Source organism: Colias eurytheme, chromosome 21 (genome assembly GCF_061535395.1).
Source record: "Colias eurytheme isolate Ceu_HAF_F1 chromosome 21, ilColEury1 Martin Lab GWU primary, whole genome shotgun sequence".
Taxonomy (NCBI): domain Eukaryota; kingdom Metazoa; phylum Arthropoda; class Insecta; order Lepidoptera; family Pieridae; genus Colias; species Colias eurytheme.
In genome coordinates this window covers 4,466,682-4,538,770 of record NC_143000.1, presented here as the reverse complement: position 1 = coordinate 4,538,770, position 72,089 = coordinate 4,466,682, and the positions used below count along the sequence as shown (strand labels likewise).

The window sequence follows — 72,089 nt, the reverse complement described above, 5'->3', positions numbered from 1 at the left end:
CAATTTGACTTTAAACAATTTGTAGCAATGAATTTGATCTGCTCAAACTTTGTAATCACGTGTTAAGATTAAAGCGTTTCATTTATTACAACCTATTCAATACTACGTAAGTTACTGAACATTTTAAAATGGTATGTAATAATTTGTTTAGTATCTACCTACTTAATGTTTTATGCGTTTAGTCAACATTGCCTCATAGAATACTATGATTTATGTGTCAATTAGCAGTTGAAATAATAAACATAGGAATGGTAAATAACAATTGTACCTAATTAAATGTGAATTATTAAGCAAATATCACAGCAGCAGTGGTGGCTCAGTGGTGAGACCTCGGACTTCGAATCGATAAGTCCGGGGTTCGAGACCGGGCGAGCGCGCAGGAAATAAATTGATTTTTCAATTTATCTGCGCATGTTGTAGCATCACCATTGCTCGAACGGTGAAGGAAAACATCGTGAGGAAACCGACATGTCGAAGAATCAATAGTTCGACGATATGTGTCATCCGCCAACCCGCACTTGGCCAGCGTGGTGGATTATGGCCTGTACCCTCATAGGAGGCCCGTGTCCCTGCAGTGGGAACATATATGGGCTGATGATGATGATGATGATGAAGCAAATATCAAAGCCGCGAGCGAATGAGAATATTGTATCAAGACCAAGACAGTATAGATGCTGCGGGTGTAAGTTTGGTTTAAAGTACTTTATTTCGCCCTCAGTTTCAATTTGATGCTGACTGCTGTTTAAATAAGAAAAAAAGTTATCCTTATGCTATTCCATTAATATTTAGCTGGACAGCAAATGCCAGCAGAATCACTTTAATTAGATATAGCAGCAACAAACAGACAGAAACGTGAACAAACTTTTCTATTTATAATATGGAGTAGGATTTCAAAAACTTTCAAAAGGTTCTATTTAATTAAAGCAGTAAGTGATATGAAATATAATTTAATTTACCAAAAACCATTGTTTAACTCGACTGTAGCAAACAAAGCTTAGATATAAACTTTAAACTTCAGTACCGTATTTACACATTGTCCTGGAGAATAATGAATTAGTTTAATTATTTATATGTTAATGTGTACTTTAAAATTATAATAGGTACTATAAAGTTCTTCATAAACAGTATGCAAAGAGAACCGGTACCTACTAGGGAAGCGCGTACCATCTAGGCCGCATCTTAGCTTTCCATCAGGCGAGATTGTGATCAAGCGCTTCCCTATCTAGAGTAAAAAATAATTAATAAAAATGCAAAGAAGTTCTTTCAGTATTTCTTATGTGAAAGAACAATTGATATGTATATCGTTAAATACACCCTTGGAAGTTTTCGGAAATAACTGGTATCCAAACGAAATGTTCAAAATTACTGCTTATTTTTACTGGAATATACTGATAACTGACCTAAAGTATAATCATAATATTCGAGAGTTAAAAATTCTCCAAGTCGATATGTAGCAGAAGCTTAAGGCTTCCCTGTGGACGGAATTAACAAATTAAACTAGGAATTAATTACAACTAGCGGCCTCCCGGACCCTCTTTATGGCGCCCTTCGTCTGTCTGCCTCAAGGTAACCCGCACTATAAAAATTTTGCAGTCAAACTTCGTGCCGTAAATTTTTGATGTTTTACTCCGCAAAGGGTTGGGAGTTGGGACAGAGGACTTTTAAAGCGACTAACCGCTTGAATGTTGAGGAATTTTATGTTATCTTCCTAAAACAAGCTGTCGCTGCTTTATTTTAAGAGTTTTGGGTAGTGCTTTTTATTACGCTATTGTCATTCTGCAAAATTTAAGGGCTTGTTTTATAAATTTCAGTGTTGAGTTGATGGAAAAGACAATAAAACAAAATTTAAACAGCTGCCTTTGAATAGAAAATAAGCAATTAAAATGTACAACTGTGTGTACAACGCAAAAAATAAAAAGCAGAAGTTTGGTGTGTTTTGGAGAACGGATACAGTTATCAGTATAAATATCTAGGCGCAAGAAATTGTTGATTATGAATTAGAATATATACTATTGCTATTACCCTTTATTTATAAACTTATCTTAAATACTCAAGTGCTACTGAAAATACATATAATTTATAATGAACTCATCAATTAAAAAAGCCCAATCTAGACATAGTGGGACTATTAACCTGACCTTTAACGACCTATATTCATAGTCATATTGACAACTAGCAGAGGTAATAAACTATCATTTCATTCAATAACCTTAAACCATCAAAGAGAGTTAGACTTCCAATTATACTAATCTGTATACCAAATATTATCATGCCTAACTGGTAAATCCAATAAACTCGCTCTGTTTGTCTGACCGATATATTGACGGAGAACTATTGACTCGAATGGTCTAAAATTTACTTCATTCTTGCATGATGATTTTAGATCAATTCAGGGAAAATTTATTATTTTCAGGACAACTTTCACACACGGCACAATCTGATCCCATACTAAGCTTTCGCTTGAGTTATGGAAACCAGATGGCTGATAAACATACATGTTATATAATTTTAAAATAAAAACTTATATAGATAATTAACACCCAGACACAGAGCAAACATCTCTATGTTCATCACACAAATATTTGCCCCGGGTGGGAATCGAACCCACGACCTCTGGCTTGGAAGGCAGGGCCACTACCAACCAAGCCAACGGGTCAGTCGATTATAATCGATTTGGTTGGTTGGCAATTGGTTGGTATGTCGATTATAATTTCGTTTATTAATATTCTATTAACTATTAAAAAAACGATAAGTATTTGCCTGGATTATGAATGGTAAATATAGGGGAAAATAATTATTATGTCATGAAAATTGGACAGCTATTGCACGCCTCATAAGCGAAGCGTTGAGGTGGGTACTACTGTCACTTCGCGCAAAACATCTGATTTTTCAAACTTAAAATGTCTTTATGTATCATACATTGCACTTGTAAGATAATACATACACACACATATTAAGAAAAAACACTATTTTTAACGTTCATGATATTTTTGATGTCATTTTTGTTATTTAAACTAGTTAAAAAACAGTTTAAAAAAGTTCTGTCTTGGACGTCCGTGTGTCTGTATGTGCGGATCCTTTTTCTTGTTAACACGATAGCGACCGAAATACTTTACTAATCGAGTCTTTTTTTTTCTCTTACGCTTGAGTATGCTCAGGAATAGAACCCTTTCATTTTTCAGGGTCTGATTCGATGTGGTTTAATTGTTATTAAATAAACAAAAATAATAATTAATAAATATTTATTAAAAAAAAATTATGAGGCGTGCACTTTTGGATTTTCCAAATTATTTTAGTCTTATTACTTTATCTTCCATTGAGAACCATACAATGGTTTTGAATGAAAATGGTTTGACTATAGAATATAGTCTCCAATTTAATTTTGATATTATTCTGATACTAATATCTGATATGTCACTAAGCCTTGCATGACCAAATATTAAGTTTCTCCTACACTTTTAAGTTCAAATTTGCACATAGACGAATTTTAAATGAATACACTAAGGTGTTTAAGAATATTACCATTGTAAACTTATTAAGGTGATATCTTTTTTATGTTGCTCCATTCATAATTGTTAATTAAGGTTTAAAAAATACAATTATTGAAATAATTTGTTACTGATTAACTATTTTAATGCCGCTGATAAAATGTTAAGTAGGTATCTTTTTTATCGCAATTAATTAAATAATTACACATAAATTCCAAATTGAGATTTGATTTTGGCTCTCCCACGTAAAATAATATGAGTTGAATCTTCTTTTAAAAATTTAATCTATACTAATATTATAAAGTTGAAGAGTTTGTTTGTTTGAACGCGCTAATCTCAGGAACTACCGGTCTAATTTGAAAAATCATTTCGTTGTTACATAGCTTATTTATTGAGACAGCCTATAGGCTATATAATATATAATATCAACACGCTGCGCTAATACCAACAGGAGCGGAGCGATGCGGGTAAACCGCGGGGCACAGCTAGTAAATTACTATTTTCATTATTTACTGTCAAAACCTTTAGCACTTCGTCATTATTTTATTAGTTAAAGCTGTTAATGTCAATATATATTATAAGTCTGTGTTATTAAGCAATTAATTACGAATTTATTAAGTGAATGTAATAAAGGAAAGCTTTTGTTTCTGACAATCTTTGATGTCTTGAAATATTTCGATTAAATGTTAAAATTAAAGTTAGATTGTGCTGACTTCAATGACAAAATTATTTGAATTGCGATAGTATATTAGGTATACATAGGTAATCCGTAATAAGTCAAATTATATACATACAGTACTGCAATATTACAACATACCTAGCGGTGCCGGGGACAGCTAGAGATATTATAGTAATCTGAATTTAGATTTAATAATTCATTTAAATTCTTAGTTCTAATTTGATTTATTGTGTTTGTACGACTTTCGTAATTTTCCATCAATATTTTAATTACCTATTTAACGCCTACTTCTCGTTGCAAAAAAAACATAATAAAAAAAAATTATCAAGGTTTTTAATTAGTTCCCTAATTATATTGTAAACACGGTTCGAGGATGAAATAATTGAGATAATGAAATGTAAATTAATTTATTTGCTATATTTAAATACAAGGTTATCGTATTATCTGAGCTTTTTAAACTGGTTATATACCTACAAGGGCTTTAATGTTTTTATTTTTCATTGTTCCATTGTGACCACATGTCATAATATAATATATAATCACATCGTATAATATAATTCATTTTATATTAAATAAATGTTTAACTTTTGTTTGTTTGTAAAACGATCAATCAGCCCATTTTTGATTTCCATACTTGTAGCTGTTCAAATTCCATGTAAAAATTAGGTTTTTTTTTTATAAAATCAACACCAGTCTTTTATCATTACCTATACATAATTTAGTAATTTACGGTTTACCTAGCTCCGAATGCATATTATTTTTTATAACATTAGCAAAATTAGGCAGAATATGAGACACTACTCATAATATCTTAGATCTTAATATTATTTCGAGGTGCCATATGCAAATATATTTATTTAATCTTAGAACTTAACTGTTCGTGGATAGATTTAAACCACTGTCAAACTTAATATATTATGTTGGTTTCCGATGAATATTTTAACATAAATTAGATTAAAATTTATAAACAGTGATCCAGTGACTAAAAACTAGGTAATCTCTTATTCGTATATCCCATGATTCATGAATATATAAATAAACATTATCTATGCCTTGCAAAAATAATTTTAACACGTTCATTTAAGTATCAATACTTACGTCAAACCATATAAATAAAATAAAACAATAAATACGATATTATAGTTAACAACTACTTAAAGTTAAAAATAAGATCAGTGTTCTTTACGACGTTGAAAAAGGAACACATACAGTATGGAGTATAAACCTATGAAAAATCTTTTGTTACTAAGACCGGATTCTGTGGAGTATGTTTATAAGAACATTAATATGAAGACATCGTGTGACATGGAGGGAGCTATCAAGGCTTTGAGGGACTGGCTGGAAAAGCAATCGCATTTTAAGAGGAAAGATTTCAGTATGTTAATGTCTTATTTATTCTAGTTATGAGCAGAGTGTTATGTTCATGTAAGAAGTTTTCATCGATTATACTCTCTTTGCAGTAAAAGTCATAGTAAAATCGGCTCAGCCATCCAATAAAACATTTTTCCGGAAAATAGAGAACAACATAATATTATTAGCTAAGAATTCCAAAAGGTTATTGTTATGTTATGTTTGTCTTAAATGTAAATCTCGGAGCTGAAGAGTTTGTTTGTTTGAACGCGCTAATCTCGGGAACCACGGGTCCGATTAAAAAAAAATTCACTGTTAGATAGCTCAATAATTATCGAGGAAGGGATTAGGCTAATAGGAGTGAAGCAATGCGCTAAAACCGTGGGGCACAGATAGTACATAATAAGCACATGTGAAACATGTAGGTATTTCTTGCAAAAGTTTTATAAATACATATAGGTAAATACCTACAGACTTCAGACTTTAATATATAATTTCCAAGTAAACGATTAAGTGCTACGTATACAGAAACTGCTTACTGAACCGATGAAATATGGTAAATCTATGTTATAACGCTTAAAAAAGGCCCCTAGAAGAAGTCAAATTCTCTTATTTAAAACAAAGAAGGTGAAATATTAATTTGTAAAAAGTTAATAATATATAACAAAAAAAGAATAAAGTTAGTTTTATTTCATAGCATAAATATTATGTATTATCCTATAGCACAGCATATTAAAATATGTATTAACGTCATAATATCCAGGACATATTTTTTTAAGAAGCATTTAAAAATCATATGTAGGTAATATTACAATAAAAAGTCCAATCGATATAATTATTATGTAGATATACTTCCGGAGATTGTATTTTATAATATACTAGCGACCCGCCCCGGCTTCGCACGGGTGCAATGCTGATACTAAATACACTACAGAAAAACTTACGTTGTACATATAAAAACATAGCGGCCCGCTCCGGCTTCGCACGGGTATAAAATATATAGCTGGGCGGCCGGCCGGTACCGCCGCAAACGGTACGCCCCGCAATTTTTAAATCTGTAATATCTTCGAAAATATTCACTTAAAACATACGGTGTAAAGGGCCATATAGATCTATATTAAATGAACAATGTATTCAAGGTATTTAATTGGTTAAGGATTAATGCTGTATTGGTTAAAATCGCTTCGAAAATTAGCCATTATTTGTCGTAAAAAGTAAATGACAAAAAAAAGTTATTGTGGGTTATCCATAAGAGATAGACATATGCCATCGCGGACTTTTCTGTAGACCTTTTCAATGTGTACAATACTTAGTACATTATTTTGATAAAACTCGTAGGGTTCAGCCTGCGTTTGCAATGTAAGCGGATAAAATGTAATTATTTACGACATCACATTAGAAACCTCAAAAATAACAGTACTTCTCCACTATTTAATGGATGTTATTATACATATAAACCTTCCTCTTGAATCACTCTATCTATTAAAAAAAACCGCATCAAAATCCGTTGCGTAGTTTCAAAGATTTAAGCGTACAAAGGGACATAGGGAAATAGGGACAGAGAATGCGACTTTGTTTTATACTATGTAGTGATAGTGAAGTACCTACTTTTGTCGTAAAGCCTCGAAAATTTAACAACAAAATAAGAATGTTTTCATATTTTTTTCATTCTATACATCGCATTTAATGAAAGACATGTTTAATTCCTAAAATATATTTAATTCCAGCCGACAACTATTTGCAATCTGCAATCATTGCTTCAAAAGGTTCGATAGAAGGCACAAAGCAGAGGCTGGACAAAATATGTACTCTACGGACTTTGATCCCAGATAGTTTTCGAAGCTTTGACGTGAAGAAGGACTTTCATGACTGCTTTGTTTATATGTACGTATGATTTTACGAATTGAAGTGGTTTTGAAAAGCTTTATAGGGTTTATGGTCACTGAATTTCATGATTCTGATGTGCAATTATTACCGACTTTTGTCCACCGCAATCGAATTTCTTTCACCTAACAGATAAATCTAGACACATAAACTCCAAAATTACATACCCATACATTTTTGATCATATACATTAGTACACATACGTACTATAATCATTTTAATTTTTTTCTAATCACGTCTGATTCGTAATGCACCTATCGATAAAAAACTCGATAGTTAATTGAAAAACAACTTATAAATACGTGCTTTACCAGGAACAAGCTTGTCCTGGGGCACCCTGTATAATTTGATTTCCACTATATTTTCAGGAAACCAATAATGTTGCCGCAGTTATCACAAGATCAGTGCAGGCTGTTCGTCGTAAAGCCTTCTGGTGTATTTGAGGCGTCGCATATTTGCGATGCACTTAAATATACATTAGTTGTAAGTTTTATTATCATTTTACTTAATATTATGTCGTCACTCGTCACTACATAGAATAAAACAAAATAGTTTCCCGCTGTCTGTCCTTCCAAATATATATGGATATTTTAAAACTACGCTACGGATTTTGATGTTGTTTTATTTAATAGATAGATTGGTTCAAGGTGCCTAACGCAGGTGAAACCACGGGCGCATAGTTACAATAAGTTTTTTATGAAGTCCTTGGATTTTTTTGCTATTTTATAATCATGTATAAACTACAAAGGTATAAAACTTTTCAAGCGTTTAATATTTATTGCAAATTAATGAAAACGACTTCTGTCAATATTATGATACTAAAACGTGGGAAAATTAATTAATTATTGTTTGTCCATTGCAGATCGGTGATTACATGAAACAAACGGATATTATTTGTAATTTTAAGGGAATATTTGATCTCAGTGATATTAATTTGATGGAAGTCATCACGAAACTGAATCTTATTGACTTGAGACGGACTTTGACTGTGTATTTTGTGAGTATGATAAAATATTTGTATCGAAGGCAATAAAAAAAAATCTCGATATCCTATAAATAAGTAACTGTTTATTCGTTGTTTCAAACGTCGAACTTAACCCAGCGATAGCCTAATCCCTATAAATTATTGATTTCTCAAAACAACAATAAAAAAACCGATCGAAATACCATGATTTTAACCGTAAAAGGGGGTTTTAATTGCTAGAAACCTTTAACGGGAGAAATTTGTTAAATGATAGAATTTATTTTTTATATCTGTCTATAGTGCTACTACATATATAACATCCCATTCTAAGTACCCGCTGACAAACATTAAAACAGACAATTAATAGGTATACAGAGATGGTAAATTATATTATATAAGAGTTGGATTTATATTCAATTCTCTTAATTTTTAAACAAGAAGTTGGCGCCTGAAAAAGTTAGAATCATTATTAATAGAACAACGAATATGTGGATTAATTATTTAACTAAGTATATACTTTTAAAATTAATTAATAAATATCTATTTCAGGAAGGACACGGGATGAGATTAAAAGGCATATATTTTATAACAACATCAAAGGTAATAGAAACCTTGATAGGTCTATTGAAGCAGGTCCTAAAGCCGAAGATAGTCCAGCGTATCAGTGTGGTGAAATCCTGGGACGAACTACATAGTGTGATTGGAAAGGATATAATACCTGTTGATTTTGGTGGATACGAAAAATCGGTACAGGAAATACATGGTGAGTCTAATTATCATTGTTATTAAGTTAATAGAATCACTATAGACTAACTAAACGTTAAACGTTACATTAGGAACATTAATTATGCATGGTCATACATTTTTAAATAATAGAACAAGTGATAACTGCGTTAAAAACAACCGACTTCAAACTTGCACTTGCAACATTTACAAATACAGACAAAAATGCTCATAAAATAAAAACTACTGGGCCTATCCTAATAAAATTTTTATGGGACCAATTCGACACCATCCCGCATCGAACAAAAAAAGAATCACGTAAATCGGTTCAGAAACCTCGGAGTAATCGGTGTACATACATAAAAAAAAAACATACCAGCCGAATTGATAACCTCCTCCTTTTTTTGAAGTCGGTTAAAAAAAGCGATCACGTGGCGGGATTCGAACCTGTGTCTTTTTGCACAACGTCTATCCAATCGAATTTCTTCTATTCTTTGGGTTTTATGTGCCAAAGGGACCATCTCTGTGATCGATTTTTTTTTCTATTCTTTAAAAATGTATCATTTATAAAGCATTCGAATGCTATAAAACTTAATATTAAATTGATGATCGTGTTCGGGACTTTAAACTAACTGATTTCTGGAGCTGATAATCCAACTAATCAATAAAATCCAATTAATAGATTATTTTTTTCTTTTAAACGTCGATTTTGTATCTTATCCTTATCTAGAGTAAGTTGAAGCTTAAAGTTTATTAACTAGAAGGTAGGTTGATATATCTTATAATCTTCTTATATATAAAAATGAATCGCAAAATGTGTTGGTAAGCGCATAACTCGAGAACGGCTGAACCGATTTCGATAATTCTTTTTTTATTATATTCCTTGAAGTACGAGGATGGTTTTTATGTAGAGAAAAGATGTGTTTTTTGTACCACGGGCGAAGCCGGGGCGGACCGCTAGTATATTATATAAATCTCGTATCACAATGTTTGTCCTCAATGGACTCCTAAACCACTAAACCGATTATAATAAAATTCGCATACCATGTGCAGTTCGATCCAACTTGAGAGATATGATAGTTTAAACATGGGCGAAGGGGGGCGGGCGAAGCCGGGGCGGACCACTAGTTAATATTATAATAATTTATGATTATTCACAGATGAGTGGGTTGAAGAATTATCAAGTGATAAATTTAAGCAGTATCTACGGGATATAAATTCAACTGGAACGGATGAGAGTTGCAGATCTTCGTACAAGTTCAATGAAGAATATGCGGGAATGCCTGGCACATTTAAAGTTTTGAATGTTGATTAATTTATCATTGTATCAATTGTATAGAGTATAATTTAATATAATATAATATATAAATGATATCACAAATACGTATGTAATAATAGGTTATTGTTTATAGACTGTGTCGTAAATCGGGCTAAAACTAAATGACTGTGTACCTACTGTGTAATTAATGGAAATGTATAGAATTTATTGAAAGTTTTCTACCTATATTTGATAAATAAATATGTGATTTTAAATCAATGAACTGGTTTAATATTATAGTTACCCATATTAGTTAACCGATGACGTAAAATCAAATTATCAAAATCAATTAAATGATTAATTGATTTGATTTGATGACGTAAAATGTCAAACTGTATAAAAAAAGTTAAATAACAAGTTGAACTAGTATTAATTAGCAATTAAGACACACGTGGGTACCTACAGTAGATAACTTAGTAACAACGATACCGAAGGTTTTTTTTAACTTGGATGAAAATAACTATAAAACTATTCATATTGGTGTGAATCGTGAGAAATTAAACATATGATATTTAATAGGTTTACGTAAATAATATGACTTGTAAAGGTTAGCATAGTATTTGTGTTTGATTTAATGTGAATATTTTATAAAATAAAGACATTTTTTTATATTTTAGCCTATTTTCAGTATCTCCTTGTCCACGCTCGCTGTAAAGTGTCCGAATAGTCGGGCTAATAGTCATTAACCATTCGAAATCGCCATTAACAATAAATAAAAATCCATACTATGTAAACTATACTATATATTACTATACTATATATTACTATACTATATATTATATATTATAAATGCGAAAGTAACTCTGTCTGTCTGTCTGTAACTCAATCACGCCTTAACTACTGAACCAATTTGCATGAAATTTGGTATAGAGATATTTTGATACCCGAGAAAGGACATAGGATAGGTTTTATCCCGGAAATCCTACGGGTTATCCCGGAAATCCTACAAAGTTAAGAAATACATTCTTGCAACAGCTATCATGGGCGTAGCCACGGTGGGGCAGGGTGGGGCACTTGCCCCACCCTGGCTCTGACCTGGAAGGTACCTACCCAAATCTAAAAAACTTATCTAGGTACTGACAACAAAACTAATATCCGTTAAAAATTTCTCACTCGAAAGTTGTTGTCAGTCGACACAAAAAAATGCGATCTAAACAAAAAGCTTGCGCTTCTATGTTACATGATTTAAACCACTTTTGGTGCCAGAAAAAGTAGTGTAGTACTGTTACCCCATTCAAAGCTGTTTTTTTTTAGCCAAATTCGCACTAAATTTCCCATCCAATTTCACTTTTGTTTTAGGTTAAGTTACTGACCATAAAAGCACAAAATGCTGACAGATCCAGGTGGAGCTACGCTCGCAATCTTACATAAAAGTTTTTATGAAAGATATCTCTCCGATATCGCGGAAACTATTTTTTTAAATGCAAAAAATATTGGGAATTTTTGTAGATAGTAAAATTTAACAAGGTATAAACCTTGTAAACTTTATCGTTTATATTCGGATGCAAGAATAAAATAAAAGAAAATGAAAGGAAAATATTAAAAAAAATGTATTAAATTTTTTTGTATATATGTACTTAAAAAAAATCAAAAATTTTGCATGCATTGGAAATTTCTTCTTCGTTTTCATTACATCCGTAAAAAAACTTTTGGCCTGCCACGTCACCCGCCGAGCGGCGGCATTTCTACATTATACGAAGAACAACTCAAAAAATATTATGTGCACTAAAAAAAAAATTCAAACAAAAGTTGTAGAGAATAAAGTGATCTAAAAACTATGTACCTACATACTTATTTTAACGAAAAACTGGTTCATTAAATAGGCCATTAACCGTAAATAGTAAGTTTTACAAAAAAGTTTACAGAGTATAAAAGATGCGAAATTTTACTTTCTACTAAAAAGTCGAAGTAACTTTTGCCCTAAAGTAGATAGTTTTCGAGATATCGGTCAAAAACTATAAGATTGCGAGCAAAGCTCCACCTGGATTTGTCAGCATTTTGTGTTTTTATGGTCATTATGTGACCATTAACCTAAAACAAACATGAAATTGGATCGGAAGTGCAAGGTATTTACTGAGTTATGTCTACCATTTGAAATGGTTTATTTTTCCATTTAACTACATAGACATGTACTAAACATGTCTACCTATATTTTATGGTAAAAAGGAATCTTAACATAATCGTATTAGAAAGATAAACTACATAATATAGGGATGAAATTTGCAACTTATACGGCTGTATCTTTTGTTTGTGTTGTTTTATTCATTATTATTTCAGATTGATACCGCCATGCGTTCTTGAAAAAAAAGGTATTTTTAGACAGACGGACTGTCTGCCTGTCTGTTTGTCTGTCAACACCCTTTTTCTCAAGAACGCGTGGATGTATCAAGCTGAAATTTATATCGAATACTCAAGTTTACGGTCTCTTAAAGCTGTGAAAAAATCAAACTTATAAGCCTACGCAATCAAAAGATACAGCCGTTTTATGCTGCAAATTATCGGAAATTTCGACATTCGCAAGGGAATCAAAACCTACATTGTACTTCCCGTGAACACAGAGTCTTGAAATTTGGTTAAAAGCAATGTCTTATAGCACAGATAAAGGAAAAATTGCTAAAACATACATTTTAGAGTTACAACATAATAAAAAGTAGGTTTATTCGGAGCCCTTGTTGCGCGAGTCCGACTCGCACTTGGCCGGGTTTTTTTTTGCCCCACCCTGTGCCCATGGCTGGCTACGCCCATGACAGCTATGACGATATAAATGCGAAGTATTTTTAAAGAAATATGACAGAAGAACAATATTATACCTATTTCTATCTTTTCGTTTTTTAGTGAAAATTTTGAGGGTGTCTGGATAAAACGTTTCAAGTTTGCTAGTATAGTTCACATTTTTTTATCATTGCATGTAATACATATATTTTGCTTTTATTGAGCGCTTAGTTGGAGCACAAAACTTTAAACGCCTTGAAATTAATAAAAGCAAACTTGTTAATTTACGTAATGTAGGTACTGTTTTTTCACACTTGTTGATATTAAGACCTATACAAAGTATACATATACACGATTAATTGTATACAATTCCAAGTAACGCACTAGTCTTGATCTTTTAGTATTTCCCTCCATTTATAAAAAAAAAAAAACAACCAAATGCACGCTACAATAGAAAGCTTAAGTATTCTTATCCTAGATAATTAGATATAATATGTGATGTTTTGTTATATGTGATGTTTAATACATACAAGCAGTCTTAGTTGTTGTACAACGAACTTTCGAGATTCTGTATTCAAAGCTAAAGAGCCATTGAATATCTTGAGTCAGCTGTAGAATTAGTTCACAAAGGAAAGTAATATTAGCTTATTTCGTGAGAATGTGATCCTTCGAGTCAGGCGAGATGTTCACGTTTCTTCATTCTCTATGCAATCAGCTATAAGAATGATTAAACAAAATAAAACACCTTTAAAATGTAGTTTAAATACTGGTGTATGTATCATTTTTTTAGAAATATTTAAAATCAATACACATTTCAATTAAAATGGAGGTTAGAATCATTATTTTATATAAAGAAAAACAGAATCTTTCAACTTCGTTGTAATTTTATAACAAATTAATGTTAAAAAAGAAAACTAAACATTGCTACCCGTAGTATATTATTATTAGTCTGTGTTGCTACATATTAAGTATTATTAGTAGGTCAGTTTCCGGACGATATCTATTATAACTCGATCGACTGTGACATGACTAACCTGTGTGACTAACCTACCTACCCTATTGGACTTCTTAAGTTTAACAAAAAAATATGCATCGCTAAAGCCAAGTTTCATTAAGCTACTCGCTACTATGTGAAAATAATTTGCTACTATTTTCTTATGAATATTATTTAAGTACGAAAAAGAGACGTGTGGTACTCGGGGACTGCCGCGGTAAAGCATGCTATGCCTTCAAGCTACACCTCCGTGCCCGTCGGAGTGGGAAGCGTGAGGTTTTTTCGTTACGGAATTTCTGGATTCGGTCCCCGCGCTCAAGGCCCGCGATAGAAGCTATGCAATAGGCGATCGCTCTACAACAAGACATATCTTTGGTCAGCCCAGCGGGAATCAAACCCGTTCCATGTGATTGTTAAACACGCGTTAACCACTGTACCAATAAAGCGAAGTATATTATATCAGATCCATAAATATACAACGTATCAAATTATACTCAAAAAATATTCAAATTTTGGTTATAGGTGGGGTAATTAATTCAAAAAGTGAGAATAAACTGGTTTAGCGATGTATCTAATCAGCCCTATCAAATTAGATAACGGACGTGTTTTTAGTTATTAACAAAAAGGTAAGTCCCATTTAAAATTTTCGGACGAATTTCCATAATTTGAAAATGAAAAATGAATATATTTATTATATAGAATATATTTATTTCATACACACAATTTTTAATGACATAAACTGGATGAGTCCTCCTACTAAGTTCACAAAAACCTGTGTCAGGAGGAGCCGGAATTTAATACAAGAAAAATGATATATAAAATTATGTAATCAAATGTAACACGCACATTTTTTTTTGTTTTATTTTATCAGTTGACACCTAAGTCTCTGCAGTTTTATTTTGATAGCCCCCTTTTGATAACAGACGCTGCCGCGCAGTGCTTGTCTTATTTTTTTTGAGCTGTAAGTTTTTATGTGTTATATTCGCTTTAGTTTTATATTCTGTACCACGTTTTTTTTTTACTTTTTATATCTATTAATGGTCGTTTTCTATCAATAAATGTTTTATTTATATATTTTATTTATCATTCGTTTAGGAATACCTATACACCATATTATTTATCAAAATAATTTTTACTAAAATAATTATATTTACATTAATATGTATAATTAATATAATAACGCAAATATTATGCTCTTCCATAAAACTGCATTAAATGATTGTCTTAATTATAATAATTATATTGTTGTTGGGTAAATAATAAATATGTAAATATTTTCTTTAAAAAACGTTCATGAAGGTTAATATAAATTAAATTACTTTGTTTCTACTTACAGTACCCAAAATATATATCTAGTCGGTGGTCGCATGTGATATTAAAAATGGATTTTGTACCAAAAACACAAGTTTTGAAGCTTCATCCTGATTCTATGGATGTGGCAAGACAAAGAATTAACCTGAAGACACCTGAAGAAATGGATGCGGTAGTTGACATATTGAGGGAATGGATTCAACAGCAAAAACATTTCAAACGAAGAGATTTTAGTAAGTTTGATTACATATTTTATTAAGTTTGTCTGTAATTATTTATTAATTACTAGCGGTCCGCCCCGGAATTACTTCAAGGAATATAGTAAAAAAAAATATCGTAATCGGTCCACCTGTTCACGCGTGATGCCGTGACCAAGGAAAACGGGTTTCATTTTTGTATACATAATATATAGATTCAGTTAATAATTCAAACATTAAACTCTTTTTGTACCCTTATTTATTGTTTACAGTTGTCATAATACAATATGAATACACAACCAACAAGGATATAAAAATAGTTTAGTATAGTTTTCACCAGAGGCGGCTCGTGACAAAATTTTATGGGTGTTCACTTGAAATAAAACACTGAAAATACATGGTGTAAAGCACATTTATCAAAAAAATTACTTATAAAGGAAATACATACGTCTTTCTTTTTGGTGTGCAAAAATATCTATAACTTAAAGCGACAAGACATTCGTAAATGTCTGTTGTTGCTTTCATCACAACCACACAACCATGGTGTTTTCACATAATATTGTTCGGATTTAAACACACGCGTATATGTTTTCGTTTTTGTCGTACATTTTTGCGAAAGGTCAAGTTCAGGCCGTGGCAGTCCCTGCTTTCAATTCAAGCCGAATTTGTAACGTTTTATCACACTTTTTAATGAACGCCACATTATAATTATTGTTCATTTTAACACTCACAAGTAATACTGATAACTACAGGCTATTTCAACACGTATTTTATAATTTTAATTAGAAAATTGCATGAATCGCGCGCGAGCATTGAAGTTGACTCGAGTGTTTGTTTATATTAATAGAAGTGGTAACTGGCAACGTCGCGCCGCGCCGCGCGCGCTATCTCTGTCCTGCCGGGCGGTAAAAACGAACCGGCAACGTTTGCGGGTGCGCCGCTCCGAATTTTGCTACTTTTCCATAGAAAATCTTTTGTTTCACGCGCAGGGCTTTGGCAAAACCCTCTCTTTCACTCCTATTGGATTTCGTATTAGGAAATGTACTAAATCTTTTTTCATTGGATCGCAATCGTGAGCGCACCGCTTCGCGCGTTACATTAATACAGTAGGTATTATACAGGTGTATGGGATGATGGAATGATGGATATATTCATTGGTATTAACAGTAGTTTTAAAGATTACGATTGATTTTAAATAGTAATAATTAATGTTAATAATTAAATTAAGGACTATGATTTTATTATAATTATTTATGGGAGTTCACTGCACCAGCGCTCCTTAGGGCGAGCCGCCTCTGGTTTTCACTATAGCAATAGGTCCTTTGGTTTTCCGATTTTTAACCACTAAACCAAAATGCCCGCTAAAAATAGCAAAATTTTTTTTTATTAAATTTGAATATAGTATTCGTAATTTAATAGTTACTTAGTTTAATACTCTATATTATTATATACAGGCAAAAGGTACTTAGAAATGACTATAGTACAATCAAAAGGATCGATAGAACGCGCCAAACAAATGATCGACAAAATGTGTACCTTGCGAAGCTTGTTACCTCAATACTTCACGATAAGCGACATAAAGAAGGACTTTACAGAAATGTTTCAAGTTGTGTAAGTAGCCATTTTTATACGTTTTATTTATTTATTTATTTTCTAAAAATAGGGTAGTCTATTTCTATATTTTATTCTCCAGAAAAACGGTATAAGGGGTCGTTTTCGTAATCTTTAAAATATATTTGAAAATAGTGATGCTACAGATATTATTTTTTGTGATTGACTAGCAGTTGTCTAGCAGTGGGTGCTCACTGCTCACCCATGCTGCATGCACGTGTGCTAAAATCTACTATCGTCATATTTTTAGACCGGGAGATATTGACACAAAATTTCGAGTCATTTGTAACAGGATGGCGGTTCTACAGGGGTCTTAGTACGCAATGACAAAAAGAAAAATGATGGTGTGAACGCTGGTACCGGCGGCTTAGTCGCGTGGGCGTTAGTCGAACTCGTCGGAAAAATAGCGAAAGTCAAACGATTTGTAACACAAAAATTTTATAATTTACCGATAGCTTATAAAAAAGAAGCAGGCGGTAGTGTCATGCCATACTTTTCCGGTGTGACTTACAGCCCGCCATACCGATGAGAATGTGTTGATTTAGAAAAAACAATTCAACCAGGCTAACTTTTGCACAGGTTACTATCGTCGTGCAGCCATTTACGAAAATCGCCATGCCATACTTTTCGGACGATTCCAAATGGTCGCCATACCGCTGAAAATCTGCATCGAAATTTTGTGTTAATATCTCCCGGTCTATTTCATCTAAATTTCATGAAATAGAGTACAATAATAGGCCATATTGCAATTTACACTATACTACAATGTATACTAGTTACTAATTATTATTCTATGACACTATACAATGTGGTAGAATGGTAGAAACTACTACCTTTAAAGATCGTCAAATTCTAAGTCTTCATTTCCTCCTAACACCAAGAATTAATTCATACTTCTAAATTGGTATCATATATTTATTTTCTCGTGACTTATTACACGCTTTATATTAGCTTCACCTGTATGTTTGTTTGTTTGTAACCGACTTCTTTGGGCGCGATTTTGACCCACTTTTCGTTCAAACTTTGTAGATTTATTGAGGACCGATGACAATACACTAATTTGATAAAATTTTCTATTTTTTAGTTCGGTTTTCTATAAAAAGCGTGTTTTTTTAGCTATTATTATTTTTTTACAGAACTCCGGTTATATTACCACGACTTACAAAAGATCACCGAAGGGTTTTTATTACCAAAATGTGGGGAGATGTGCGAAATTTATCGAATATTACTAATTTCTTTAAATACACTTTTATGGTAAGTAGGTACTTATATTCATTATAACGTTAATATTTATTTTAATTGTATCGCTTGTCCTTCTCTTTATTGTGTCCTAGACGTGTGTACACTGTACAGTGCCATTGTTGCAATTAACATTAATTTTGATTTATTATTTCTCGATTTGTATCTCGAATATTAAAATTATCGTGCCGAGGTATTTGAACTTAACCTCCTCCGAAACGGCTTAACCGATTCTGATGAAATATTGTGTGCACATCAAGTAAGACTGAGAATCGAATAACATCATTTTTCATACCCCTAAGTGATAAGAGTATAATAACATTTTATATGAAGACAGATTCAAAGTGTTCTAAAATAAAATTCATTTAATTTCTACCACTTCAGTTTCGTTTATTAAATTAACAATACATTAATATGAGAATATATTTTAACATTATAAAAAAAAAAACTCATCTGTTTTCCTCCACTGATATAATTATTTGTAAAGTGGAGGAAAACAAATGACCTTTTTCATAGTTAAATGCAATTCCATGAGGATAAATGCAAATATTACATATTTTATTTTTAATATAAACTTCTTTGTCAGTGTTATATAATAGGTAGATATTTATTCAATCTTGTTATAATATAATAATATAAATAAATAATTAGTAATAAAAAATAAGAAGTCATTCACCGGAACCAGTCGTAACCTTGGCAATAGTAACATACTTAATATTAAGTCATCGTGTTTCTCAGTTATTTTTTAATCTATAAAATACACAGATTTAGGGTTCCCTAATATATTAGAGAACCCTAATAAAATTTAGTTCGTTTTATAAAACGAACTCTATCTATTACTGAGACTTCACTTCTAGTCTGTCCGTCCGTCTGTCACTAGGCTGTAGCCTGTACCTCATGACGCATAATAGTTAGATCATAGTAACTAAAATTTCAGGACTGATGTATTTGTGTTGACACTAAAATAACAAATAATAAAATAAAGCCTTCATGCCTAGTTTAACCTAAAATTTTGTTCTTAAATTTGCAAAACATTATGTATTTCATACACGTGGATCAAATCAAACATTGTTTTATCCAATTATCCTTCTTTTTTATATGTAAATTATTTTAATATGAATTAAGCACCAATGCAAAATGTGTTTTTTTTAAAGCAAAGAAGTACAGAATCACGCTATCGTGATAACGCTTTGTCTATACAAAGCGTTATAGAAACGCAATAGGAGAAGTGAGGGTATGATGCTTAGGGTAATAACAATCTACACGTGGATACAACTGGTTTAAACCAGCTCAGCCAGTGGCCAATTTTAGGGATGAGAGTATAATATCCGTATTATTTGCTCTTATATTTCACGTTGTGAAATATGTGAAACACATCTGAAGCTTTTTTTAACATAAAATAGTTCCTAAAATATAGGCACAGCTATCTTTGTTTATTTTCTGTACTGTGGTGGCCGTGGTGTGATGTAACACGTTGTTGTTTCGACTCTGATTCAAACAATTAAAAAAAAATCGTGACAGGGTATTATTCCACTAGCCGACCTTAAACATTGTACAAATAAACGTGTTTTTGTTGAAAATTAAAGGCATTTAACCCACCATTAATTGAAAAAAGACTTACCTAGTTCGTTCATAATTATTTATAAATTATACACATAATTAAATCGTAGCAAAATTAAAACTGTACATTGAATATTTTTTTAAAGAATCCTTGGGGCGTGATCTACAATCCATATTGAAGCTAAAAATAAAATTTTAAGAATTTTTATCTGAAACGATTAGAATTATAATAATAACCTATTATTTTTTATTGCAGATTGCTGAATACGAGAAGGCAACTGACTATGTAGCTGGAATTCATTTGACTGTAGACTTTTCGGAAATAAATCTGATGGATTTGTTGTCTAAATTGAATCCGGTAGAATTGAAACAAGTTATTACAACATTCATAGTAAGTATAATATGTTAGATAGTTGGCTAGTGTTAAGGAAAATATAGGTAAAAATAGATAGATATATTTTTGAGCATAAAACTAAGGTAAGTATATTCTGCGTTGCCTTATAAAACGATAATTGTAAAACTCGTATAATTAAAAAAAATAAAAAAGAAGCAATAGGAAGCAATCCCCAGACTTTGATTAAAAAAAAAACGAGTACAATTCAGTTGACACTTGACATGAATAATTAGCGAAATTATTTTAAGAGCTGAACAAAAAAATATTAGAGTAAGTAGGCATATGAATGAAGTAACAATAAGAGATGGTATAAAAAATGATGTACACGATATGTTCATAAAAATAATTTTAACATTAAACAATTTGCTTTATTAAAAGATTTATAAATTTTTATATATAAAGTCGTACTTTTCAAGCAGTTTGACGGACAATTTATCTGTTAAATAATGGTTAATATAATATATAAAAATACATCTTCACAAAAGCTACTCAAGTAAAATAAGCTTTTTTAATATGTTTTTACTTATTAAAACAGTTTTTAACCGACTAAATAATGAATTTATAGATGATACTATAAATTATAAATATAAAAATTCCTGAAATAAGAGGAGGCTGAAACAATCGTACCATTTGGGGTACAGTAGGATTAAAAAATTCAATTTAAATGCTTCAGTTATCCCCATTATAATCCATTAATTTTTGACGTGAAGTTGTTTTATTAACGTACAACGTAACAACGTAAAAGTTGTTATATTAACGTTTAAATTTTAATTAATTTATTAATTATAGGTGGCGTATGGCATGAAGATACAAGGCATCCACTGCATATCAACATCCAAGCTAATCGATGCGTTCATAGCAATCCTCAAACAATTCCTGAAACCGAAGATCGTTAGTCGTATTCACGTTTATAAGAACTGGGAAGAGCTACATGACGTCATCGGGAAAGATGTCCTGCCCAAAGACTTTGGGGGAGATGAGAAATCTATCAAAGAACTACATGGTAAGACGAAATTCTTTTTTTTTATAAAAACACATAAAATAATAAACAAGAAAATTGTTGCTATTTAGGTATAGGTACTTGACTATATTTTCTTATAGTGTCGTACAAAATAAAATTTGAATAATGTAAAAAATGTGATCGGCAATGAAACCGGTTATACAATTACGACAAAAAGTAATAACAAAGCAAACAACATACGAATATTTAATCTACTTTTTTATGCTTTAATTATAGGCATTTTAATAATTTTAGAAGCCTATCATACTTAATAAAAACAATTTGGTTGGATCAATTTGAAAATAATAATTAGAATACATATTTCGATGGTTTAAAGAAAGAGCGTGAGTGCCGAGCACACGTGTCAGAAGCGAAACTAATTTGGCAAGATTCAAAAATTCCAAAATCGTCGCCTTACTCTATGACGTGACGGTATTGCCATTACGCGACCTTGAAATTTTACTCTCAACGCACCTAAAGAAGTTTGACTTCAAAAACAAATACAAATAAAGTAGAAAGATTCACAAAAGTATAATTGTAATCGGATCTGTATAAAAATTTGATACAGAAACAAATTAATAAATTATACCTAACTAATGGCTGGTTCACACTTTGATTAGTGCGAGTGCAGGTGATTAGTGACTAGGTGTGGACAGCGACTGTTTAGTGCAAGTGATTAGTAGGCTGTGTAGTAAAGTGAATAGAAGCGTGTTCTATTTTTTTGCGAGTGGACTGCGAGTAGCCACGTCCCGCGCGCCCTCCCTTCCCCCTCACTCGCAGTGTGCCTGCCTAAACACGTCTGGACAGGAGTGTTTAGTGTTTATTGTTTAGCGTAGTGTGTAGCGTCGCGAATTGGACACTACTCGCACTACTCACCTGCACTCGCACTAATCACCTGCACTCGCAGTGAATTGGACACTACTCGCACTACACACCTGCACTCGCACTAATCACCTGCACTCGCACTAATCAAAGTCCGTACCAGCCTTAAAACCTAGCAAACCTAGCAAACGCATCCGACACCGTTGCTTAGTTTCAAAGATTTAAGCATACATAGGGAAATAGGGACAGAAAAAGTGACTTTGATTTATGCAATGTAGTGATTACGATCATTAGCACATCAGGACATCCGTGTGTGAGTGAAGCCGCGGGCTCTAGCTAGCATAATAATATAATACCTACTCGTGTATGCTAATTCTCATTGTTACGGTAAAAAATGGATACGCAATGAAGTTCAATCACCTGTGGAGATTTATAAAAAAAAAAACAATTGTTATGATACATAGCAGAAGCATACAATACTATGCTTATTGGCAGAAGTCTCCTCTGTCCATTTATGTAAATCCAAATATCTTTAATTCTTAATACTAGATCAAAATTTGATGGGTCCAGAATGGATGATGCAAGTACATATACATGCGGCACTTGTCGCTTGATAACATGAAAATCAACGTGAGCTAATAAATTATTATATCAAATATCAATATAATTTTAATTAATAAGTATCTACTATAAATGACGAACTTGTATAATTGAGTAGATTTATAACTTTCTAACAAATATCGCATAACCAATGTACCAAGAGGCGGTCAAATATCGCATAGACCATCCTTTACTATTTAAAACACATTACAAAGATAACATTTTTGCTTAAATCATCGATTTAAATTTTCAGCGGACTGGGTCGAAGAATTATCTTCAGAGGAATTCACAGCATACCTTCGTGAAATATACACAGCTGGTACAGACGAAGCTTATCGACCGTCACATAAGTTCAATGAAGATTACGCTGGAATGCCTGGAACTTTCAGAGTTTTGAGTGTAGATTGATTATAATCTTATTTCCTTTGGGCCCTCTTCACAATTGATATTGTTGGCAAAAAATGATCGTCGATGTTTGCCGCCATTACGGCGATAACTAATAACTAATAAGTATCTACAATGACGGCCGATCATTTAGGCTCTCTGCTCTATCGTGATTGCCTCTACTCGCCCAACGCTGCCCATTGTGAAGAAGGCCCATTATATACATATTATTACGATGTCATCTAAAACCATGAACTTTGTGTCTCATCTTGACATAGAAATTGAACTAATTGATGTGTTGTTGTGAGCAATTTAATTCGTTTTTTTTATAAAGTGTAATAAAATGTTAATATCTACTTAAATGTTTTGTTCCGATTGTAAAGAAATCTTGTCATAGTGTCACCTTGTGTCGAATTTTACTTTCATTTGATTCATTTGTTCATAGTTTAATTGATTTATGTGAATTTTCAATTTCTATTTATGTTTTTAAAGCTTTTTAAACATAGATTTAATTTATTCTTGTATAATATATATTCAATGGAGTATATTCAGTTGATTAATGTCGCATCAATCTATCTGTCTATGTGTATGGTTGATTAATGATCTGTGTTATGATTTAATGATAATTTACATTATGTAAGACGTTGTTATATAATAATAAAATATTTCTTGATTAAACGATTATTCTAAAAATATCACACTTTTTAACCTCTCAACCACCGAGCGGCCAGATCCGACCGCGACACAATAGATTTTCTATTGTGTCTGTGATTCCGGGGCCTGATGGATTAAGAATGTACCAAATATGTACTGATGTTAACATAAAAGTATAGGGATTTAGTTGATATAATATTATATTACACGCATTTCTACAAACACCGACATAGGTGATAAATGGCAATTTAATGTGATTAAATACTTAAACAACTCTGGGAATAAGGGTTCCCGAATAAACCCGAATTAATTTCAGCACCTCACGAATATTGTTTGACGATGTTTTCAACGCGTTTGGATATGGGATTAAGAGATTGCTCGGACTAACAATTAATCTGCTTGTTATTCTAACATATAATATTTTTATATTCTTAGGTATTTAATATAATGTTTAATAATACAAAAAATGTTGTGTGGTTTTATGAAACCATGATAAAAGTGAAACTGTTCGAACGGTTCCGAACACTGCTTTGTGTAGCGCATGTCGCGTGACGGTCGGCTGCCGAGTAGGTATACCTACTCGGCAGCCGCGATACACGCGACATGCGCTACACAGACCAAAAAGTTTGTAATAAAAGTTTCACTTTAAAAAAATAACATTATTTTAACTTAAAATGTACCTAACTATATGTACATGTATTATGCGATTGATTTACTCCCTGCTCTTCGATCCGATATAATAAGTTTTACATTTTAAGAAAATGCTAATTATTATCTACGATATTAAAAATATTTCAGTACTCAAATAAAACCTCGTTATTAAAAGTTTGCATAGTCTGAAATAGCTTTAAGGGAGAGTAAAGAAAAACATGAAAAAGAAAAAGTTTGGGTAGTTAAAATAGGTATATAAACATTTATTTGCATTTTACTTTTATAATTTATATAATTATTTTCTACTAGCTTTCCGCCTGCGGCTTCGCCCGCGTTTTCAAAGAAAAACCCGCATAGTTCCCGTTCCCGTGGGATTTCCGGGATAAAACCTAGCCTATGTTACTCGTGGATAATGTAGCTTGCGAATGGTGAAAGAATTTTTAAAATCGGTCCAGTAGTTTATGAGCCTATTCATTACAATCAAACAAACAAACAAAGTTTTCCTCTTTATAATATTAGTGTAGATTTATATAGTGCTTGTTCTTTATCTCCCATAACTTTTTATTCTCAAACAGTTTATTAAAATAGCATGCTCCCAATTTTTTTCTTATATTACTTTATATGCAACATTTTTCGCTGATGCTCCATTCCTTTTGATCTAAAAGATAGCAATAAATTTAGACAAAAATCTGTTTGTATACTGTGAATGAATGAATTAAATTTAATAAAGTAATTAAATAAAAATATAACATACTATTAGTTCAATTCTCAATTTGTTCTTCGGTAGAAAATGTTTTTGTGTACTAATGTTTACGATTTTTGTCGCATATTCATTGGACCAAAGCTACATCAAACAAGACAGTACGTCAATATTAGCCAACATTAATTCATACAAAAAACTGTGTATTCACGGGTGTTTTTAACCGAATTATAAATAGCTTATTTTAAATTTTTCACTGATGATGTACAGTCTACTTAGCGACGTCAGTTTAAATCGATTTTTGTTATACATATAATAAAATATACGGGGATCACGATTAGTATGTTTTATTACTCCATTGGTGTTAGACATAACTGAACATGGATTATATACCGGTGAATAAAATTCTGCACCTCCATACCAATTCAGTGAATGTCGCGTGTCAAAGAGTCAATTTATCGAAACCCGGTGAAATAGAACAAGTGGTGAAAATATTAAAGGATTGGATACAGGAGCAGCCGCATTTTAGAAGAAAAGATTTTAGTGAGTCTGTCTTTGTATTGGAACGGTTGAATGCAATATGATTGGGGGCTCGAATTGATTGCGAGGAATGAAAATTGTTATAATATGCAGTGTTGTTGTTGATAATTTTTTGCATCTGATTATACAGGGTGTAGTGCACAGGCGATTATTCCGGAATAATACAGATATCAAAAAACTTAAAACTGACATGAAAGTACTATAAATAATGAGTAAAATGAAACTATCAATTTTTTTTAAATAAAACAGGAAATATCCTAAAATTTTACATTAAACACTACCTACATTTAGTATGAGGTATGACTATCCTATTCAATTGAAATGTAAGGTTTTGGTTATTTTTTTGATCTTGTGATGTAATTAGTTAAAAAGTTCATTTAAAAACTGTATAAATCGTTGAGAAATACAATAATATTCCACAACGAGGACGTCACTTCGAACATTTACTTTGAATACAAAATGTATGAGAGTATTTAATGAAAAGTCTTAGAATATAATATTATTATGTTGTTTTATTTTTAAAAAGTTATTAGTGCCAGTTTACTCATAAGGTAAAGTATTCTTGATACCTATCAGTTTAATATTTTTTTTTTAATCTGCAAAAGTTTCGAAATAATTGCCTGTACTCACTTAACGATTACACCCTGTATGGAATTTTAAAAAGAGGTGTTTATTGTGTGTATTAAATATTAATATAGTATCCTCTAATTCCCTAATTTACAATTATTATATTTAAGTGTCCAAAGAAACCAATCATGCCGAATTTCGTAAGACTCGAGGACATTTCTATATCAGACATCTAGAATCATCTGATAGTACCCAAGATTGCATGTTTAAACGTCTACAATAATTGTTATTCATAATGAGGAGGCGTTATAATTATTCATTGTATTGCTAATTCTAATAAGATTAATAGGCCAGTAGAAATCGACACTAAAAAACCCTAAATTCGCAAAGCACGATGTAGATTTGAATTTTTGGTATGTTGTTTGGATCAGTTAGGGTGATGTAAATTCCAATTTGCAACTTTGAAAAAGTTGTGCTCGCTGCGCACCACGTGATAAACTGCGAAAATTTTGGACTTTTTTCACTTTTTGCTCTAAAAGTCATAAACTATGCGTTTCCGACAAGTATGATTCAGTACATAAATTAAGGTTATTAAATTTGCAACAATTTAAGCCTAACCGCAGCTCTCTAAACCTTATAACGACTAAACTGTGGCCATTCGAAGATGGTTCATTTTTCCGGAAATATTGAAATTTTTAGTTTTGCTCCCGTTTGAAGCAAAATATTGGCAAAAACCGCTCGTTCTATGAGAAGTTCGTATAATAATGTTGTAGTGCATTTAATTTTCTTTCATAAGAGCATAGAACAAAGTCTGTGAGACAAATAGTTCACTCACAATATCTGAAAAACAAAAAGAAGGTAGAAATAGATTTTTAAAGAATTGAAACTGAGAGCATATAAAATCATAAAAAGGATAATACTTTTTCATTTGCAGGATAGGTAATTAACAAAATTACAAAGATAATTAAATTTGCAACAATTTAAGCCTAACCGCAGCTCTCTAAACCTTATAACAACTAAGCTGTGGCCTTTCAAAGATAGTCAGTTTTTCCCGAAATTTTCAAATTTTTAGTTTTGCTCCCGTTTGAACCAAAATATTGGCAAAACCGCTCGTTCTATGAGAAGGTCATAAAATAAAGTTGTAGAAAATTTAATTTTGTTAATTACCTATCCTGCAAATGAAAAAGTATTATCCTTTTTATGATTTTATATGCCCTCAGTTTCAATTCTTTAAAAATCTATTTCTACCTTCTTTTTGTTTTTCAGATATTGTGAGTGAACTATTTGTCTCACAGACTTTGTTCTATGCTCTAATGAAAGAAAATTAAATGCACTACAAATTTATTATACGATTTTCTCATAGAACGAGCGGTTTTTGCCAATATTTTGGTTCAAACGGGAGCAAAACTAAAAATTTGAAATTTTCGGGAAAAACTGACTATCTTTGAAAGGCCACAGCTTAGTTGTTATAAGGTTTAGAGAGCTGCGGTTTGGCTTAAATTGTTGCAAATTTAATTAGCTTTGTAATTTTGTTAATTACCTATACTGCAAATGAAAAAGTATTATCCTTTTTATGATTTTATATGCCCGCAGTTTCAATTCTTTAAAAATCTATTTCTACCTTCTTTTTGTTTTTCAGATATTGTGAGTGAACTATTTGTCTCACAGACTTTGTTCTATGCTCTTATGAAAGAAAATTAAATGCACTACAACATTATTATACGAACTTCTCATAGAACGAGCGGTTTTTGCCAATATTTTGCTTCAAACGGGAGCAAAACTAAAAATTTCAATATTTCCGGAAAAATGAACCATCTTCGAATGGCCACAGTTTAGTCGTTATAAGGTTTAGAGAGCTGCGGTTAGGCTTAAATTGTTGCAAATTTAATAACCTTAATTTATGTACTGAATGATACTTGTCGGAAACGCATAGTTTATGACTTTTAGAGCAAAAAGTGAAAAAAGTCCAAAATTTTCGCAGTTTATTATTTGCGTATAATCTTTTTTCCTACTTTCCCAAATTTTGTAATTTTGTTAATTACCTATCCTGCAAATGAAAAAGTATTATTCTTTTTATGATTTTATATGCTCTCAGTTTCAATTCTTTAAAAATCTATTTCTACCTTCTTTTTGTTTTTCAGATATTGTGAGTGAAATATTTGTCTCACAGACTTTGTTCTATGCCCTTATGAAAGAAAATGAAATGCACTACAACTTTATTATACGAACTTCTCATAGAACGAGCGGTTTTTGCCAATATTTTGCTTCAAACGGGAGCAAAACCAAAAATTTCAATATTTCCGGAAAAGTGAACCATCTTCGAATGGCCACAGTTTAGTCGTTATAAGGTTTAGAGAGCTGCGGTTAGGCTTAAATTGTTGCAAATTTAATAACCTTAATTTATGTACTGAATCATACTTGTCGGAAACGCATAGTTTATGACTTTTAGAGCAAAAAGTGAAAAAAGTCCAAAATTTTCGCAGTTTATCACGTGGTGCGCAGCGAGCACAACTTTTTCGAAGTTGCAAATTGGGATTTACATCACCCTAACTGATCCAAACAACATACCAAAAATTCAAATCTACATCGTGCTTTGCGAATTTAATGTTAATTTCCACTGGCCTATAATTCACAACGTTTACAATGTAACTGTCGCAGTTATATAGTTAAATCTGTTATTTAATTGAATCACTAGCTCCTTCATCGAATGACGACTTTTAAACGAATTACTAAAAAACAACGCGTCAACGCGATGCTTTAACTGAACATCTTTTAGTATAGTCGTTGATAAGGGAATTTTTTATAGCGTTAGTCATTTAATTAAATAGCAGATTCAATAAGATGACGGTGACATAACCATTACAATGAATCTTAATAATACATGCCTGATTATTTTTACTAAACAGTTACTCAGCTGCTCTCGTTTTAGTTTTAGGTCAATGATATTCCTAAAAACAAGTTCATTACTATTCTTTTTCTTTATTTCTCCGCTCATTCATTTCCTTGTTATTTTTCGCGGGTAGGTACTAACTACGCGAGTGATATCACAGGCTATCTTGAATAGAATGTAGCAGTTATTATACTTCAACCCTTGAAAGATCTAAATTCATTGCCACGAATACATAAGTTTCAATATTTTAAACATAAATTTCACTTGATTTTCACCAATATAAATAACGGGTATCATTTAAGCTATCACCAATTTAATTAGTTTTGTGTTCCTTAAATAATAGGGTTTGTCCTCAAAATAGTAGATCTGTCACCAAAATGTAGTCACCAAACAATGCAAAATCAGTTCCACAATAAATCACCTAAAATCCTGAGATGTATAAAGTCTAGTACCAAATAAATGTTTTTGTATGTATTATAATAGGTGTGTCCTAATAAGTATTTAAGCAAACTAATTTAAAGAGATCACCAATAAATAATATTATGTTACTAGAAAATTGCATTAAGTTCAAATAAAAAATGAGGGTTGTCATCATCGTTTCAACCAAAAGATTCTGCTACTTAACTAGACTCCCAAGGTTCTAAATTTCCACTGGTAGTATATATATAAATTATATTTAAATAAAATTTTTAGCAGAGTAGTAAATAAAACGTAAAGTCAAAATAATCAATATTTATTGTTTTAAATAATTACCACTGAACAATCAGCACTGGTTTAAAATAGCTGGCTTATGGCTAGCAGAATAGTAGATAAAACACTTAATTAAAGATAGAAATTAGATAATTAGAAAGACAGAATAGTAAATTGATCATTTTTTCATTAAAATTATAAATTGATGTATTAAATTGGTAACGAATACTATTAATTTAATATCTGAACGAAATAAAATGTTACTACTGTATTGGTAACAAAATATCAAATAAAAAAGAGTCGCAGTCAGGGATCGATAATCGATTTATTTGGTGACAGATCTACCATTCTGAGCACAGAGCTATTATTTAAGTAACAAAACTGTTATTATAAGAACGAAGTTTACATTCATGTAATGAAATATAATTTTATTGGTTATCGATCTCTTATTTTACACATAAATTAATATTAATTTGATAATTCATACCTGGGAACAATTTTTGTTTATTTGAGAACGAAAATATTTCGTGGTGATAGATCTATTTATTAGGTGATACAACTTGATGACAAATATAAATTTTGGTGATAGAAAATATAGTTCCCATAAATAACTACTTAAAATAGACATTTTCACGAAATAGAGATGATATATTAAATTTCCAATTCAACTTCATAAAATATGTTGTTTTTTTATTCTGAATAATGTTCCTTATTTTACAAATTATATAACTAAAATATAATTGAATAAACATAATAACATGTAATTAAAAGTATTGAAGGTTGTTTGTCAATTGTTAAAGGAACACGTAAACAGTAATTATTATTTAACTTCTATATATATTTTTGCATATAATTAACAACCATAAAATCATCATAAAATAGACATTGTAGCGTGAGACCACAGACATGTAAAGAATATGACTTATACAAATACTTAATTTATTGTCTAAAACACGTGTTATGTAGCTTTTAATTTTAATAAAAAGCAAAAACTTACCTACACCTAAAATTACAGTAGAATGACACTATCTATAATATTATTTATAACTCCGTAAATACTAAATATTATACATGTAGAACAAATTACTATAACTTATATACTTACTATTAAACTTATAATGTATTACCACAGATTAGTAAATAATTAATACGTCTATAGTTCATTAAATATTATATCTATACCTATAATATCACTCATTTCCAATCAACCAAAACACTTTTTATCAACATGCAGGTGATGCTTACGTAAATATGACAATACTCATTACTAAAACTAGTAGCTATAGGTATTACTATAATTTTTCCCCTATACATTATGCTTCACCATCTAGCCAGACGAAAGCTCGTACCATAAAGCCCAACTCAAAACACTTTTCTATGAACATATCCAGGTGATGCCTACATAAAGATGACAATACTCACCTCCAAAGGTTCAGTGGAACGAGCGAAGAAACAATTGGACAAAATGTGCACATACAGAACTTTGTTACCGGAAAATTTCCAAGACTGGGACGTTAGAAAGGATTTCGGCCATACTTTTGAAGTATCGTAAGTTCACTTTGCTATGGTTCTTCTGAAACTTTTAGTTGCTATCGAGGGTATAATAATTTGAGAGGAGGTTAATTATTTTTGTTTCTTATATTAAAAGAGTTTTTATTAACTCAATGGAGCATTTCATGTTGTTCTTGGTTTTTTGTGAACACTTTTTTCATTCGTGGTATATATCTCGCTGTTAGTCTTATTATTTAGGTACTATAATACATAAATCACACGTGGGTGAACTAAATCGACTTACTAAGATAAGTAAGGGCCTTCTCTATACCGCAAACCTCAGCTTAGAATGTCTCAGACTGTCGGGCTCTTACAAGTACCTAGTGGAAAACCGAGACTTATTTAAATAGGATTAGAAATCTTACTCTATGCTTAACATGCAAAAATTGTAAATAAAAAATCATACATTAACTTTTATGGTTTATATTCTTTTTTTATTAGTACTTTTCAACAGATCACTTATAACCTATAATTTTTAAACTTTTTACCTGTTCAAGTTCAATTAGGCTTGTTAAACTTTGAAATAAAAAAAATATATTTGAGTTTACTCGATACAAGGCATAATGAAGTTCATTGCTGAACAGGTTAAAGTACCTAGATCATTAATTATTATATCCATTATACATCATTAAAGTGAAGATTTGTATCATGTGAGAGAGTCCTCACTAGGGCTTCACACGATTGTAATAGAACAACGTTAAAATTAATTATTCAGGTAGGTATATTATTATGTTCTACGTCATCCGAAGATTTTTATCTTTTGGGTTTTGACGTCAGAGAACACAGATCCTTTGGACTCAAAACTAGATAAATATCGTAAATAAATTAATTTACGCTAATGGAGAAGATTAATTATTAATAAAAGGGTTACGAAAATATTCATTACATGCCATATTATCAGTAAATCTGTTAAAAAATAATTTTGTGGTTATTTCAATTGTTATAAAATTTATTTTTCAATAGAAGCAGACAAAAAAAAACGATGGTAACGATGTAGAAGTTTTTGTTGTACCGTTAGGTGAGAAATAAGAGCTACAAAAACATAATATCATAAATTATACCTAACCATAATTTCAATAAAATATGCAAACATAACTTTAATTAAAAAAGAAAAATAATATTATTTCCTTTATTGTCTGTTCATTCAGATCCCTGGTAATCCTCCCAAAATTAACAAAGGACCATCATAGAGTATTCTTATATAAGATTTGGGACCACTTCAAAGACGCATCGCAGATATCAAGCAACTTTAAATATTCCTATATCGTAAGTATTCAAAAAGAGCGTGTATGCTTAGCACACGTGTCAGAAGTGAAACTTCTTTGGCAAAATTCAGAGATACCTACCAAAATTGTCGCTTTACTCCATCACGTGACGGTATTGCCATGACGCGACCATGAAATTTTACTCTCAATGCGCCTAACAAAGTTTCATTTCAAAAACCTTGAATTAACCGAGATATTTTATATCCTAAGCCCTTAAAGATGGGCAAACGCTAAATTACTAACAAGGACGTTGATTAGAATATAATAATGATTGTTCTTTATTCGTAGTAAAAAATACAGTGATACACACACAAACGCACACACACACATGAACAAAAAACTGTTTGCCACGAAAAGGCGTATAGACTCAGCGTGTATGATGATGATGCTGTAAACCTTGCGAAAAACAAAAACTTCTGATTCTAGTTCACATGATATAATTAAGTAACAAGAAACTTTATCTAAAATTCGTATCTTGGAAATTACCATACCATATTTTTTATAATTTTCCTACATAATTAAAATGGTAATATTATGTGCAATGATTAGATTATGTAGTAAAAGAGTCGAAAGATATTATTATTTATTACGTTTGCTTCCTTACCTAAAAAAAGTATTTATGAACAATTTAAAATTAGTGATTTGTGGTAATAGATATATTACATTGTTCTGTGATTACATTCATGGTATTAAGTCAGACACAAATTATAAACCTAGCTTTATATAAGCGATTGCATTCCATATTTTGTTTGCGTGTACTTGTCACTATCACGTGACTTCTATACATTCGCTTTTCCCCTTTTTCTCTCGCATATAGTTTTATTTTCTTGATAAAAAGTAACTTATAGCCATTTCCAAAGTTCTGGTATATCTCTGTTACATTTTTACCGAATTTCAGTCTCATATAGACTTACTTCTTCATTCATAATCGTTGAAGGAATATTGTTCTTTAGGATTTGATCATTTGACCTCAACATCACTATTAATAGTTTTGTTTATTTATGATTCCTACATTATGTTTCAGATAGCTGAGTATGCTAAGCAATGTGACTTTGCTTTTGGATATCACATTGTAATTGACTTCTTAAAAATCGCCAATTTATTGGAAACTATTAACAAATTAAATGCTTTAGAACTGAAGCAAAGTCTTACTCTTTATATGGTGCGTATCGTCTGTTAATTATACGCGTCCGATTAGTGCTTTTGCGTTATTACAACTTTTGTTCTTTCTTTTTCTTTTTAAAAATATTTTTCGCAAGTTTCATAAGTTTCAATACTAGAAAGCAATATTTCTTATATTAAAACAAATTTTACTATCTCCTCATCTAATTTTAAATTCAGGTTTCATCAGTCTTAAAACAAATATAAATTTTATTTTATAGGAGGCATACGGCATGAAAATATTGGGTATTCACATCCTCTCAACATCAAAAATCATTGACATCTTCGTGTCAATATTGAAACAAATCCTCAAACCAAAGATCGTTGACCGCATCCACGTATACAAGACTTGGGACGATTTACACGGCGTTTTAGGTAAAGAAATAATACCCAGTGAATTTGGTGGTGATGAAAAATCAATAAGAGAGATTCAAGGTAATTGAACAATCAGAATTATAAGACCTTCGGTACTTTCATTTAATCACTACTTATATATCTAGTGATGTATCTACAAGGGTTCATTCTAGATTCTGGTTTTATAATAATATTATGACGTGTAACCTATACTTATTATAAAATATTCAAAATACAGACATCCGCTTGTTAGCTCACTTGAAGTTAAATTATATTAATATAAAAAACATAAAATTCATCAAATTGTTTTTCGAACCCTAATTAACCATAAATTGATACCCTTTATGAAGATTCATAATAATTATGCCATCGTAAAAATATGGAGATGCAGCTTTTATGAAACAATTATTGAACAGCTATTATATTCAATGATTAGTTACATTCTCTTAATTATTATCTTTCAGAGGATTGGATAGAGGAGTTATCTACAAAAGGATTCAAAGACTACCTTCGTGAGATGAATACAGCCTCCACAGATGAAACTCGTAGATCGTCAAAAACATTTAGTGAAGAATACGCGGGCATGCCTGGCACTTTTCGTTTGTTGAGTGTTGATTAATTTTGTAATTATTTTACTTCTGTTTTCACAGACTTATGGGCCCAGTTCACAATGGGCATTGGGCAGCGTTGGGCGAATAGAGGCAATTACGATAGTGTAGAGAAACTGTGGTAGAGGGCCTAAATGTCTATGGCGGTAAATACCGACGATCATTTGTTGGGCCAACGCGGACGCTGGCCCTTGCTTTTAATTGCTGTTTTGAAAGAAGATTCTTGATAATTATGTGTAATTAGGTACGTATTTGTATGAACTGTTCATAATCATAACTAGATATCAGGAAAACCTCGTTTGTCATATACGTATAGTATTTAATGAGTAAAGGATAATAAAAACCGTATTTTTGTAGTTATTACTTCCATTGATGTTAAATACCTATTATCTTTTGTGTAAAATTCAGACTGAAGTTTTATTTTGAAGCGCAGAACTATTTGATGCTTTTTATTCATTCCATATAATTAATCTTCTAGAATAGGAGACATCATTAATTGTAAATAATAAAGTGGTTGCGTTTAATTTAAAATCTGCATTTTTTCGATTTCTGTTTTATCTGAGAACAAATGTTCAAACCGTTAATAATGCCTATCAATAGGCATTATTAACAACAAATTTAATCACTTCTCTAGATTTGCGAAATTTAAATGTAGAGATTTTTAAATAATTTTGAAGTGATACCTCCTACATGCAGTCGTTAAAATATGATAATGAATAAATCGTGATATTAGAACTATTACAATAGTTTATTTTTAATAGCTTATGTTTAATTTTTTTATGTTTTATGCACTAAAATAATTATGCTCCTTGTTATAGTACATATTATTATGTTATACAAAACAGTTCATTGTCAAATAAGTAGGTACTAGGTACTGAATAATTTCTTATAATCTTATATTATATAAAAATGAATCGCAAAATGTGTTGGTAAGCGCATAACTCGAGAACGGCTGATCCGATTTCGATAATTCTTTTTTTATTATATTCCTTGAAGTACGAGGATGGTTCTTATGTAGAGAAAACGTAATTATGTACCACGGGCGAAGCCGGGGCCGACCGCTAGTGTCTTATAAACTCGTAACTATTTATTTTTGATGTCAATTAAAACGATAAATAGGTAATGTAAGGAAAAATCATAGAAATATACGTTAAAAAGGTTTATAGGTAGATACAATGTAAGATTGAGCAATGGTGAAATTGAGCTTTATTCTTTTTATATAATATACCCAATACTGTATGAGACAGAATAATTCATGTTTCGAAAGTCAGTTTTCTTTTGCAGCACAATTTTTTTTAGAATAAAAACATAATTTTAACAGCACATTAATTAATTTTCTCAAAATTTCTAGCATGGTTAATGTACTTCAAAACTATTTTATTTTACAACAGCACCTATTATGAATATAGTATCGTCTTACCAATTACTCTACCTGAGCCTATGTAATGGAATATATACATTTAGAAACCACTTGCCGATTTACCACGTATATAGTGTGTTATGAAACTACTAATTTAGGAAGATAGTGTTTCAAGAAGGTTTCTAGCATTAAATTTGTAAGAAAGAGTCTCTAGACACATAAAGTAATGACGTAGGTTCATCTAAATTATATGGCTAGTCTATTTTAAAAGTTTACAATTTCTGTTCATTGACAAGACTATTTACCGATTACTGTTATTTGTTATGCAGATAGATTATGGTATAAAGTATGCTTCCCTGCCACATGATGCAGCTGAAAATTTAAGGTACTTACTACTACTTATATTCTTACTTTTCCATTCTACTAAACTCAAACTCAAACTCAAACATTTATTCATTCAATTAGACTTCTTTTAGAAGCACTTTCGAATCGTCATTACTCATTACATATTTTTAACATTTACCACCGATTCGGAAAGCAGTATCTATGGAGAAGAACCGGCAAGAAACTCCATAGTTGCTCTTTTTAAATCATGTCAATATTATAATTCAGTTTTACATAATAATATGTTACTTATATCTAACTACATAATATGCCAAAGAACTGTCCTGTGGTTACTACGCGACAACCCTCCATGGATTTTCATCTTCCATATAGGTACATATTCCTTAACGCTGTACAGTGTACTACTATTCATGTTTATTTCAAGCTCATACATAATTCCCCGGTTATAAAGCTGAAAATATACATTATCATCATCATCAGCCCTTCGTCGACGATGTTTTCCTTCACCATTATAGTCCTACATTAAAAGTATTTTTTTAAAAGTTTGAAAAACTTGATAAGAAAGTTAGCACGCAAATCGTTTCAGTGAACCAGGGAAACATGTTTTGCATTTGAATTAATGAAAATATTCACGCTTACATTTATCAGCCCTGTTTTTGGTTAAAAAATGTCCATTGTCCATTGTGTAGGTAAACAGAGGATGACAAGGGGAATGCTAATTACTTATACCGTTGTTTTATAACTTTTAGGGTGCACTCACACACATCAGTCACCGTCACGGCACCGATGACTGATCGGTGACGGTTTGTGTACGTATCCACAAACACCAGTCACCGTCATGTTGTCCGTCAGTCACGTCGCCGGTTTGACTGAATCATTGAACACATACATCAGGTTAGTCAGTGATTAGACGTGTGTCACGCTAGAGAACATGTAGCAATTATTTGACGGTAGCACGACGCTGACTGAACTGAGACGTGACGGCACCGGGTGAGTGGGGATAAAAGTATGATACATGTATGGTAAGATTATTTGACGTGCCTGACCGGTGACGTCACTGATAGATTTCGTGCCGGCGACTGTCGTGTGGGAACAGAGTCATACTAGAACTATTGATACATATTTTTTTTTAATCCTGTCCGGTGACGTGCCGTGACGGTGACTGATGTGTGTGAGTGCACCCTTAATGCTTTTTCCTGTTAATCAATTCAAATCTATGGGCTTTGTAAAACAGTAATTGGGCGATGGTTAATTCATGGATTTAAGTAGATAGGAATTGCAATTTGAAATTACGTTCCTATGAAATTAAGCTTGGACAGAGAACTTAACCGATTGTGATTAAATTTACGTGAACTAGGAACTTAAAGGTTTTGTGGAATGAAAAAGTTGTTCAATAAACATAAATGTTAAGGTTATCTCAACTACATACTTTTTCGTCAATACATACCTACTTACCCTTTATCATACGAGTTAATATCTTTCTTTTTATTTTTCTCATTAAAACAAACGTTTAGATATGGTGTAGAATGTAGATATTACCTATATGAAAATAAAACTCGATTTGTGCATTTCATTTTTATTTAACCCCTTCGTTTCAATACGACACAATATGATATCTAAGTTTCGACGTGTAAAAACTGTATACTATTATATTAATAACAAAAAAGTATACACAAGGTAAAGTTTTACAGTTTTATCAATCGTATACAGGTAGAGCGGTAATCCCGTGCAAACCAGATTAAACTACGTGACTACGCGACGTGAGACGCAAACTGAATTGGTTTTTAATATTAATTACGAATTGCAGTGACTGCTACCTTTTTGCATTGTTTAATCCCGGAGGCAAACGTTTCAGCATTTTGTTTGCTATTTGTATACTACAGTGTATATTAAAATAGAGGCGAAGAATCGTATACTATAAAAATAGATTTCTAACAAAAGGTTTTGAATGGATACGTTGCAATAAAAGCTTTTTGTAAGATTAGACACAAACAAAAGAATGCTGATAATTATTCTCCTTAGAGCATCGAGTTGGATTAATACCTACTAGTACCTAATACTAAGGTATTCTCCAATATTGATAGATATGATTATTAATTTATAATTATTATAAAGAAACCAAGGAGCTTGAGCTTTAAAAACAGCCTTTACCTATAAAAATGAATGAAATAAATACCTTCAAATACAAACTTATCGTGTTTCATCTTCAAAGGAGGACGTATTTGCTGCCTATCAGAAATCAGTCATTATATTTTTAACAGACCATAACTATTACTTTTTAATTAGATACTAGTGGTCCGCCCCGGCTTCGCCCGAGGTACCTACATGTTTAAACTATCCTATCTCTCAAGTTGGATCGAACTGCACATGGTTTAGGAGTCCATTGAGGACAAACATTGTGACACGAGATTTATATATATGTATATATATATAAGATTTAGGTGCCAAATGCTTTCTTCTACTTAAATGTTATCTCCTGAAATTACTCTGTACGAGGTTAAATATTTCACCACGGCAGGAATGAGACGCTAAGCGCAATCAAAGCACTAATGCTTTGTAGCACTTTGCCATTTTCGAGCTGCGTCAAAAGCAAATATGAAATGCTCAGATCTACTAATTAGATGGCCTTATATTGAAGCTACTGTACCGTGAAGGTTTTACAGGGATGTAATGCCCTTAAGGGTGGGTATTAAAATATATAAGGGCCTGTGGTTTTTGCAGAAACCACAGGCAGAAACCTTATGAATATTCGATATATGCTTGAAATTTTCTTTTATATTATACCTATGTAGCTATGTAGGTACATAGCAATACGAAATTCACCTATTCATCAGTAGGATGAATAGAAAAAACTATTTGTTAGCACATTTATTCAAATACAGTTACCTACTTAGATCCAATTTATTAATAATCAACAATGAAATGGCTGCAGCACACGATTTAATTATGATTAAATATTATAGATAAGTAACTACCTAGTAACTATTTGTTTTAAAATTATAATTTAAAATTGTTTTTTTTTGTTTTATACAAAAAACTATTTGTTTTAAAATTATAAAAAAATATACAGCCTTATTTTTACTAAGTATACACAAACCACCTCGTGGTCACCGGGGCCTCATCATGTTTAAGACCATCTCTGCAGAAATGCCTCCAACTTGATCTCGCGAAATATTTAATTTAAATTATATTGGCTAAAACTGTTTAGTTTATTGTATAAACAATGTAACCAAGATAGTGAAATGTGGAAGACATCAAGACAGTTTCATTTAATAAAATATTTTGTAAGAAAAAAAAGAAGAGATTCTTTTTTTAAGCTTTTTTATTTAAATTTTTTATTAGCAAATATTTCAAAACAAAGGATTGCTAGTCAAATTTACTTTTATCTATAGGCGTAAAAAAGTACAGACTGTGGACACTATTATATTTTTTAGATAATATTATTATATTTCAGATTCCTTGGCTTAAAAAATCTCTATATGAGAGTTCTAATCTCTCGCTCTATATTTCAGATAGGTATAATATGATTTTCAATGGGGTTTTTCTGGGTTTTTCTACCAGTCGCCTAATACAGTACATAGGTAACTAGGTACTTTAAGACTGTGCGTGTGTGTGTAAATACTTAAATTAAATTATCGCAGTGAGAATATCATAGCACAGACTAATAATAATATACTACATATACAAATCATAGGTACATTGTAAGTATCATTTAACTACGAAAAAATCTGCTGGTAACTTGTTCTATAAATCTGTTTCTTGCGCTTCAGGTTTCTAGGATTGACTCAAAAGAAACTAATGAGAAAATATCCATCGTTTATATAGTTACGAAGGGATTGTCAAGTACAAATTACAAAAGCTATTACACAACGACAATGATTTATTATTGTACATTCAATCAATATTGCGTAGGATTGGCGCCAGTGGCAGTCTTTGTTTTGGAGTTACTAAGACGATTTTTATCGTAATATTTTAAAAAAAACTTCCTTAGGAAATTTGCAAAAGCACCTGTGCACTAGGATTCTTTATTGCTCTTGTATGTACATTGTACATGCATAATAATCATGTTAAAAATGAAAAATTATTTCATTATTGTGATGGTATTTATTTAAATGTGTAAAATATTATTATAGTAACACTACTGGTACATTTTATTAAAATGTAGGTCCTAGTTGCATAATCTGTAGGTAAATATTTGTACCTACAAATAATAAAAAAAACAACAATTTATGAAAATAGTCTTTTATTGAACATAATACTGAACAGTTATTTGAGGGCAGCACAATTTGAAGTAAGTTAAAAAAATATTTTTATCCTGATCCAGAAGCTACGGTGGTAAGCTCGTAATGTATTTGCACATATACTGCATTGCCATCAGCCATAGTACAAATGAGAAGTCAATTAAAACAAACTGTACGAGATCAAATTCTGGCGGTTCCATCAGGTTTTGTCATTCATGATGCTGCAAATTAATGTAAACAACAGCCCGAGTACCACCAACGATCCTATCACCGTCACCAGCTGGTTAAGATTAACTTGCGGGCCTTCACACTTCATTTTGAACTACGTTCCTTGGTAGTACTTACACATCCAACTCATTACAATCAGCAAGGTAACGAAAGCAAAGGCGATCAGGATCACTTGGAGTACATCAATGTTATAGCACACGCTGCTCTTCCCCATATCTACCGGCCATTGACAATATGGCAGACGACCAGAAAAAGTAGCACTAGAATAACAATAGACCCTATTATCATCAGCAGTTGGTTCAAATTGAAACTGAGGCCGCAGGTAGAAGAGCTTGAATTTCCACCCAACTTTCGACCCATAATGGTTCACGACAAAGGCATTTTGCCGTCCATCAATTTCATTTTCAAATTTCCATGTTTCGAGAGTCCTAGTATGTTTTTATTTCACTTTTATAATTTTGATATAAAATTGAATTGGATGTTGCACTATTTCATTTTGATGTTTGAAAATTTTATCGATTGAGCGAAAAGTATTTTGACGTTTTATGGTCTATGATTGGACTGAAGTCATAAAATTTAATATTTTTAGTAAAAACTATTAAAATAAATAATACTGTCAATTATGCTACTAAAAACGTTTTCTTTTTAACCAACTGAGAATAAATTAAAATTTTTCCAATAGGGACAAAAATAAGAAGAAATAAAAAACGCTCTTATTAGAAACCACTTATTTAATAAATTATTGAACAAGCAACAATAAATAGGATAACCTACAGAATATAACAAAATTAAAAAATAAAATGATATAACATAAAGTTCTTATAATCGAAACCCCAGTAGTCAATTTAAATTATCACGTTTCAGCTTTTCCTTGTATAATACTCAACATAAGATTATTGTTAAATATCACATTATTCTAACCATCTTCCGTGTTGAACTCTCGTTACAATTCCTTTTTGAATTCTTCATGCAATACTCTTATCCCTTCTGAAATAAGGAGGAAATTATTTTATACACATAGAAGTGTCTCGATGAACTTTTTATTTTAAAGCCATTACATAATATACTAGCTTTCCACCCGCAGCTTTGCCCGCTTCGTCTAATACTTTCAAATTATACACTAAAACCTTCCTCTATCTATTAAATAAACCATCAAAACAGTTTTATAATTTAAAAGCTCTAAGCATACAGACACACAGACAGCGGAAAGCGACTTCGTTTTATACTATGTAGTGATATTAATGCAGCTTATCCAGTCGACGACTTTTAAAAGAGTCATTAACTATAATTTCACAAGGTATTTTAATTTGGACCAAAACGGAAATATTATTTCGTATCTTTTGTATTATTTACACGTGTAGTCCCTATACACGTGGTATTCGATCAGACGGAAACTCATTAATCTATACTAATATTATAAAGCTGAAGAGTTTGTTTGTTTGAACGCGCTAATCTCGGGAACTACTGGTCCGATTTGAAAAATTCTTTCGGTGTTAGATAGCCCATTTATCGGGGAAGGTTATAGGCTATATTTCATCACGCTACGACCAACAGGGGTGGAGCCACGGGGGTGAAACCGCGCGGAGCAGCTAGTGTTTAATACAACCGTTTAATCAGATACTGAAATAAGCACATATGGGCTACTTCTACTTTTTATCAAGGTTGTCCTCGTGGAAAATATTGCTTCTTTAGTAGACTGTAACCTTACTTCACCATCAGCATTAGGGCATCGAAAGATTTATTTACAAGTTTAAGTTTTTTAATATACAATCTAATTTATATTGCAAAATATATACAGTAAACTTATTTCTACGTGTCAAGTATTTGTACTCACCTATTTCGATTTCCCGAAGCTTCCTATATGTATATACATACCAATTACAATGGGGTGTTTTCCACGTGCTCCTTGGCCGCAAATTAGTAAAAGCAAAGCCTTGTGTACCCTCAATTACACTAAAATTTTCTTCTTTTCAATATACTTTATATTTAGATGTGATTAGTTAGTTATTTTACGTTGATAATGCCATCGAAAGGTTAACAAAAACATTTTTTCTTTCGATATAATTATTTAGATGTGAACAGGCTATTTTGCGTTGATAATGTCAAAAGGGTAACCACATTATGGCAATAACGTGAAAATATTTCATTACTTTATTAGGGACAGCAGCGGTTTTCCGTCACGGTTCATTGTTATGTTATAAGCGAAATATAACAATATGAATGTTCTATTTTGGTAACGTGGCCTTTTTCGTAATAAAGACAATATTTGTAAAGAAGCTTTAGAAAGTCTTTTCGAAACACAATAGGATAAATATGATGTTTCCTGTTACGCTGCCCAAATGGTAATTTTAAGGTTAAAATGTGTCTAATATGGTATCTCGTTGAATATCTTTGTAAGGCAGCTTTGTGCAGGCTCTATGTAAGGCTCGATTATTCCTTCGTGGGATAGAAGCAGGTAAAACTACAATCTAAAATATTTACACATCAAAATCAATTGGATTAATTCGTGGATAAGCCCACCACCACAGGGAAAATTAAATACCAGTGTATTGTCACCAATTTTATTGCAATTATAATAAATTACACAATCCCAACCAAACATACAAGCAAACATAATATGGCATTTACACCAGTAAATAAATCATTAAATGCGTAAGTATTCTACACAGCCTGTTATGTGAAGGGATCATAAGAACAAATTATGTACATGAAATTATATTGACATAGCCTAGATTTGTCCCAAGTCACCAAACGGGCTCTAATCTTAAAACGCTACACGATAAATAATTGTAAGGCAAGTAGCATCAGTACGGAACCAACAACATGCCATGAAATTTGCGTACTAATAAAGATCCTCTTTCTTCTATCTGGAATGAAGGTAAGTTTTAGCGCTATATTCAACCTTAGTTACTACATTCGACCCACAGCATGTCGTTGGCAGCACGTAACTCAGAAGAGAGGAATTATTTATTTTTGTACTTTTTCAGGGCCTTCCTGCGTGTGTTTTCCATTGACCTGGTAACTAACCAGACTGCGAATCTTGCGTATGCCGCATATATCAAATTGATGGTATTCACGAAAACAGCATGTGGGAAGTATCCCGTTGTCTTTGACGTTGTACCAACAAGGCTGATAGAAGATTTGACGAAGGTCTTTGCGGTTGGGGCCAACCAAGTGCTCCTGCGAATACCAGACATATTCGAGCAGACGAAACCGGGCAGAACGCACTGTACTATAATGCCCTTTTTGCTGTATTCCATGTCAAGCCCCTCAGAGAATTTATCTACGTAAGCCTGAAAATCAAAATATTCGTTGTAATTTAATTTTAAAATCGAAAATGATACTGAGACTAACATATTATTATTTATAATAAGTACTTCCTCTCGCATTAAAATTAAATGAATCAAACTTTATTAATGAACATGTATCGAAACTGCTCAAATTTTCGAAAAATCCTAAACAGGATAATCAGAAACATACATTAGTCTCATTTAATTGTCATATTTATCTATCATATTCACCCTATCCTGCCTAATGAACCAATTTCCTACTATCCTGAAATAAGCCATTACATTGTCTATACATACCTTAGAAGCAGCATACACAGTGAGCAAAGGGCTGGGTATAACCGACGACCCGGATCCGATATTTATGACGACGCCCTTACCACGCTTGACCATGTCGGGTAAGACGATACCCGTCATCCGTGTCACGGATACCATGTTGGCCTTGATCATGGTTGATATGCTACGCTCCCTGTTGAACAAATAGTATATTAAACAATCTTAATATTATGATATAGAGGAAAAAATGCAGTAATAGTAGTCCAAATGTTGATGCAAATGCATTTTAATCTTAAATCAAATTTATACTGAACTAGCTTTTCACCCGCGGCATCGCCCGCGTAGTCAAAGAAAAACCCGCATAGTTCCCGTTCCCGTGGTATTTCCGGGATAAAACCTATCCTATTTCCCGGGATAAATAGTAGCCTATGTCCTTTCTCGGGTATCAAAATATCTCTATACCAAATTTCATGCAAATTGGTTCAGTAGTTAAGGCGTGATTAAGTAACAGACAGACAGACAGACAGACTTACTTTCGCATTTATAATTTCGCATAATATTAGTATAGATAGTGAAAAAAATGGTGCACATGATTAAGTAAAATAAATAAGTACAAATGAATGTTAATATGCATTTAATTACTAGATACGCTGTAATGATAAAATACGAACATATATTTTCATACAATATCAAACATAATTAAATTTTAAACTTAATTGCGGTTCCAAATTATTGTCACCTAGCGTAAAATAGCTAGCAAATAGTCGTTTACAATATTTGCTATACACTAATAACAGGCGTTATAAATCTAAACATTCACAATCCGATCTCATCCTATACCCAATTAATAGGAACAATTAAGCGGGTCCTTAAAAGCTATTTCGCCATAAATCACAGATCACTAACAATCAGATAGGATCATTAGGCCAGTTCATTAGCTAGCTATGCTGATATTAATCAGGTAACAAATGGGACACGGAATGTACTACCCTCAATACACTAACAATTACAGAATAATTAAACAGCTCATGTATTATTAATCGATTCTTTCATAATTACATCCAACTAATGAAACACAAACATTTTGTTACCGTTGATGCTCTTATCATTAATTAAAGCCCGAAATTACATGTAATCGCTCATGGTAATTATATAAATTTAGCTCAGTAATCTGTCCTCATTTATTACACTAATGAAAACCATGATCGAATAAAATGCCTAGAGACACATAGTAAATTGTAATGTTATTTTATAAGAACAGGTCAAATTGAAGATAAGATGCGATATTGTTGTGACTATCATCGTAATTTCAATCGTAATCACGTGAATAAGTTGATAAATCACCTTTGACATCCACATTATAATGTCGTCAATATACGAATATTAAAATGCACAAAATTCTATCCTACAAACTTCTACAAATTTGACAGAGGCAAGGGATGAATTTATAAGTTTTACATCTTGTAGAAAAAGTAATTAAACAAGAAAGGTATAAGAAGAAATTCATCTTGGGTTCTCTTGTAAGTTTTTCTATAGAAAATAACACTCTCTCTATATTCAAAAATATACCTGAGATACCTACATCATTCCACTTATATTAACGAACATCATACTATATTCTCTTTCGAAATAGTAACATTAGCATACGCTAATAAAATTCACGATAGCTTTATACTGCAGAGCAGTCATACCATTAAAATATACGACAAAAGAATTCAGTTCAGAAATAATCCCGACGATAAGACGACGATAGTTCGTATAATATTTCAATTGAGCACTTATTTCATACGGCAATACGGAAACACCTGCTCCACTTGAAAATTGTTTTCAGGGGACCGCCCGTGCGGTTTTATACTTTCAATTTGCACGATATTTCTGAACTTATGGTTATTGAAAGGCCAGTAGCTTAAAACGTTTCGGAACGTATGAAATGAATTGTTCCCGCGAAATAGTAGGTAGCTACAGAAAGTGGGTACGAATTTGAATATCATTCTAAATGTAGAAATTTAAACGTATTGTATTCAGAGCAAATACTCATCAGCATTTTTAATTATTTATCAACTTACAGTGTATTTCAGTCTCTTTACTAGGGAAATAAGGTTCAAATCAGTAGGTATATAGTTCATATTACCGCGACATAGTTAATTAACCTTATAACGTTATTGCACATTAAGTGAGGTAACGTGACATGTCTCCGTTTTTATGCCAATTTCGCCAAATATACCGTCTCCATGTCACATATTCAGAACTATGATTAATGCACTTGATCTAGAATCTATTAACGCTTACCAATCAGGGATTTCTGTGAAATACTCCGGATAGCTGTACGAAATACCAACATTATTGACTAGGGTTCCTATTTCAAGATCAGTAATTTCTTTGGAAATTTTGTCGTAAATTCCTTCGTCGCCGAAATCAGCTTGAATTATTTTGGTATTTACTTTGTAGTCGTTTTCTGAAAATGAAGTATTTTTTAATGACACGAAAAATTACACGAGTCTTAAATTAACAAATGGGTTAAATATTTTGTTGTATAAAATATAATATAAGTAGCTCTTATTTTCAAAGCTCAATCTATCAAGCTTCACTTTTTATATGGGATAAAAAACGAAAAATTATAATAATCAAACATTTACTTTTTCATTCTTGGAACATTAACTTTTCCCAGGAAAAACCAGTGTAATTATAGACCAGTCTGTAGAATCATGAACCAAAAACTTAGTTTATTGGCCCATGGTAGAATACATACCTATTTCAGAGGCAGTTGCTTTCAACTTATCAATAGAACGACTGACTAGAATTATATCACAGCCTCGTGCAGCCAACTGGGAATAAACAAAAGTATTGAATAAAAACAAAATAAAAGTATAGGAAATCGAGTTAGTAGGATGCATAGTATATATAGATAGGATATGGATCTATATAGTCAATAGTATTCACTATTCACTACATAGATCCATATCGTACCGATTGTTCTAGCATTTAAAAACCCCTGCAAATGCAATTTGAACAAAAACAATGTTGGAATGAATGAAATAAATAGGTAACTAGAAATTAAGACCAGTGATATTCTTTTAGAAATTGAGTACTCATTCTTTTAGAAATTTATAAAATCTATGGTTCTTAATCTTAATACGGTTTTAGAAAGCAACATTTTCTAATTCCTAAATTATATATACTTACTTATAACTCTTTTTTTTTGTTGAATACGTATCAAATGAACAGAAGAAAGTTATAAAAGCATTGACCAAAATATGTATAAGAACAATATTCTTATACATTTGGTCTCTAATAAAAATGTAAAAAAAAACTTTTCTGTATTCAACATAGAAAATTAGTTATCTGCAGCGTGTTAGCAAACATGTCAACACACCTCTCATAAATACAAAAGTGCATATCCAAATTTGACTCAATGACCTACAACAGGAATCATGTTATTTTTTTATTTATTTCTATCTATAATATTCAAACGGCATATTTTAAAAAAATAAACGAAAATATACATGTAGGTACTCACCTCAATCGCGTATTGTTTTCCAATACCATCAGTGCTGCCAGTGACCACTGAAACAAAAGGACAATTTTATAATCTGAATTTTTTATATTTTTTACCCGACTGCCAAAGAAGGAGGGTAATGTTTTTCGAGTGTATGTAAGTATGTATGTATGTCTTTTCCTTTGTGACCACCTGTAGCCTAAACGGCTTGATGGGTTTTGATGTATGAGGTATCGTTAGATTTGTCTTGATTACGGGAGTGTCATAGGATACATTTTATCCTAAAAGTCCCACGGGATAAAGACATAATAATATTTTTTCTAAATTTCCCTTTAAAAAAATATGTATGCGGTATCATTAGATTCATTTCAATCACTCTTTTTTTAGTGTGCAGTCGGGTATTTTGTTTTTTTAATAATTTACTTGTTCACATTTTTAAACTAGCTGTGGAAAATAATAAATGTAGCCCGCACTTATCAATACAAATTCGTGTATATTGCAATATTTTTTCATACTTTTTCAAGATTCTAACAACTCTACATTGATGGCGTGGAGTGCCTTTTTATAGACATTCATAAAAAATACTATTTTGGGCGTATTTTTTAAATTTAATATAGAGCAGGTAGAAAGTTATCAGGAAAGGTATCAGCAGATCAGAAATGATATAATTTGTTGACGAACAAACTTGTTAATCAAAAAAAAATTGATAACCTAAATAAAGAAAGCATTCGGAAAATCCTTTTGTTTAGAATATATTTATAAACATCCGAATCTCATTAAAAACAAAGAAGATAAACAACGAATCTGTTTATTTTAAGGTTTATTTACATCCTCCCTTGAGAATAGCAAGACTTATATATTTACAATCAAATGCTAAAATTACTGTAACGAATAGTATTTATTGACGTTTCAAAAGTGCTTCTCGAAGAAGTCTAATTGAATAAATAAATGTTGGAGTTTTTTTTATTTTATGAAAGGCGAATTTTGCCCACAAGTAAGTTAATTCAAACGGTCCACAATCTTACGTGATTTCGGTTACCTTCTGAACGCTTAGTCGACAATTCACAGGAACTACTGTATTTGCATAATTTGCAATTGATAAGACACGCAGGCGTTGGCTGCTGGAGCAGAAAATATGTGCAGCTAAGCAAATATTGCCGCAATATTGCACGTTTCATTGTATTATTGAAATAAGTTAATCATAAATGCAGAGAGAAATAAGAAATCATATCGATTGTTTACATTTTTACGTAATGACTGGATGCATTGGTTCTTGGTCTATAATTTGAGACATCTACTAACTTACTGAGTACTTAATATAGTCATAACTAATATTATAAATGCAAAAGTAACTCTGTCTGTCTGTCTGTTACTCAATCACGCCTTAACTACTGAACCAATTTGCATGAAATTTGGTATAGAGATATTTTGATACCCGAGAAAGGACATAGGATAGGTTTTATCCCGGAAATCCTACGGGAACGGGTTTTTCTTTGAAAACGGGGGCGAAGCCGCGGGCGGAAAGCTAGTATAGTCATATTTTTGGTAACTTTGATTTGATTAACTTTTCGTAATAAGTTTTTTGTAGATTTCTTATAAAGACATTAGTATAAATGAAAAAAAACTTTTAAAGATGTCTAAATAAAGTACTATAAATGATACAGGTCTTTTCAAATGCCATGTAAAATTATTAAGCTGGTCAATAAACTAATAAAAAATACAGGAACGATTATTTTTTTTACTTTGTGCATTATAAAATAAAAATCTTGTTTCAAATTCCATGTTGTTCACATTATTGCACTTTAGACAATATGTCAATAACCTCTTACCTTGTTTCCTCATTCATGAAATTTTTTACATTATGTTAAATAGCATTCCGACTTGGGAGCGTTGCGCTCAATTAATTGACTTGTTTTGAAAATTATAAAATACTCTATTGTCCTTTTCTTTTTGGAAAATCTTTAATATTTAATTTATGTTAACCAGAAGAGTGGCTTATCAATGGTGTTATCAGTACATCGCTATTAGATAAACCTAAGCAAACCATAATACTAATTTTGTATCAAGTACCCAGTAGTATATAACTAAACAGAGTTTCGATGACTATAAATACATTTAAATTTACTTAAAAACATCCTGAATATTAAAAACTAACTTTCTCTTAAAATAAATGAACCACGCAAAGTTCAGCAATAAACAACCTTGTTAATATAAGGTTAAGAACCTGATCCCCTTGAACTTGTGTTTAAGTGTGAAAGTCACGAGTTCACGACTGCAATAACGAAGCCTTCGTTAATTATGACAAATGAATTTAAACCCTATTCAGTTATAATACGACGACTTTTCAAATGATTTATAGCTTACATATTAATAGATCCAGAATTTATAGATTTTGTTTTAGCAAGATTATCGCAACTTAGGGAAAGATTAAAAATTGGTAAGCTTAACAACAATATTTATATAGAAAGTTTTTTATTTTAAATATACTTTTCGAAAATGAGGAAAAATCCAAAAAACTAAATAATACACTCAATAAATTAAAATTTAAATATACGTAAACGTACGGTAGCAGATAGTATAAAAAAAGTTCGACTTTTGGACCTAATATTAGATATTATATTGACGTCAAATACGCTGACCACTACCTCAGAGCTGTTTTTGTATGCAAATGATATCCAACACGATTTAAATACGATATTCTGTTTGAAGTAAACATCGATATTTTTTGTAATTCACTTCACTTTAAAAATCGTAAAGAACATTTAAAAGCATTCGATGCAAGTCGAATAAGAAAAAAATCGATGTTGTTAATAATTTTAAAGTATCAAGCAAAAAATAAAATGGTAGCGTGGATAAATCCTTTCAACTTATTATTACTATTTATGATAATTAATTTTTGTGACGTTTTCGCATAAACAATGAAAATAAATATTTCATATATTTTTTAAATTATTAAAAATATATCTAATCATGGATGTTGATCGGACATCAAAATACGCTTGGCAAAGTCCTTCGGTATGTCGATTAAAGGCCTACTAGAATCATAGTACCGTCAATGGCGAAATCCCTTCTTATTAGGTAGAGCCATTAATAAAAAATGAGGCTAAAAAAATTTTTCGATCGTAAAGCACTCTCTGATGCTTCGCATCATGAGTCGTGCAATAATAATAAAGAGAAGAAGAAGAAGAATCATTGCATGACAGAATTCATGAACATTGCAGGCACAGATTGCAGGTATCTTTCAACTAAAACACTATTCTTGTATTTTTGGGTAGAAAAATGGAACATAACACGATTTCATACATCTTTATCACCTCTCACTTATCTTCACGTATTTTCTGGTTGTTTGTTTTGAATTTAAATTTATATACTACTAGCGGTCCGCCCCGGCTTCGCCCGTGGTACCTACATGTTTAGACTATCCTATATCTCAAGGTGGATCGAACTGCACATGGTGTGCGAATTTTATTATAATCGGTTAAGTGGTTTAGGAGTCCATTTAGGACAAACATTGTGACACGAGATTTATATATATTAAGATTTAAATATTTTAAATATTCTCAAGGAAATCATTAGCTCCTCTTAAATTAACATCCGTTTCAAATAAATTGCCAAACAAACACATATCGCATTAATAATTGTAATGTTATACATAAAATAAATGAGACCTTGTGTTTTTCCATATTGCGGAAATAAGCTTTGGTCAGTTTAAGAAATTTATTTTTTTGTGAAGGCAATCCAGCGGCGATTTATTAAAAAAATAACGTAGGAAGCAAAGAGCATATAAAATCCTTGTCAAGGATGAAAAACTACATTAAAATTTATAATTCTACTTAAATATGTATCTAATCGAAATAATTAAGAATTTTTTATTGCATTTTTAGAAGATCTTCACTTTTTTTATCAAAAATCGAGAAGTCAAATCGTAATCTATAAAGTTTAGTAGACATTATTGTAAGTGTAGGTACCAATAAAGATTTTTGGACATTTCTTTTGGCTTTCAATGCATCACAATCGCATTTAAGTCATCCTTGAATGGCAGTTTAAATCAAAGATACATTTCAGATGTAATTTCAATTGTAACACTTCCTTTAAAATTTTTGACCAAGGAAGCGGGAATAACTGATCCCAGTTATTCAGCATCAATATCAATGAATATTCAATTGAAATACAGGAAATATTTCCCACTTGTCGGGGAAATTCATCAGTTGATTCATTTGACCCGGTGGGAACTAACCGTCAAGCGCAAATGTGTGATATGGACTTGTTTTAGATTACTTCTGTACGAAACATTTTTAGTTGCATAATAGCGGAGATATAATTTGTATTTTGCTTTGTACATTTACATCAAACATTCAGAGAGCATTACATATTGCACTCATCGCAGCGTTCCCGTTGTTGCACTTTAAACAATATCCGCATCGTTTGCAGATGAAATGTAAATATTTTCAAACAAACACAGTTATATTTTGAACATACCGGAATCAAGGTAAAGTATAAAGAGTTTTACGTTTGTATTGTATTGTTGAATTTCATACTTGCGACTGCTATTGTACGGATAAAAAATGATAAATTGCACAACCTTTCATCTCGCATTTCGCTGTTTAACGGATGGACTTTCAAAAATGCTTTCTGATTATCATGCTTATGTTATTTTTATACTGAATTTCTATTAGCGAATAAGGCTGCTTCATTATGATGTGAAAAGGGTAATGAGAACAATATCATATTAATATATATGATAATAGATATGCCTATACTGAATAATTTCGCGCAAATACTTCCAGAAGTGTTAAATATCACATTCTAAACTTTTTAAAGACTAGATAATATTACATTGTATAAGTGAAATCACGCGTTCATATCCATCCCCTTTAGGAAGATTAATTTATATCCAAGAAAAGGGATATAACTGTAAAAATTAAAGCGATGGCTATAATTAAATTTTGTAAATTCCTTTACCGACCCGTGTTAGATCGGGCTCTTAATTTAGTGGAATTTTAATAGGGTTCTCCAGACGCGAAATTGTATTAGATAAATTGCAATTAATAAAGTTTTTGCATTGTTTGATGGATCGTTTTTTAAATTAAATCCTTATTTCCTGGGGTGGGATAAGCTGTTATTTTTAGGGCATTTTATACAGATGGGTCTCGAGCATGTACACCTGGATAATACCTGGATAGGTATGTATGCTTGTTTGAATTAAATGTTAATGGAGGCTTGCGCTGTAACGAAATATGGATATGCAAAACAATAAAGAATGCATATTGGACAAATAATAACTCAAACTTGTACTGTTAGATAAATTCAACCTAATAGTACCTATACTAGGTAGATAATATACTACGATTTGGTTAATCTATACATGAATGGTTAATCTATACATGTATATAATAAATCTGTAGAAGGGTCAATTCTGTACATTGAAAATATTGAAAAAATAAATAGTAGGGGGTGTTACTGGATCGTTACCAAACCCAAATATGTGATAAAAAAAATTTTTGTCTGTCTGTCTGTCTGTATGTGAAGGCATCACGTGAAAACTAACGGTTCGATTTCGATGAAACTTAGTATAATTATACCTTATTATCCTGGGCATAAAATAGGATACTTTTTATCCCGGAAAAATACGTAGAAAAAAATAAATCTTAATTTTTCCGCGCGGACGGAGTCGCGGGCGGAAGCTAGTTATCCATAAAACAATATCGACTATGATCGAAATAAAGAAGTAACATGCTGTGTGTTTAACTAACGATAGGTTAGTTTTTTGCTTACGTCCCAGTCAAATTACAAAGCTAGTTTTTAATTGGTGGAATGTACAAAAAACTTACACAGTGCAATTTTTTACTGGTTTATTTAAATAAATTTATTTTTGTAATATATGCACAGACAAAGAATTGAAGTTAAGATTATTACACGTATTTTATTTACCACTAGCGGTCCGCCCCGGCTTCGCCCGTGGTACATATTTATTATTTACGTTACGAGGGTAAATCCCACGGGAACGGGTTTTTCTTTGGGCGCGGGCCGAAAAACGCGGGCGAAGCCGCGGGCGGAAAGCTAGTTATAAATAAATTTGAAAGGCAAACTCTTGATATGGTTTTATTGTAGGCAATATTTGCAAGCATATTAACAAGCAAGTGTAATATAAATAAAGTGACCAGTTATAATAAAGTGATAAAATATGTAACTTTGATAAATATCAATATTTATTTAACATTTTCATCGTTATATTAAATAATCTATTAATATAAATGTTTAATTAATTTACACCTCCATATATTAAAAAGTTAAAAACCATTTAATGTCTTCCTCTAGCTATTTAAATTGTTTATATATAAAAATGAATCGCAAAATGTGTTGGTAAGCGCATAACTCGAGAACGGCTGAACCGATTTCGATAATTCTTTTTTTATTATATTCCTTGAAGTACGAGGATGGTTTTTATGTAGAGAAAACGTAAATATGTACCACGGGCGAAGCCGGGGCGGACCTCTAGTAGTAAATATTTAGGAGTCCATGAAAAATTAAAATCAATTTATCTTCCGGTGCATTTACATCAAACGAGCGAAGGCTCATTCTAATCCCACTTTGTCAAATTATTTTAGTGTTAACCGGCACAGAGCATTATTTCGTTGTTATAAGGTTCTTAGATAGAAAGATTCTATATGCGATGTTCTTTATACTGAACAAAGCTGAATACGAGTTTTCGTTTACAATAAAAGATCACGAAAGAATGCTCTTGTTCGTTTGATGTTTACATCATGCATTTAGGTATGCACCGGTACAAAATTGACTAAAGATAATAAAATATCTATTATAATACAAGAACCGTAAGAAAATATATCTTTTAAAAGGCATCTTATATATAAATTATAAATTGTCCTGTTTCCTACATCAAGAGAGGTGTAGATTCAGATTTCAATTATATGGATTGTGTGATTTTATTGACTGAATGACGAATCGAAGGCACATTTGTTACACAGTACATTGCTTGATACCTGCGGTCAGTAATTTGTGACTTGAGTCATTCACAGCAATTGAGCATTGTAACTGAAACCTTTACTAGCATTGATAACTGAATACGTAGTGAGATATTTGGTTTAAAACGAATATGAAGAAATGCATCTCGAAGTAAATTGTAGTAGGTAAGTAAGTAAATAACGTTATTTATTATGAAATTAAATACCTAGCACAAGACATTACGCTTTATAAATAAAGTGTTTCGAATATTTATTAACTATAACGTAATTAGACTAGCATTGATTTACCTTTTCTAGTAATAATTAAATATAACCTTTTCTATCTTTGTCAAGGATTATGCTATTAAATACTGCGCGCCAATAACATTGCATTTCCATATATAAGAATATTACATTAAATTCAATGCAAACACGTGTGATCTATTTTAAAGGTCAGTAGGAAGTTAAATATATAATCGAGTTAAAACTAAAAGAAACAAAACGTACAGCCAAGTGAACGACTGACCCTGAATTTTGAATTCTTCAATATTAATTTCTAGAAATTATTGCAAAATATTATATTTTCTTTTTCTCCGCTGATCTAGTATTTGATTATAGGGCAAGTAGGTTCTCGTTTTATAACCTGCCAGGACAGGTCAAATATTGAAGTCTTAAAATGGAGCACAATCTAGGTCTCAACGTACGTAGTACATACTATCTCGATGGTCTCAACGATTCTATGTTTACGTGTTGACCAATAGTTTTCAAACAACTGTTTCATCAAACTACATCATCATCATAATCATCAAATCAATCATCGTTCCCTCTGCTGCGACACGGGCGTCCTATGTGGGTATAGGCCATAATCCATCACGATGGTCAAGTGCGGGTTGGCAGATGTCACATGTCGTCGAAGTTTTGATTCTTCAACATGTCGGTTTCCTCACAATGTTTTTCATCACCGTTTCAGGCAGTGGTGATGTTATCCAAATGCTCAGATACAATCAATTTATTTCCTAGACGCTCGCTTGGTCTTGAACCCCAAGACTGAAAAATTGAAACTTGGTCTTGACTTATCGATTTGAAGTCTTATGTTTTCACCACTGAGCCACCACTTCATTTTGATCACAGTGAAGTTTCATAAAATATAACTTTTTAAATGTAACGTCTGATCTTGTTTTTTTTAATTTCATACTGAGAAACCCCGATTGGTGACATAATATCGTTAACAACCAAAACATATTAAGAAAAATATCACAGTTTAGTAGAATGTTGTTTTCTCTCATTTTTAGGGTTCCGTAGTCCGTACCTAAAGGGTAAAACGGGACCTGAGGACTAAGCCCCCGCTGTTTGTCTGTCTCCAGGCTTGTATCTCATGAACCGTGATAGCCAGAAAGCTTATTAATTATTATGTTTTTACTCAAATGACGTCAGTAAAATGTTCCGAATGCATGCGTACTAATATTATTAAGCTATCTAAAGTAATATTATAAACCTGAAGAGTTTGTTTGTTTGAACGCGCTAATCTCAGTAACTACTGGTCCGATTTGAATTTATTTTGGTGTTAGATAGCCCATTTATTGAGGAAGGTCTATAAATCATCACGCTAAGACCAATTACAGGGGTGGAGCACTGCAAATAAAACCGCGGGGCACAGCTAATACTGAGCTACTACTAAGTTATACCTATAGCTGACAATAATATAATTATTATTACATTTTAAAATAACCATATTATTAACAAACTCAATTGGTACCAGGAAAATAATAAATGTAAACCTGTTCAATCAACTCATGCTTATTTTTTTTATTTTTATAAAACATTAGAATAGTTAATCAAGTTTAAAAACTATGAAATAAATTTACAATTTAACACATTCTTCCATTCACAGTTCCATTGTAGCTATTATACGCCGAGAAATCGAATATTAATTTGATTTTTTTTTATTTAAAAAGGGAATACCTAATAAATTAGTAAGTAGTAGGGTAAATATTATATTTGCATAAGTATTTACGCAACATTTTGCGCTTTTTTGCCTTTCTCCCCGTGGTTGCCTGGCAGAGATAATGCTGATGGCTGCATAGTGATAAGGCCGCCCTTTGTGCTTTTTTAATCTTATTTTTGTAACCTTTATACATTTTGATTCTTGTCAATAAAGTGATACATAAATAATAAATAAATAAATATTTTATCCATCATATACCTACAATCAAATTCACTACAATAAGTTGCTCTATCGGTCTAGACTCTAGAGTCGCTTTCACTTTTCAGTGGCGGGTTTCATGTATTTTGAAAATATTTTATAATTTCTAAGTAAATAAAAAAGCCCTGACTTTGAAAAAACATATATATATATTACCTATTACCTAATAATATTATAATGATTGATTTATTCTAGTAAGTTATGGGCAAATATTTAAACGAGTTATCTGCGTATATATACGAGTTGAGAGTACGTCAAACAATTTTGTTTTTTTTTTTTTTCAATTTACCTACTTTTGTAACGTCAGTCGCATCCGGATATATTTTTTATACCGATCTAATATTCATTATAAATATTCTATCCTACTAGTCGTGGCCTCCCGTGGTACAGCCTTTTCCCGAACAGAATGAAAAGAAGATTATTTACGTTTATTCTTTCCGTAAGAAACTAAGAAGTAAGAACCATGGTAAGAACCTTCCCTTTTTTTAACAAAATTTTTCGAATTGATCGAGCCCTTCTCGAGTTTTACGATTAGCAACACATTTGAGATTTCATTTTTATTCTATCTGAGAGATACCCAGATAAGACAAATACATATATTGTGTTTGATTCTACACAGCTATTTACTTACACTAGTTACTAAAGCACTGACCAAATGGTACAATTCCATATTATTATTCAATACGTCTTTGTGGTGTACAATAACAAAGAAACAAATCAACCTATTCTTATAGTAGAGCCATTTTAATAGGCAAGATTTGACAGTTCAACAAAATTCGAATTGTCGATGACCGTAGGCTTTTCGATAGGCTCGATCCACTGTCAGTGCGAAGAGACGTTGCGTCTCTCTGTATACTGTACAGAATTTACTATGGGGAGTGCTCTGAGGAATTGTTCCACCTTTTACCAGCCGCACAGTTCCACCACCGGACCACACGCTGTAAAAACCAGTTCCATCCGCACCATCTGGATGGTTGGCGCTCCACCCGCAACTTCCTTACGCGTACGGTGAAACTGTGGAACGATCTACCACCTGCGGTGTTCCCGAACAACTAACACATTGGGGCCTTCAAGAAAAGAGCTTATTTGTCCATAAAAGGCCGGCAAAGCACCTGGGCGGTGGTGACCACTTAACATCAGGTGGCCCATCTGCTCCTTTGCTTGCTCTGACATAAAAAAAATTCAACAAGGTAACCTAGTAACGAAGACATAGAATAACATGATATTTCTATATCCTATGTACATAGGATAGGTTTTATCCCGGAAATCCTACGGGAACGGGTTTTTCTTTGAAAACGCGGGCGAAGCCGCGAGCGGGAAGCTAGTTTATAATAATAATGACCGATACAAATAATTTTAAGATTCGATTTTACTGATAAATTATAAACAAAATCTGATTTAAAGAACTGACGTCGCTACAATTTTGTGTCATAGCCTCTTTTTCTTTTTAAATATCAGGACGTTACTAAAATCGAAATCTGTCGACATCTAGAATCGAATGTATTGATAAAAATTATCATAAATTAATAAATGCGTTGTGTTTTTTTAATTATGTAGATACTTGTCTTATTTTGCTCCTTAAATTTACGAAAGAAAGTGTATTACTGGGAAATAGATTCGCCTGATGAATTTTAAAATTGACATGTGTTTCAAGTTCGATTGACAAATGTTTATATCGATTAATTTACTTTAATCGATGTTTTTAAGTAGGTTACGTCTTCTTCTTCTTTTTTTCAAATGGCAGCTCCCGATCCCAGTGAGGACGGATTTTGCCAATGTCAAGTTTTGAACGGATGGTCAGATTTCAGAACTTGACATTCCTCTCTTCGAAGATAAAATTGATAGACGTCAAATGTTGCTTATTATTGGCTCAACTATTAGTAGGCAATTATAACACGTACTTAGTAATTAATGACTATGTGTTATGCTCGCATAAACCCAACTCGAATATTTGAACCAGTTTTTTATCGCTTTTATTCGTAACGTCCATTTAAAAATTAGTTTATAGCGTGATCAACAACGCTACGATAAATATTAAAAATATACATACCTACCTATTTCAGAACCTCGCGTTTGGAGGAAAAATACCTACATTGGAATTTGGAACATTCTTTGGGGAGACTCCTGTTGTAAAAGATCACTGAGCTGTTCCTCAACATTTCGTGGTCTCATCAGTAATCGTGGTGCACGCTTACGCGAAATAGAGATGCATTGCAACTTGGAAGGAAGTGAACTGGACAGAGTAAAAGGTGATGAGATACGGCAGGAATAAAGAATCATCAGAAGCTGGGTGCTGGCAAGAGTGTTTGAAGAAGAAGAAGATAGGTAGGTGCCCAGTGTAAACTTTAATTGGACAAGACCGCTAATCTGTGCCGCTAATGGTTAGGTAGTGAAAGTGATGATATCTGTTCTTAGTTTACTTATTCTTAAGAATACAATGCAATGTACTTAGGTAGGTACTACAAGCTTTTCCAATAGCTAATAATTTAACGAGTAAATTTTTATTTACCTAGGTAGGTACTCCATTTAACGTCACGACTTCGCAACGTTTTTAAAGTGATACGTCATTGGACTTCACCATTAAATAATTAATTAGCCATCAGCGGAAATCGCGATTTAATTTATTTAGTTTAGGTTCTTTATTTTAATTTCACGGTAAAAACTTAGAATAATTTATTAGTTACATAAATTATCGAAAATCTTAATTTTATAGGAGTTTTCCATTTTTTATTGACGCAGCCAGCATACTGTTTCTTCAATAAAAAGTCTTACAATTAGGTATCTACCAACCTACCTACCAAACGTTTTATTAACTTTTTTACTCATTTGAAGAACATTTTTTAAGTACCTACCCAGGTACTTGGTTTAGTTTAGACTTTACTAAAACACTTTTTCTGTTTGATACAAACCACTTTTACTTGGAACTTGGAAGTGAAAGTTGTTACGTGAAGTTATGATGACGATCTTTCCTTCCATAAGTAAGTACCTATTAGGTATAATATTTTTAATATTAAATAGGAATATATTCCATTAATATATTATATATAATATATTGTAACTTTGTAAGCAAAGTAAGTTAGACGTAAGCCGCGCTTCCTAATCCCAATAGGGTAAACCACCCTATTATTGGCACTTTACCAATTTATTGGCATGCTCCAGTTTTTTAAGAAAATTAAGATTTTTTTGTAGCCAGTATAAATTTTGTAGTTGTTTGTAGAAATTAATAAGAAGCGTATCATTCTTTACTCAACTAGCAAACAATGTTTTTTATTTCTTAAAACATTGCGGCGTATCAACCATCTGTTTGACAAGCCGGGACTTGTGTGGCAAAAATATTCAAAATATTCGTTTTTTACTAAGGTAAGAGCTATCAAGAACTTAAAAGAAATTGCAATTCCGTTGTGTTTTTCTTATGCATATTCATTTTGTCTTATTATTGAATGTATGAACTGCCTTTTTTAAACATTATTTTAAAATTTAACCGCCAACTTTTAGTTATTTGTGGTATGCCAACAATTGGGCTGTTTAAATCTGTTTATCTATTTTATTGGCACACAAAAATGTTAATTGAAACTTAAAAATTACTTATGATCTCATTCAACCAGAGCTGTGATTTAATTAAATGTAAGATAATCGTAAGCTAAAATTGTTCTATGTTTTATGTAAGTAGGTTTTTTGGTTGTCTAAAACCATATTTAAAAATAAGCGTTCCAACTGTGGTTCCAACTGAAATGGTATGTTCCTCTACAAATAAATGTGACATTTCTTTTAACAAAGTCTTTTATTTTGTTTATTTCAAAATTAATTTCTGTTAATTTATGAATGGTAAAAATTAACTTTAAAATGTCATAGTACACACTTTGAAAGCCCTACTTAAGATCTAGTAAATATTTTTCAGTCTTGAATAGTGACAATAATAGGTAACAATCACTGCCAATAAAAGGTTTGACTATGCCAGCAACTGGTATTTTACGTTTTTCTTTTAAAGGTTCACTATATTAAATAAAGCGATTTAATTTAAAATTGAAAAGTACTTTATAATATTCTCCATAGATTAGAATACCAGTATAAATGTTTTTTTCTTAATTAAAATATAATTGTACATGCAAATTTCACCGGTTTTGTGAAGTAGCTGCTTAAAGTGCCAATAATTGGGTGGTTTACCCTACCAATAATTTGTCATATGGGACCACTAGAAGGGCACGCAATAGGTCAATGACCTTCTGAATGACAAACATATTTTGCTAATCATATTGTAACCCATTACTGTAAGCGCCGTACGACAGTTATAGTTACAATTAATTGAACAATAACGCTGACTAAATAAACAAATAATGATACTCACGTGCCCACTTTCCTTTCGATTTGAAATCCACTTTATTCACTGCTGGTCCAATAATGTAAGTATACACCACATTTACGAAACATTTTACTATATAGAACAGTAAACCTATTAGGAACGCGAGTCCCAACTTTTCTAAGGACCCATAGTGTGCCATGTTTATTTAATTCACAATTTAATTATTATTTTTAGGTTATTATTAGAGAGAGTGAACCACTTCACTCGGCCAACTGACACAGTTAACGCATGCGCACTGACGATCGAAGAAAGTCGCCATGCGCATCGACTGTTCTGAAATACGTCAGCGGCCGGCTTCCCGATTGAGATAAGGACGGGAATAAAACATATACCCTTCTCGCTCTGGAGTCTTATCGTAGAGGTTTCAGCGAAAATTAACAACTGAAATATTACGTACTTACGGGTTATAATTTTAATTCAATAAAATAATAATTATGGTGTAATGATTTAATTTAGTTGATATATTTTGCGTGTGCTACTAGAGAAAAACACATTGAAACTAGATTCGCGTTTTAATCGCATGTTTTTGATAATAATATATGCCTAACAGGTTATAAAGCTTTGAATAATGAACTTTGAGGAGGTTGTGTGCTTCAGGGTTGCCATTTGCATTTAATATGTATTTTCATTTAAAGTAAGTATAAAAAACGTATTACTTATCAACTTTTTTAATCCTTATGATTAGGAGTTAGGATATCTAGATTGTTAATTTCTCAGAAAACTTTTTGTGAGTCTGCGTTTTAATCTGCTGGAGTAGTTCCTATTAGACATAAGTGTGTTGTTGTTATTAATAATTTATAATTAGGTAGATACTTATGATGTGAGCTGATGAAGTGAGACTACTTACGTGAAAATTGTTTATTTTCTGAAATCTTAGTACCTATGTACACCTAATTCATAAATGATTTAGAGACAACCCTAGTTATACTTGAACAGCACTGCGATCAATCATAATTTTATTTCATAATCTAAAGTCTAAACACTTTCCTTCCTCTCTGCATTGAAATAATACAAATAAAAAAATGCATTTAATCAAAATTGATATTATAGGTCCTTCTTTTGACTTTTTTATTAGGTAAATTTATTGCCGCTCCGAAGCAAGGTTATTATTTTTATAATATACTGATTTGTATCACATTTTTTGCCGTCCTCAAAGGATATTGTACATTAATAATTATTACATACTCAATAATCATAAATTAACTTTATAGTAAGTATAAAAAAGACGGGTTGCACTCCGGGAGTGCCGCCAGAAGTGAAAACTTAATTATTAACGTTCAGCATGTTTGATATTTTGGAATGGTATCCGTCTTACGCATGGAATAAAAGGGCTAAAAAAAAAACACCGTCTTACGCTTTTTCGATCAGGCCACGTGTCCTGATAGGCCAGTGGAAATTAACATTAAATTCGCAAAGCACGATGTAGATTTGAATTTTTGGTATGTTGTTTGGATCAGTTAGGGTGATGTAAATCCCAATTTGCAACTTCGAAAAAGTTGTGCTCGCTGCGCACCACGTGATAAACTGCGAAAATTTTGGACTTTTGTCACTTTTTGCTCTAAAAGTCATAAACTATGCGTTTCCGACAAGTATGATTCAGTACATAAATTAAGGTTATTAAATTTGCAACAATTTAAGCCTAACCGCAGCTCTCTAAACCTTATAACGACTAAACTGTGGCCATTCGAAGATGGTTCATTTTTCCGGAAATATTGAAATTTTTAGTTTTGCTCCCGTTTGAAGCAAAATATTGGCAAAAACCGCTCGTTCTATGAGAAGTTCGTATAATAAAGTTGTAGTGCATTTAATTTTCTTTCATAAGAGCATAGAACAAAGTCTGTGAGACAAATATTTCACACACAATATCTGAAAAACAAAAAGAAGGTAGAAATAGATTCTTAAAGAATTGAAACTGAGAGCATATAAAATCATAAAAAGAATAATACTTTTTCATTTGCAGGATAGGTAATTAACAAAATTACAAAGATAATTAAATTTGCAACAATTTAAGCCTAACCGCAGCTCTCTAAACCTTATAACAACTAAGCTGTGGCCTTTCAAAGATAGTCAGTTTTTCCCGAAATTTTCAAATTTTTAGTTTTGCTCCCGTTTGAACCAAAATATTGGCAAAACCGCTCGTTCTATGAGAAGGTCATAAAATAAAGTTGTAGAAAATTTAATTTTGTTAATTACCTATCCTGCAAATGAAAAAGTATTATCCTTTTTATGATTTTATATGCCCTCAGTTTCAATTCTTTAAAAATCTATTTCTACCTTCTTTTTGTTTTTCAGATATTGTGAGTGAACTATTTGTCTCACAGACTTTGTTCTATGCTCTAATGAAAGAAAATTAAATGCACTACAACTTTATTATACGATTTGGAAATAATTTGATGTTATTTTTTTGTATGACAGAATGCATCTAAATTTTACTTCACATCAATAGCTTTTTCGAGTGGGCACATTATAAACAAATTACTATAATATTATATTTATAGTTACTTACTACGGTCTACATTATTTAGATACAAAACACATTTTTTATATTTCTTAATAGAATCAATATAATGAAAATAATCATTTACAATTGAAACAAAACACACGGAAATCGCCTTTAAACTTTAAAAACATTTTTCAGCAATAAATTAATTTTGACTCAGTTCCGCTTTTTAAAGAAACAGTGCTCGTAAAATGATTAGGATATTTTGTATTCTATGGCATTTAATTTAGTATCTTTTTTATTTCATAGTTATTTTTTTTTAATAATTCACAATCAAATTAATAAGAAAACGATTACCATTAAAAATAAAGTATTTATCGATGTCAACCAGACTTTTTCATAAAATTTAGAAACTTATCTAACCTTGTAAAAACGTAGTAAAAAGTGTAACAACCTTCAACGATGTTATCGCTTGTTTCTTATCCGTATTTGATCACGAACGCTATAGAAAATGTAATATAAATTACATTTCTTAGATTTAAAGAAGAAATTAGAAGAAGAAGATATTGTTCTCAAGTGATGATATTATGATCAACACAGACCATTGGTCTGTGATAGTAAGGATAGATTCTTCTCAGAGGAACTCTTGCATTCACAAAATTTCATAGAAGACGAAATGTCTAACTCTACTTTATAAAGCATATAAAATTAAATATATTTTTTTTTGTGAAAAAATGATTGCAAAGTGTAAAAAAGGTGTGATAATTTATATTGACAGTGCCTGCGTGCGTAGGTATATAACATTATCAATGACAAAAAAAGGACCAAGGTAATAAGATTTTTAAACAATACGTAGAGAAATAATAATTAATCGATCAAGCAAAAACAAGACGTTATAATCGTTATTATATTATAAATAGGTGTCAGGTAATTTTAATAATTACCTAATAATTACCCCTTCCCTGGATATTCTTACCGGAAATTACTAAGATTGTGTACTTAGGTAATCCTTCCGTAAGTGATGGAATTCCTTTTTCTCTCCTATTATAAAGAATATATTTTTTCAGTAATTTGAACAACGGTTCAAATTCCTGATTAGGACGTCTAAGGGTATAAACTATAAATTATTTGCAGGCATACTTGCCCATTTACGTATGTAGGTATTGTTATAAACCCTAGGGGGAAGAGTAACCCTCTTTTGGTCAAAGGTATTGAGTCCATACTTTGCATTCATTTATTTTATCGTGTTACAGTTACGAGTCTGTCTAGAACATTATGGAGTGCTCGTACTAGAGAAAGTTTACGTTATTTCATAGGATCGTTTGATTACTAAAATTTGACCTTTTTGTTATAATGGGTCTAACCTACTTATTGCAAGTACTTAAAAGAGGAAATAAAAAAAAGATTCTGAATTAGCAGCTTTTCGAAAAAAACGATTAAATTTAAACATTATACTGCACGTATCTGTTATGTAACGTGTAGCAGACTAGTGCACTGTCTTAGATTTTAAATCTCAAGTCTATGGTACTATTTTTTTTTTGCATAAATAGTAAGCAATACGCAAGAAGTATACTTACCTCAGCCTCATTTTAGCAACCTAACGCCGAAATTTTCTGATTATAGAATAAATCCTGAACAAACATGCGAATTTATGAACTAGATGAAATAATATCGTTATCCATAAACTTTATTAATTTATCTGTGCGTGGATCGTCAGTTATTCCACTCATACCACCAGTCTGCCAAGACAATGTATGATCATATATTCTGATTATCCGTTATGCTAATACCAATTTGCAATAATCTACGTAGTTAGACCATTTGGGACGCACAAAACATGGTGAAGAAATAATTACGATATATTAGTTATTACATGTAATTAAAATAGTTTTATGTATGTGTGAACAACAAATGAATTGTTAGTTGCATAAAGTTAGAACCTAATGAAACTTTGTTTTACAAAGCACGACTGGATTATATTTTTATATCTTTAACTGCGTTATAGAGCTTGGTAATTATAATTTTAATCATTAGGTATCCATTGAACTTTATGACGTAAATAAAGGGTACAGGAATTCGAGTTCGTTGTCTTAGGTGTAGAAAAAAAGAATTAAATCATATTAATTCTTAACGTTATAAGAAACAAAAAATAAATACTTACCTACACATAAAAAAATTAATGTAATTTTTCACATTCTTCAATTGAATTTAGTTATATATAATATTTATTTAAATATTACGATGTGGCTCCAAATTTTTAAAAGTAGTAACTAAAGTTAAAATTGGTTTTATATTATAATTCTATATAGGGCGCTTTGCAAAAAATGGAGACCTATTCATAACTTTAAATCGGAAGCGAAGGCGAATATCACGTTTTGTTACAAAGTCATTAAAACAAGTCTGTTCTGAGTTTATAATTATTGCGAATACGTAGAAATATGTAAAAAATGCAAACATTATGCATATTTATAAATATTTTCCATAGCGTTTATATTGTAATAATATATACAGGTATGAATAAAGTGCAATAATTACGTACACCGATAACTTCACGAATAATAATTTAAATACAATAATACATTAAACTATGGGAATGCGATAAAAATTATTTCGATTTCTCGCATTTGCAACCATTATATAATATGGTAATATTATGTACTTATTATATTTTTCAAGTGAAACTTCTATAAGCGCATTGAGGCTAAAATTTCAAGGTCATATGTTATGGCAATTCCGTCACGTCATGGAGTAAGGCGACAATTTTGTTATCTTTGAACCTTACCAAAGAAGTTTCACTTTTGACACGTTTGCTCGGCACTTTCTTTAAAGATAAACACAGCAAATGTGTATTAACTAATAAGTTTATGATAATATTACTACTGATTTCATCCATGTATTGGATACAAATATTATCTATTTCATAAACATCCACCTAATACATATAAACATCGAATCAATCGAAAAATCAAATCCGAGAGAAGCTAAAAGTATTAATTACAGCCAATATCCATTATTGGAACAAAATGTAATTTGTAAATACAATTTCGCCTCACCTGTGGATCAAGTCGATAGCTACGACTACGAGATATTACCTGAACAATTTTTAATCAAAAATTCGTTTGTGGATCGCAAATCGAAATACAAATTGGTTCTCTTCAGTTCGACAATTAGTTTTCAATTTTACAATTTATGACAATAATTTTTTGAATGTTATGTTACGTAGGTAAATTGTTTTTAGACAATTTAAAACAATTGTTCGAAGTATACATTTTATTTTGTCGGTAAAAGTCAGAACGTCAACTAGTTAAATGTAACACAATAATAATTATCAGTAACAAGTCTGAATCAAGTTCAAACTTTAGTTTGATAACTAAAATTATAATTTAGTTCCCATTTGTTACCAAAGGAAATCTGTTTATTAATTACAATTATTATTTTGTTGTGAAACTCATACAACAAAAATAAGTAAATTGTGGTACTTTCACACAGTAAAACCATGTTAAACTATGCTCACAATGCAAACACAAGTGACCTATATAAATCTTATCAGGCATTTATCTGCTATCTTCTTATATCTGCATATAATATTTCAGGCAAACCGGTTTTTTTTCGTTTACCCGCGAATATGCAGCTAATATTATCTTCACAATACAATCCATATTATCACAACATCATCACTACATAGTATTAAACTAAGTCGCTTTCTCTGTCCCTATTTCCCTATGTCCCTTTGTATGCTTAAATCTTTAAAACTACGCAACGGATTTTGATGCGGTTTTTTTAAGCTATTGCTTCTATCGCGGGCCTTGAGCGCGGGGACCGAATCCAGAAATTTAGTAACGAAAAACCTCACGCTCCCCACTCCGACGGGTGCGGAGGTGTGGCTTTTTTTATATAGGAATAGCCAGGCATTTGACTGCACCATTACCTGATGGTAAGTAGCGATGCAGTCTATGAAGGGGCATGCCTGCCTAGATAGAGCCTATTCACTCTTGCCTTGAATGAGTTTAAGTTGTATTTATCTGGGAAGACGGAAGCGGGTAGGGCGTTCCAATCCCTTGCAGTTAAGTTGATGAACGATTTCTGATAACGTTTTGTGCGGATAAATGGTACGTCAACTACGAAGGGATGGAAGCCAAAGGCTTGAAGGCAAAGCATGCAATAGCTTTACCGCGGCAGTCCCCGAGTGCCATACGTCTTTTTTTTTAATAGATAGTGATCCAAATGGAAGGTTTTAGTATATAATTTATTAGGTTTAAGACAAAGCAGGCGAAGCCGTGGGCGGTAAGCTAGTTATGTTATACAACAAACGTCGTCCGCCGCGTTTGTCTGTTCGCGATAAACTCAAAAACTACTACACCGATTTTCATTGTGATAACATTAACACCAATAGATAGTGTGGTTCTTGAGGTAGGTTTAGCTGCTTACATAATATAATACAATGATAGTATACAAATGAAAATAAATGAATTGCTAAGTTCATAGAACGCGGACGAAGCCACGGGCGGAAAACTAGATACAGATATAGAGTTATAATAATACAATAATATTTCTAAATTATATCAAGTTCGTGACTTGTGCGTAAAAGTAACTTCCATTGAATAGTACAAACGTTTTTATAATATCACAATATTACGCCCTTGACAATAATCTTGTTGCATTAATCAGACGCTTTGCAATGCAGACTGCAATCTACGGAAATCATCTGGAGACCTGTTGGGTATTTGCATATTTTGTATTGTAAAAAAGATAGATTTTACTAAATTTAAAGATATTTCTGTCTATTGGACAATATTTAAAACTTTCGTAGATACTCAATTACCTAGTGAGTTCAAAAAAAAACTTGAAATGTCGAAAATATCAATAATAAAGAAGGTTATTTTTAAGACAAAATACCTAAAATATTCAAATTCAAGTTAACTATTAACTACAGTTATATAGGTACCTAATAATTATTTAAAAAAAATCGCACACGTAGGTACACATACGTGCAAATGCAAAGTATTCAGTTTTCACTTTAAAAATATTAACTTCTCCATAACAGCGAAAAGTTTACTTAGGTAATTGTTTTAACTCGTTGACTAGACTATTGCCGCAATTGTAATACTGTGCTATTGCGATCTCCTATGATTGACATTCAGATAAATAAATATTGTATTCTATATTTCTTGTTCTGTAGTAAACAAGTTGAATTCCAAAGTCCATTGTTAACAACAACGCTATCGTGTACGTATTTCCGACATTCCATAGTTTTTATCCGTACATCACATCTAAGTTAATATTTACTAGTCTTTTACGTATAGAAATAAAAAAAAAACTTCCCAGAAATTATTTATTAAAATTGCGTGATATTTAACACAACAAAAAATTAAACAAGTAATTTAAAATCACCCGACACTAAAGTAATTATATTAAAGCTCGGTAATTTTTATATAAAAATACATATGTATATTATTTACGCTCAAATGACGAGGTAAAATTCAAAATTTTGGATTTCCAAAAAACTTCGAAATACATTAAAAAACATTAAACTGGTAAGCCTGATTGATTACTATCATTATTCACAAAGACATAATATTTCATAATTAGGTAACGAACGGCCCGATCGGTCCACGACACAATAGATTTTCTATTGTGTCTGTGATTCCGGGGCCTGAGTTATTTACATAATAATTATTAATTAACCACCCCTATTTACGTAGTTAGTGCGTCCATATAGTGTAATATTCTCATAATATTGAGCGTAATGGGAAGGAAGGCAATGAATGCGTATTTAATAACCAGTTTAATGGCTTCGAGAAATTTATCAAACTCAAACTCAAACTCAAACTCAAACTCAAACATTTATTTATTCAATTAGACTTCTTAAAGAAGCACTTTTGAAACGTCATTACATTTTTTAAAATTTACCACCGATTCGGAAAGCAGTATCTACGGAGAAGAACCGGCAAGAAACTCCATAGTTGCTCTTTTAAATCATGTCAGTTTTACAATTTTACAAAATACATATGTAACAACATATAAGTATTGTAATAACATGCCAAAGAACTGTCCTGTGGTTTTTACGCGACAACCCTCCATGGGTTTTTATCGTCCATATATTCCTGAATACTGTAGTACGCTCTCTGAACTAGTACATTTTTTATATAAGTTTTAAATTTAGAACTACTAAACTCTTTAATATTATGAGGAATTCTATTGTAAAAGCGTATACCTTGACCCATAAATGAATTTTTAACTTTAGCTAATCGGAAAAATGGCATTTCAATTCTATTTCTGTTCCTTGTGCCATAACAGTGTCTATCTCCTACTCTTGTGTGTAAGTCGGCGTTTTTGTGTACATGCAAAATATTATTAAATATATACTGTGATGGTACAGTAAGGATACCAGTATTCTTAAAGAGATCTCTTAGTGAGTCCCGAGCACGTAAATTATATATAGAACGAATGGCTCTTTTCTGTAAGATAAATATAGTTTCTATATCTGCTGCCCTGCCCCATAGTAGAATTCCATAGGACATAATACTATGAAAGTAGCTGAAATAAACCAATCTAGCTGTATCTTCATCGGTGAGATGCCTTACCTTTCGGACTGCATATGCTGCTGAACTGAGTTTACCTGCAGCGGTGTTGACATGGGCTCCCCACTGTAGTTTCTCGTCCAATGTTAACCCAAGAAATACAGTCGATTCTGTAGGGTGTAATACCTCCCCGTTCAAGGTAATATTTCTGCTTAACTTTTTAACGTTTGGTAGTAAAAATTCAACACAAGTTGTTTTTTTGGCATTTAATAATAAATTATTAGCAGTAAACCAGTCGGATATGTGTAAAAGAGCACTGTTCACTTCGTCAACATTTGGGTCATGCCTATCCACATTAAATATTAATGAGGTATCATCTGCAAACAGAACTATTTCACACCTATCCTGTAAATAATAAGGTAGATCATTGATATATACCAAGAACAAGAAGGGTCCTAAAATAGATCCCTGTGGAACACCAATGTTAATTGACGCACCGCTAGAACGTTCTCCATTAACAACTACAGTTTGTATCCTATCATGCAGGTATGAGGCTATGAGGTTCTGAGCTTGTCCTTTAATCCCATAGTGATTAAGTTTACGCAATAAGGTACAATGTTCAACGCAGTCAAATGCCTTGGAGAGGTCACAAAATATCCCCAAAGCATTTTTTGAGTTTTCCCATGCCTTATATATATGTGTTAGTAGTGCAACTCCAGCATCTGTGGTTGAGCGCCCCTTTGTGAAACCAAACTGTTTGGTGTGCAGCAAATTATTAGATGCAAAGTGACTAGTCAATTGGTTTAATATTAACTTTTCGAATACCTTACTTAATGTTGGTAAAATCGAGATAGGTCTATAGTTGTTACAGTCTTCTTGATCGCCTTTCTTAAATAGAGGTATAACTTTACTAAGCTTTAATAAATTAGGAAATGTACCATAGTCACAACACTTATTAAATATAAAAGCTAAATTGTTCGCAATATTTTCTATTATATTATTAACTAAATTTACGGACATTCCCCAAAGATCACAAGTATTTTTTAAATTTAGTGTCTTAAAGGCTGTAACAATATCATTAGCAGTTACGTGTCGCAATTCAAATAATGTGCTGCACCCCGCAACATGGTCCCTCAAAAAGGTCTCTGCAAGTGCTGAAGACGAATTTAAATTATTAGTAATGCTAGCAGGGACACTACTAAAGAAATCTTCAAATGCAAGCGCAACATCAGCATTTTTGTCAATAACCATGCCATTATTAACAAGTTATCAGTTATCGAGCACTCTGTCCTGGAAAACTGCAATGCATTCCATCAATATAAGTAATATGTTTATTTTCTTCTGAATATAATGATAGTTATTTCAATTTGGAACGACTTATAATGCTCATACATTTATTTTGCACAACTTGGCCCAGTTATACCTAATCAATAATAATATAATATCTTAATATTTTGTAGAAAGTTATACCTATTGCGTATTGTAGAGCAAACTATATTTAAAATAAAT

The 72,089-nt window shown here is 31.7% G+C and overlaps 4 protein-coding genes across 4 annotated transcripts; 3 read left to right on the top strand and 1 right to left on the bottom strand.

Moving 5' to 3' along the window:
- The first annotated feature begins 5,357 nt into the window (after positions 1–5,357).
- On the top strand, positions 5,358–10,625 carry LOC149899062 (uncharacterized). The gene is made up of 6 exons (XM_090114784.1): positions 5,358–5,542; positions 7,245–7,401; positions 7,770–7,884; positions 8,264–8,398; positions 8,915–9,128; positions 10,249–10,625. The coding sequence occupies exons 1-6, from the start codon at positions 5,380–5,382 to the stop codon at positions 10,401–10,403; spliced, it is 939 nt and encodes a 312-aa protein (XP_089970910.1). The 5' UTR covers positions 5,358–5,379; the 3' UTR covers positions 10,404–10,625.
- A 4,068-nt stretch (positions 10,626–14,693) lies between these two features.
- Positions 14,694–23,343, top strand: LOC149899061 (alpha-tocopherol transfer protein-like). The gene is made up of 7 exons (XM_090114570.1): positions 14,694–14,738; positions 15,449–15,656; positions 17,075–17,231; positions 18,368–18,485; positions 20,287–20,421; positions 21,214–21,427; positions 23,100–23,343. The coding sequence occupies exons 2-7, from the start codon at positions 15,494–15,496 to the stop codon at positions 23,252–23,254; spliced, it is 942 nt and encodes a 313-aa protein (XP_089970696.1). The 5' UTR covers positions 14,694–14,738; positions 15,449–15,493; the 3' UTR covers positions 23,255–23,343.
- Positions 23,344–25,186: 1,843 nt separating this feature from the next.
- Positions 25,187–34,997, top strand: LOC149899060 (uncharacterized). The gene is made up of 6 exons (XM_090114781.1): positions 25,187–25,778; positions 31,314–31,470; positions 32,622–32,739; positions 33,763–33,900; positions 34,121–34,334; positions 34,718–34,997. Exons 1-6 carry the CDS (start codon positions 25,616–25,618, stop codon positions 34,870–34,872), a joined length of 945 nt encoding a protein of 314 aa, XP_089970907.1. The 5' UTR covers positions 25,187–25,615; the 3' UTR covers positions 34,873–34,997.
- Positions 34,998–41,748: 6,751 nt separating this feature from the next.
- On the bottom strand, positions 41,749–61,876 carry spidey (hydroxysteroid 17-beta dehydrogenase 12 spidey). Its single transcript, XM_090114270.1, has 7 exons — positions 61,605–61,876; positions 48,116–48,162; positions 47,348–47,423; positions 46,888–47,053; positions 44,623–44,791; positions 44,015–44,328; positions 41,749–42,022 (listed from the first exon to the last, which is right to left on the bottom strand). The coding sequence occupies exons 1-7, from the start codon at positions 61,756–61,758 to the stop codon at positions 42,001–42,003; spliced, it is 948 nt and encodes a 315-aa protein (XP_089970396.1). The 5' UTR covers positions 61,759–61,876; the 3' UTR covers positions 41,749–42,000.
- Between the last annotated feature and the right edge of the window lie 10,213 nt (positions 61,877–72,089).

Coding starts and splice junctions, on each gene's coding strand:
- LOC149899062 (XM_090114784.1), top strand. CDS start 5,380: ATGGAGTATAAACCTATGAAAAATCTTTTGTTACTAAGACCGGATTCT. Junction 7,402..7,769: donor CATGACTGCTTTGTTTATAT/GTACGTATGATT, acceptor CTATATTTTCAG/GAAACCAATAATGTTGCCGC. Junction 8,399..8,914: donor GGACTTTGACTGTGTATTTT/GTGAGTATGATA, acceptor TATCTATTTCAG/GAAGGACACGGGATGAGATT.
- LOC149899061 (XM_090114570.1), top strand. CDS start 15,494: ATGGATTTTGTACCAAAAACACAAGTTTTGAAGCTTCATCCTGATTCT. Junction 15,657..17,074: donor TTTCAAACGAAGAGATTTTA/GTAAGTTTGATT, acceptor TATTATATACAG/GCAAAAGGTACTTAGAAATG. Junction 17,232..18,367: donor ACAGAAATGTTTCAAGTTGT/GTAAGTAGCCAT, acceptor ATTTTTTTACAG/AACTCCGGTTATATTACCAC.
- LOC149899060 (XM_090114781.1), top strand. CDS start 25,616: ATGGATTATATACCGGTGAATAAAATTCTGCACCTCCATACCAATTCA. Junction 33,901..34,120: donor AAAGTCTTACTCTTTATATG/GTGCGTATCGTC, acceptor TTTATTTTATAG/GAGGCATACGGCATGAAAAT. Junction 34,335..34,717: donor ATCAATAAGAGAGATTCAAG/GTAATTGAACAA, acceptor ATTATCTTTCAG/AGGATTGGATAGAGGAGTTA.
- spidey (XM_090114270.1), bottom strand. CDS start 61,758: ATGGCACACTATGGGTCCTTAGAAAAGTTGGGACTCGCGTTCCTAATA. Junction 47,424..48,115: donor GAAAACAATACGCGATTGAG/GTGAGTACCTAC, acceptor GTTTATTCCCAG/TTGGCTGCACGAGGCTGTGA. Junction 44,329..44,622: donor CTGTGTATGCTGCTTCTAAG/GTATGTATAGAC, acceptor TTTGATTTTCAG/GCTTACGTAGATAAATTCTC.